The sequence below is a fragment of the Tamandua tetradactyla genome, chromosome X, assembly GCF_023851605.1.
Source record: "Tamandua tetradactyla isolate mTamTet1 chromosome X, mTamTet1.pri, whole genome shotgun sequence".
NCBI classification, from domain to species: Eukaryota; Metazoa; Chordata; class Mammalia; order Pilosa; family Myrmecophagidae; genus Tamandua; species Tamandua tetradactyla.
The window spans coordinates 99,975,723-100,028,756 of NC_135353.1; the positions used below are offsets into that span (position 1 = coordinate 99,975,723).

The 53,034-nt window shown below is 39.4% G+C and overlaps 1 protein-coding gene and 4 pseudogenes across 1 annotated transcript in view; 2 read left to right on the plus strand and 3 right to left on the minus strand.

Annotated features, from left to right (window-relative positions):
* Positions 1-208: 208 nt before the first annotated feature.
* On the plus strand, positions 209-2,529 carry LOC143671450 (putative RNA-binding protein Luc7-like 2 pseudogene; annotated as a pseudogene).
* Positions 2,530-6,912: 4,383 nt separating this feature from the next.
* On the plus strand, positions 6,913-7,896 carry LOC143671966 (group XIIA secretory phospholipase A2 pseudogene; annotated as a pseudogene).
* Positions 7,897-27,001: 19,105 nt separating this feature from the next.
* Positions 27,002-28,631, minus strand: LOC143670275 (dnaJ homolog subfamily C member 11 pseudogene; annotated as a pseudogene).
* Positions 28,632-31,639: 3,008 nt separating this feature from the next.
* On the minus strand, positions 31,640-36,888 carry LOC143671967 (survival motor neuron protein pseudogene; annotated as a pseudogene).
* A 13,571-nt stretch (positions 36,889-50,459) lies between these two features.
* The window catches only part of LOC143671285 (dual specificity protein kinase TTK-like), a 3,217-nt gene continuing 642 nt past the window's right edge, over positions 50,460-53,034 (minus strand). Inside the window, 4 exon segments of the mRNA XM_077146385.1 lie at positions 50,460-50,518; positions 50,521-51,401; positions 51,403-51,643; positions 51,646-52,543. Coding sequence (XP_077002500.1) covers positions 50,460-50,518; positions 50,521-51,401; positions 51,403-51,643; positions 51,646-52,543 — 2,079 coding nt within the window.

Here is a 53,034-nt window from a genome sequence, read left to right on the forward strand (position 1 = left end):
TAAAATTACAGAAGGGAACAAGAACAAAAATGTATAATTCTGACCCTGAGGAGGAGGAGGAGGAGAACTATCTAAATTCAGCTTTGCAAGACATTCATTTGAGTATTGCAGCTAGTGAGGCTCCTAGTAGTAGGAAAGTGACCTTTGAGTCTAAAACCCCTTCCTCTGTTTCACTTTACCCCCTACAAAAAAGCATTCTTGGGACCGTGGCGGCCAGCGGCGTCAGAGCTTGGAGGGGGGGGTTGACGGCTTGTGGCGGGTGGCGGTGTTGGAGGCGATATATTGCTTATCCCGTTATCGCTTCTGTCCCAGGAACCGAAAGGAGAGTGAGGGAAGAAGGGTAGCTTTTGGGGGCTGCTGCCTTCCACGTATACGTCGTCGCGAGGAGCGCAGCCCGGACTCTTCTGCAACCCTCGGCTCTCTTTCCGCACGCCTCGAGGCGGCGGCAGCACCAAGACAACATCTCACCTTCCCCCACCCCTTCCCCTTTCCCCGGTGCCCGAAAGGGCCTGGTCTGTGCCCCACCCCCGCCTGTCTGCCAGCTACGCCGCCGCCATGTCGGCGCAGGCCCAGATGCGCGCAATGCTGGACCAGTTGATGGGCACCTCCCGGGATGAGAATGGATCTGGGAGAATGTCTGAAAGTCCATGACCTGGCTTTAAGAGCGGATTATGAAATTGCATCCAAAGAACAAGATTTTTTCTTTGAACTTGATGCCATGGATCATCTGCAGTCATTTATTGCAGATTGTGATCGCAGAACAGAAGTGGCTAAGAAAAGATTAGCAGAAACTCAAGAAGAGATTAGTGCTGAAGTGGCAGCAAAGGCAGAGCGTGTTCATGAGTTAAATGAAGAAATTGGTAAATTGTTAGCCAAGGTGGAACAACTAGGAGCCGAAGGGAATGTGGAAGAATCCCAGAAAGTAATGGATGAAGTAGAGAAAGCAAGGGCAAAGAAAAGAGAAGCAGAGGAAGTTTATCGGAATTCTATGCCAGCTTCCAGTTTCCAGCAGCAGAAACTTCGAGTCTGTGAAGTCTGCTCTGCCTATTTAGGTCTACATGATAATGACAGATGACTGGCTGATCATTTTGGGGGTAAACTGCACCTGGGATTTATTGAAATAAGAGAGAAGCTTGAAGAACTAAAGAGAGTTGTAGCTGAGAAGCAGGAGAAAAGAAACCAGGAACGTCTGAAACGAAGAGAAGAAAGGGAGAGAGAAGAAAGGGAGAAGCTGAGAAGGTCTCGATCACATAGCAAGAATCCCAAAAGATCCAGGTCCAGAGAGCACCGCAGACATAGGTCTCGCTCCATGTCACGGGGACGGAAGAGAAGAACTCGGTCCAAATCTCGTGAGAAACGTCATCGTCACAGATCCCGCTCTAGCAGTCGCAGCCGTAGTCGCAGCCACCAGAGAAGTCGACATAGTTCTAGAGATAGGAGCAGAGAACGATCCAAGAGGAGATCCTCAAAAGAAAGATTCAGAGACCAAGACTTAGCATCACGTGACAGAGACAGGAGTTCAAGAGACAGATCACCTCGTGACAGAGATCGAAAAGATAAGAAGCGGTCCTATGAGAGCGCTAATGGCAGATCAGAAGACAGGAGGAGCTCTGAAGAGCGGGAAGCAGGGGAAATCTAATTAGCTGTATGCATACCCTCAATCTTTAAGCTTCCTATGGAGATACATACTATTGTTTAGTTTACAGCTGTTCAGGGTGACACAGTGAGCAGTTCCAGACACTGATCCAGCTAGGCTAGATAATACAGTATCTAACTTGATCTGAACTGAACCTGTTTTCCTTGATAAAGCCTAAAACTACATCCATAGTTTCTGGTGAGTCTGTAATACAATTCTGAAAGGATTCTCTGTTCACAAGTACAGTTTTATATAATAAAATGCTGATCTCTGATTTATTCTTTGTAGTAGGAGTGATAGTGAATGAATTGTGTAACTTGCCTTGGGTTTTTTGAACATTTGTAAAATGCTGTCTTCCTTTGTAGTCCAAACAGCAGCAGCTTTGGTGGGAATTTTTCCTTTTAATTCTTTTTTTCCTTTGACTTTTATATCCCCTAATACCTCCACCCTCCAATATATAAGAGGAAGGGGGGCAGGGAAGCAATATAACTTCTGTTCTAAGGTCCTGTACCCATTATTAATTACTAGCTGATTACAATTCAGAGCATTTATACTGGAATGTGTGCTGGAGAAATTTAATGTGTTGGATTTTTTTCTTTTCTTTTTTGTTTAATGGTGCCTCTTTAGAGTTGAAAGTTGAACAGCTGTTGTATTACATATTTTGCTTTTTTACTGGCATTCTGAAATCAAACGTCTTGATTTTTCTGTTCTATAGAATTGCTATGTTCAGGATGTTTTGAGGGGGTGGGGGCAGGGACTCTTTCATAAGCACTTGTTTTAATTTGTGTGTGTGGAGTATAAAGGCTACACCCTTATTGTAAAAAATAATGAAGAAACAATCACCACCACCATCATTAAACTGTAACTTGTCTAGTAAATTGTGACTACAACTATTTGCTGTGGGCATTTCCTCTCTTCTGTTATATCATTAATAGTGCCTTAATGTGCAAGGCACCAAAGGAAATAAATATATACTTGCAAAGAAAAAAAAAAAAAAAGCATTCTTGGAGCTCAAGCTGCAGGTGAAGATACCACCAGGTTTTGGGTTTTTCCTGTCCTGGAGAGAATAGACCCTAACCACTTCTGCAGCTGCTCTTTCTCAAAGTGTACAAAACGCCCATTTTGTTAATAACCTACCTCAAAAACAGTTTTGTTGCCTTGAAAGAACAAGAAAAAATAGATATTATATTAGAATGTCAAGCTTAATGCTTTAGAGGCTGCAATCATAGGCATTGGTAATGAGGTAGAAAGTTTAAAATTCAGACAAAAGTTGCTGTGTTAATTAGATTCAGTTGTCAACTTGGCCAGGTGAGCATACCTACTCTTGTTGCTGCAGACATAAGCCAACAGTACGTGAACCTCATCCGTTGCCAATTACATCTGCAGTCAGCTAGGAGGCATGTCTGCTGCAATGAGTGGTGTTTCACTTAATTGGCTGGTGCTTGAATGAGAAATTGCAACATAGTACTGCTAAGCAGCTCGGCAGGCATTCCTCATCCCAGCACTTGCAGCTCAGCCCAGGCCTTTGGAGATGCAGAGGGAGGTCACCCCGGGGAAAGTTGTTGCAACCCAGGGCCCTGGAGAGAAGACCAGCAGAGACCATCCTGTGCCTTCCACGTAAGAAAGAACCTCAGTGGAAAGTTAGCTGCCTTTCCTCTGAATAACCAACAAAATAAATCCCCTTTTATTAAAAGCCAATACGTCTCTGGTGTTGCATTCTGGCAGCTAGCAAACTAGAACAGATTTTGGTACCGGAGAGTGGGGTGCTGCTGCTGCGGTTTGCAAATGCCAGATCTGTTGGAACTGTGTTTTGGATGGCTAAGGGGAAGACTTTGGAGGAACCGTGAAGAGAATGATGGAGAAGTCCTGGAGGGCTTGAAGAGACTGTTGGTGTAAATGGAACCACTGCCAATTTTGGCAAAGGAGGACACGAAAGGGAAAAATTGGAGTTTGCAGAGTAAGAACCATGGAAGCTCGGGTCTGAAGCCAAGAAACCTCGGCCAGGAGAGTGGACCCACCCATATACATGGATAGGGTGAGTTTACCCTGAAGGGCGAGGATGAGTCTCCCCTCTCATTGCAGTGGAAGAGTTGTGCAGCCTCGGGCCTTGGAAAAGGCATAGCACGCTCCTTGGGGGACTGGGAGAACCTGGCTGCCACCATGTGGAGGGGTTGAGCGTGTGCCCCAGAAATGGCAGAGAGCCCAGGGGTGGCCCTGATGCCTGGAGAGAGTGGAGCCCAGAGGTGGTCTCCTCGATGTTCCCCGAGGTTGATTTGGAAAGAGGCGGGCCACTGCATAGGCCCTTGGAAGGGGTGGGACTGCCACTTTCTAAAGCCGAAGGATAAATGACTTTCAGACTTTGAGATCCCATGGCCCTTGCCCTGCAGATTTTACATCTGTGTTCCAGTTTCTCCCTATGGAAATGACAACCTATATCCTGTGAATATCCTCCTTTGCATCTTGGCGCCAGACAACTTGTTTTGAGATTCACAGTTCCACAGCAAGAGAATTTTTTACATCTGTGTAAGGTGATGCTTGAAGTTGCCAAGTTGACAAGGGGTGGACATGTGTTAGTTAGATTCAGTTGTCAACTTGGCCAGGTGAGCATACCTAGTCTTGTTGCTGCAGACATAAGCCAACAGTACGTGAACCTCATCTGTTGCCAATTACATCTGCAGTCAGCTAGGAGGCGTGTCTGCTGCAATGAGTGACGTTTGACTTAATTGGCTGGTGCTTAAATGAGAGATTGCAACGTAGTACTGCTAAGCAGCTCGGCTACTGCTAAGCAGCTCGGCAGGCATTCCTCATCTCAGCACTTGCAGCTCAGCCCAGGCCTTTGGAGATGCAGAGGGAGGTCACCCCGGGGAAAGTTGTTGCAACCCAGGGCCCTGGAGAGAAGACCAGCAGAGACCATCCTGTGCCTTCCATGTAAGAAAGAACCTCAGTGGAAAGTTAGCTGCCCTTCCTCTGAAGAACCAACAAAATAAATCTCCTTTTATTAAAAGCCAATCCGTCTCTGGTGTTGCATTCTGGCAGCTAGCAAACTAGAACAGTTGCTATGCTAATTATCAGTACATATGTGTGACATCAGTTCTGTATAATAAGTCATTATGGAACTGGCCTAAAGTTCAAAAGCATTTCCCAGGAGTTTGGAGCCAACATAATATCAGTTTAAATTTAAAACAATTACATGAAGAAATTCTAAGCATACAAAGAAGTTGTTGATCCCGCTAAGGTGGCACAGGACATCTTGAGTGAATTACAAGGCTTTACTCCTCTAAATATTTTGAAATACTCAGCTTGGTATTTGATGGCTATATTCCTTTTGCTGCTAACCTTGTTTCTTATCATTTCAGCCAGAATCCGGATCCTCCGAAACCAAATCCGAACCCTCCAATTAAACACCTTCGAGTTGCATTTAAAAAATAAAAAAGGGGGAGATATTGGGCACATATGAGACAGAGATCACATGCTGCTGCAGAGATATAGCAAAGCTGTCTCTGTGGGAATAGGCACCTGATGACCTGAAAAGCCGAAAGTGTTGCAAAGCTGCTTGGGTCTGGGATGGAATGAGGCCTTGGGAAACGTGTAACTTTTGACTCATCCAGGCACAGGGAAGCAGATGGTTCAGCCCATACTTCCTCCTTCCCCATTCTTTAGTTACACTTTTCTTACTTCCTTTACCTGGCAGCCCTACAAAGTAAACAACGCTGAACCTCTTGGGGTCTTTGAGTTGCCATCAGAGCTCAGAGTCCCACCTGGTTCCAGCTTTAACTATTATCATGGTTAGGGACATGTGTCAACTCGGCCAAGTAGTGGTAGCTGTTTATCTGATTGGGCAAGTACTAGCCTGTCTGTTGCAATGAGGACATTTCATAGGATTAGGTCATGACCACGTCAGCTGCATCCACAGCTGATTCCATTTGTAATCAGCCAAAGGGGAGTGTCTTCTACAATTAATGATGCTAAATCTAATCACAGGAAGCCTTTTAAGGAGGACTCAGAAGAGACAGGCCCCATTCCTGCTTCGGCTGGTGAGCCTCTCCTGTGGAGTTCACCCAGACCCTCCATCGGAGTTGTCAGCTTCACAGCCTGCCCTGTGGACTTTGGACTCTGCGTTCCTGCAGTCACGTGAGACACTTTTATAAATTTTATATTTACAAGTGTTCCCTGTTGATTCTGTCTCTCTAGAGAACCCTAACTAATACAACTATATCTTTGTCTCTTGTCTTTCTTAATTCCCCGTCACCTCCCTTCAGTCCTGACACTGAATGGTGCTGGTCCCGGCACTCCCTACTACGTGGGACATGACATCCAGGAGTAAAATCTTCCTGGCAGAATGGGAGATGATTCCCAGGGATGATTCTAGCCTTTGCACCGTGGGATCAACAATTCCATCCTGACCAAAAGGGGGAAAAAAGTATAACTAATAAATTATTAGTGGCTGGGAGAGTTCAAATAGAGTTGAGAGGCTACTCTGGAGGTCACTCTTATGCAAGCTTCAGTTAGACATTGCTACCTACCATAACTTGCCAAACCCCAGTCAAAACCATTCCAGCCAATCCTAAAGAACACCTAGGGCAATATATAAGAGTCTACAAAGGTTCCATGCACTAGGGTAACTTTCCAGAAACTTACAACCTCTAGCTGGGACCCTGGACCAGGTAAGTCCCGAAATGCAGAACATCAGATAATTCCATCTCCCTACCCCAAGTTAGTGACAGCCCCTTATGAAATGAAAATGTTAGAATGGGCATAGCTGAAATACCCCTAAATTGTGGGAGAAAGATCAAAGGTGATGGTGGAGTTATACAGAGAAGTTAGGGTTTAACAAACGAGTGTGATTGCTGAATCATTATATTGATATTTCTTTTAGTCTCCAGTGTATCTTAGAGCAGCTAGGAGCAAAAACCTCAAATTGTGGAATTATAACCCATACCAAACTTTGAATTCTGTTCTACAAGTAATTATGATGCTGTGCTTTGAAATTTATGCTTTTTTGTATATATTTTTCACAAAAAAAGAAAAAATAATAAAGTGATGATAAAAATAATAATATTTTCAGTAGTTAGAACGCCTGCCTTTCATGTGGGAGACCCGGGTTCAATTACCAGACCATGCACCCCCCAAAATATATATATATATAATAATAATAATAATAATAAAGAGGCAAACTGCTCCGAATCAGACCAGTAGATTGTACCTGTGTTGATATTCTGGTTGTGATATTTTACTACAGATTTGTAAAATCTTACCATCGGGGGAAACTGGACAAAATGAGTCCGTGGTCTGTCTCTCCCTCTCCCTCTCCCTCCCTCCCCCCCTCAATGTATTATTTCTTACAATGATCTCAATGCAGTTTCAGTTAAAGAAATAAAGTTGGCCAGCAGGCGAGCACTGCCGCGCTTCATCGCCACTGCGCAGCTCTGAAAAGGTGGCAGCGGCGGAGTCACGCGCAACCTGGGCGGCTCTAAAGGAGGTTCGGGCCTGGAGCGAGCGGTGGTCACCTAGTTCCGGCCCGTGCCGCCGCCTGGGGTGTCCCGGGGGCATTGTGAGGGCGTGTCCGCTGCCGCGGTTCCAGGGAACCGCGGGGTCCAGTGAGGCCCGACGCTCCGCTGTAGGCGGCTGCGGGCGGTCACCCTCCTGATCCTCCTCCTGGCCGCAGCTCTCAGGTGCCAGGAGGAGGCCCAGACCACCCACCGGAGGGCCACCCTTAAGACCATCCGGAAGGGCGTTTACGAATATAGACACGTAACTGAACGCCGCCTTGGACCGCCTAGGAGGCGAGGACCGGCTATGCCAGAAGAAGCGCAGTGACGGCTCTAAGCCTTTTCCATGTTATGGTTATAAACCCTCTCCGCGGAATAGATGTAGCTCTCCGTCCTTTGCTGTTCACCTTAACACTGGCATCTCTTCCCTGACAACCCGCCACAACCAACATGGCAGGTGCTGTGAGATCTGCGGCAAGAGCAAGACTGACTGCGAAGAGGAGTTGCAGTATTGCCTCTCCAAGATCTGCCGAGATGTGCGGAAAACACTAGGACTAGCTCAGCATGTTCAGGCGTGCAACAACAGAGGAGCTCTTGTTTGACAGTGTTACCCATTTAGGCTGTAAACCATACCGGAACAGCCAAAAAATATCGTGCAGAAGTCGCTATGAAGAAAAAAATGGATTTCTAAAGAGGATGCTGACAGCTGGTAGCAGGCGAGGACAGAAGAACCTAATCTTGGACAAAGAACTCATGTTTGTTTCAACATAAAGCTGCGTTCCTTAGGGAAAGGATTACTTTAAGACCTTATGAGACTTTCTATTTTGACACTAAAACCTCAATTTTTTTTTTTAATTGGGGAGGTATTGGGTAGGGCATGCCTTCCCTTTCAGGTATATTCTTGGGTGATGCTGCCTTGGTGTGCGAAACTGTCTGGACCCATTCCAGACAGAGGTTAAGGGGAGAATTTTTTAAAAGAGAGAGTCTGCAACTCAGTTTTTGCAAACTGATCAAATGTAAAATTCAGTATATGTTTAACATTATCTTATTTGGAAATGTGGCAAAATCCTCACTTAGATACTTGTTCACTATGACATTTTAAATACACATTTATGCCTGGAAGGATCTGACTTTATTTTTTTTTTCCTATTTTTTAAAACATTAAAAAATGATTTAATGTTTTAATAAAAATTATGATTTCAAACTCCATTGTAACAAGTAGTTACAGAATGGATTTCAGAGTTTCATATGGGTTACAGTTCCACAATCTCAGGTTTTTCCTTCTAGCTGCTCCAAAACACTGGAAACTAAAAAGAAGTATCAGTGTAATGACTCAGCAGTCATACTCATTTGTTAAATTCTATCTTCTCTGTTATAACTCCACCTTCTCCTTTGATCCTTCTCCCACTCTTTAGGAGTATTTGGGCTATACCCATTCTAACTTCGTGTTGAAAGGGATGTCAACATTATGGGTAGGGGAATTGAACTAGTTGATATTCTTGAAGAGGCTGGCCCCTCTGTGTTTCAGGACTTATCTGGCCTAGGAACTATCTGGAGAGGTTGTAGGTTTTGAGAAAGTAATCTTGGTGTGTAAAACTTATGTAGAATCTCAGATCCCTAGGTATTCTTTAGGATTAACAGGAATGGTTCTAGTTGGGGTCTGGCAAACCGTAGTAATTAGCATTATCTAGCTGAAACTTGCACAAGAGTAGCCTTCAGAATAGCCTCTCCACTGTATTTGAAATCTCTTAGCCACTGATACCTTATTTTGTTACACTTCTTTTCTCCCTTTTGGTCGGGAAGGCATTGTCAATCCCACAGTGCCAGGGCTAGGCTCATCCCTGGGAGCATTGTCCCATGTTGCCAGAGAGACATTTACCCCTAGATGTCCTGTCCCACATAGAGGGGAGGATAATGATTTTATTTGCAGAGTTGGGCTTAGAGCGAGAGACCACATCTGAGCGACAAAAGAGGTTTCCTGGAAGTAACTCCTAGGCATAACTATAGATAGGCTCACCTTCTCTGCTACAGTTTTTCTCTACTTTAATTACACATAATATGCTATTACTTTATAACTCCTTTAGCATATAAATATTTCATACTTCTATTAATGACAGGACTAGTTACACAGATGAGGTTTCTACTTGTCTTGTAAGATTGGAAGCAACACTGATAACCTTTTACGGAGCAAAGCCAGGATATCTATGTTTCTTTTATGTAATATGCTTAGAAGTAATGTGAATAAGATTCAGAGGCACAGCCACTCCCAATTTTAGGAACCACTCACATGACAAATGCCATATTTTGCTATAATCTTTGCCTAAGTTGGATAAAAGGTAGATTTAATGAAACAAATGAAAAGTTTTTTTTAACATAATACACATCAGAGCCCTAGATGCTGTTATGTTTGGTGTTTATCCCTAGCCCTTGTTCCTCATAGTATATTCTGGGATATTTTTTAAAGACTGCAACCTTTTATTACTAGTGGTTTTCATAAAAATTAGTCTTGAAAAAAAAAGAATGAGGTGTATATGTATGCACACACACACACACATATATATACATTTATACACACCTATACAGAGATAGATAGATGGATAGAGCGAGAAACAAAATATTTTGAGTGTAAAGAGCCAGCTGCAGAACAATACATATAGTATGACAAATATGTATTATCTATTATAAAAAATTTGTAATAAAAAGTATTAAAATGAGGGCGGGCCACGGTGGCTCAGCAGGCAAGAATGCTTGCCTGCCATGCCAAGAGGACCCAGGTTCAATTCCCAGTGCCTGCTCATGTAAAAAAAAAAAAAGTATTAAAATGAAATGGCACAACTTTCATTTCAAAGCAGAAGGGAAAAAATTAATATATCTCTCTATCACACATACCAAAAATGTTTTACTTTTGGAATGCCCTATACTGGTTAATGGTGGAATCATCCCTCAGTCTCCCAATATAGAAATATTGGAGTCCTTCTCTACCTTCTCGCTCATTCTTATTATTCATTTGGTTACCAATATTCCTAAAAAGCTCATGGACCTGTGCCCTTTCTTCTTTATTCTCACTCATTATTTCTCTTCTGAACTGTTACAATAATTTTCTACCTGGTTTTTAGGACTGTGGCCCTTCTTCTCACATCACTGCCAAAGTGACCATGGTAGATATTGCTAATTGTCCACTCAAAAAATCATTCCCCCAACTTCTTTTTTTTTTTTTTACCATTTTTTAAATTGTGAAATATAACATATACACAAAAAAGTAATAAATTTCCACGTACATTTTTAAAATTGATGTACTGGTTCTTTTATTTTTTATTTTTTAATATTTTTATGAGAAATGTTCACACACATTCAGTCCACACATGGTGTATAATAAATGGCTCACAATATCATCAGGTAGTTGTGTATTCATCACCATGATCATTTTAGGCCATTTGCCTCACTCCAGAAAAAGAAAGAAAAAAGAAAATAGTCATACTTCCCATACCTCTTACTCCTCCTTCTCATTGACCACCAGTATTTCAATCTACCCATTTTTTTTGCTCTTTATCCCTCCCTATTATTTATTTATTTATTATCTGTCTTTATTTTATTACTCGTCTGTCCATACCGTGGATAAAAGGACCATCAGACACAAGGTTTCACAATTACAAGATCACACTGTAAAAGCTATATCGTTAGATAATCATCTTTAAGAATCAAGGCTACTGGAACACAGTTCCATGTATTTCCCTCCAGATACTCCAATACACCATAACTAAAAAGGGATATCTGTATAATGCATAAGAATAACCTCCAGGATAACCTCTTGATTCTGTCTGAAATTTCTCAGCCATTGAAACTTCACTTTGTCTCATTTCTTTCTTCCCCCTTTTGATCGAGAAGGTTTTCTCAATCCCATGATGTGGGTCCTGGCTCATCCCAGGAGTTCTGGCCCATGTTGCCAGGGAGATTTACACCCTGGGAATCATGTCTCACATAGAGGGGGGAGGGCAGTGAGTTCACCTGGCGAGATGGCTTAGAGAGAGAGAGGCCACATCTGAACAGCAAAAGAGGTTCTCGGGAGGTGATTATTAGGCATAATTACAGGTAGGTTTAGCTTCTCCTTTGCAGGAATAAGTTTCATAGGAGCAAATCTCAAAATCAAAGGCTGAGCCTATTGATTTGGTTGTCCCCACTGATTGCGAGAATATCAGGAATTCGCCATATGAGTAAGTTGAATATTTCCTCCTTTTTCCCCAGTTCCCCAAGGGGACTTTGAAAATATTTTTTTATTTACAGTAACAGCTTCTCTTAATTTCCTCTTGAATCCAGCTTCCCTCCTAAAGATACTGTTTCTTTAAGGAGATTCTCATATTACTAAAATCATTTGAAATTAACTCGACATCAAGGAGTTTGTGTTTAACCCTTTATTACAAATATTAGAAGTAATTTTTTTATTAGAGAAGTTGTAAATTTAAAAAACAGACTTCCGGAGAAGATGGCGGCTTAGTAAGACACACAGGTCTTAGTTCCTCCTCCAGAACAGCTACTAAAGAAATAGAAACGGTACAGAATAGCTCCCGGAGCCACGACAGAGACCAAAAAGACAGCATGCCCATTCTGGAACGCCTGAACCGGCAGGGAGAATCCGCTGCGATGAGATACCTGAGGGGCACGCACTTCCCTGGGCTGGGGCGGCTGGCAGCCGGAGTCCCTCCTTCCCTCCTTCCCGGGCTGGCTGGGAGAATTGGACAGGTGGTCCCCTCAAGCCACGGCGACCGGCGCCCCCCCTTACGCGCGGCCTCTCTGGCCGGCTGGGAGAATTGGATAGGAGGTCCCCCAAGCCGCGGAGGCCGGCGCCCCCCCATGCGCAGATTCACAGGCCAGCTGGGAGATTTGAACCAGAACGCCCCCAAGCTGCTTTGGCTGGCGACCCTCCCTTACAGCGAGAGTTTTCCAAAGTTAAAGGAGCCACAGCATCTTTTACTGGTGGGACCCGCAGACAGACGAGCGCCACGAGCGCCACATTCTGGGCAGGATAAGAAAAGCAGAGCCCAGAGATTTCACAGGAAAATCTTTCAACCTGCTGGGTCCCACACCCAGGGAAATCTGATTAAATGCCCAGACGCCAGCAGAAAATAATGGATCATGCTAGGAAAAGTTAAGATATGGCCCAGTCAAAGGAACAAACCAATAGTTCAAATAAGATACAGGAGCTGAGACAACTAATTCTGAATATACGAACAGAAATGGAAAACCTCTTCAAGAACCAAATCGATAAATTGAGGGAGGACATGAAGAAGACATGGGCTGAACAAAAAGAAGAAATAGAAAGTCTGAAAAAACAAATCACAGAACTTATGGGATTGAAGGACAAACTAGAAAAGATGGAAAAAACAATGGATACCTACAATGGTAGATTTAAAGAGACAGAAGATAGAATTAGTGAACTGGAGGATGGAACATCTGAATTCCAAAAAGAAACAGAAACTATAGGGAAAAAAATGGAAATATTTGAGCAGGGGATCAGGGAACTAATGATAATATGAAGCACACAAATATACGTGTTGTGGGTGTCCCAGAAGGAGAAGAGAAGGGAAAAGGAGGAGAAAAACTAATGGAAGAAATTATCACTGAAAATTTCCCAACTCTTATGAAAGACCTAAAATTACAGATCCAAGAAGTGCAGCACACCCCAAAGAGAATAGACCCAAATAGGCGTTCTCCAAGACACTTACTAGTTAGAATGTCAGAGGTCAAAGAGAAAGAGAGGATCTTGAAAGCAGCAAGAGAAAAACAATGCATCACATACAAGAGAAACCCAATAAGACTATGTGTAGATTTCTCAGCAGAAACCATGGAAACTAGAAGACAGTGGGATGATATATTTAAATTACTAAAAGAGAAAAACTGCCAACCAAGAATTCTATATCCAGCAAAATTGTCCTTCAAAAATGAGGGAGAAATTAAAACATTTTCAGACAAAAAGTCACTGAGAGAATTTGTGACCAAGAGACCAGCTCTGCAAGAAATACTAAAGGGAGCACTAGAGTCAGATACAAAAAGACAGAAGAGAGAGGTATGGAGAAGAGTGTAGGAAGAAGGAAAATCAGATATGATATATGTAATACAAAAGGCAAAATGGTAGAGGAAAATATTATCCAAACAGTAATAACACTAAATGTTAATGGACTGAATTCCCCAATCAAAAGACATAGACTGGCAGAATGGATTAAGAAACAGGATCCTTCTATATGCTGTCTACAGGAAACACATCTTAAACCCAAAGATAAACATAGGTTGAAAGTGAAAGGTTGGGAAAAGATATTTCATGCAAATAACAACCAGAAAAGAGCAAGAGTGGCTATACTAATATCCAACAAATTAGACTTCAAATGTAAAACAGTTAAAAGAGACAAAGAAGGACACTATCTACCAATAAAAGGAACAATTAAACAAGAAGACATAGCAATCATAAATATTTATGCACTGAACCAGAATGCCCCAAAATACGTGAGGAATACACTGCAAACACTGAAAAGGGAAATAGACTCATATACCATAATAGTTGGAGACTTCAATTCACCACTCTCATCAATGGACAGAACATCTAGACAGAGGATCAATAAAGAAATAGAGAATTTGAATATTACAATAAATGAGCTAGACTTAACAGACATTTATAGGACATTACATCCCACAACAGCAGGATACAACTTTTTCTCAAGTGCTCATGGATCATTCTCAAAGATAGACCATATGCTGGGTCACAAAGCAAGTCTTAACAAATTTAAAAAGATTGAAATCATACACAACACTTTCTCGGATCATAAAGGAATGAAGTTGGAAATCAATAATAGGCAGAGTGCCAGAAAATTCACAAATACGTGGAGGCTCAACAACACAATCTTAAACAACGAGTGGGTCAAGGAAGAAATTGCAAGAGAAATTAGTAAATATCTCGAGGTGAATGAAAATGAAAACACAACATATGAAAACCTATGGGACGCAGCAAAGGCAGTGCTAAGAGGGAAATTTATTGCCCTAAATACCTATATCAGAAAAGAAGAAAAGGCAAAAATTCAGGAATTAACTGTCCAATTGGAAGAACTGGAGAAAGAACAGCAAACTAACCCCAAAGCAAGCAAAAGGAAAGAAATAACAAAGATTAGAGCAGAAATAAATGAAATTGAAAACATGAAAACAATAGAGAAAATCAATAAGACCAGAAATTGGTTCTATGAGAAAATCAATAAGATTGATGGGCCCTTAGCAAGATTGACAAAAAGAAGAAGAGAGAGGACGCAAATAAATAAGATCAGAAATGGAAGAGGAGACATAACCACTGACCTCACAGAAATAAAGAAGGCAATAACAGAATACTATGAACAACTTTATGCCAATAAATACAACAATTTAGATGAAATGGACGGGTTCCTGGAAAGACATGAACAACCAACTTTGACTCAAGAAGAAATAGATGACTTCAACAAACCAATCACAAGTAAAGAAATTGAATCAGTCATTCAAAAGCCTCCTAAAAAGAAAAGTCCAGGACCAGACGGCTTCACATGTGAATTCTACCAACCATTCCAGAAAGAATTAGTACCAACTCTCCTCAAACTCTTCAAAAAAATCGGAGTGGAGGGAAAGCTACTTAATTCATTCTATGAAGCCAACATCACCCTCATACCAAAACCAGGCAAAGATATTAGAAAAAAAGAAAACTACAGACCAATCTCTCTAATGAATATAGATGCAAAAATCCTCAACAAAATTCTAGCAAATCGAATCCAACAACACATTAAAAGAATTTATACATCATGACCAAGTAGGATTCATCCCAGGTATGCAAGGATGGTTCAACATAAGAAAATCAATTAATGTAATACACCATATCAACAAATCAAAGCAGAAAAATCACATGATCATCTCAATTGATGCAGAGAAGGCATTTGACAAGATTCAACATCCTTTCCTGTTGAAAACACTTCAAAAGATAGGAATACAAGGGAACTTCCTTAAAATGATAGAGGGGATATATGAAAAACCCACAGCTAATATCATTCTCAATGGGGAAAAATTGAAAACTTTCCCCCTAAGATCAGGAACAAGACAAGGATGTCCATTATCACCACTATTATTCAACATCATGTTGGAGGTTCTAGCCAGAGCAATTAGACAAGAAAAAGAAATACAAGGCATCAAAATTGGAAAGGAAGAAGTAAAACTATCACTGTTTGCAGACGATATGATACTGTACATCGAAAACCCCGAAAAATCCACAACAAAACTACTAGAGCAAATAAATGAGTACAGCAAAGTAGCAGGTTACAAAATCAACATTCAAAAATCTGTAGTATTTCTATACACCAGCAATGAACAAGCTGAGGGGGAAATCAAGAAACGAATTCCATTTACAATTGCAACTAAAAGAATAAAATACCTAGGAATAAATTTAACTAAAGAGACAAAAAACCTATACAAAGAAAACTACAAAAAACTGTTAAAAGTAATCACAGAAGACCTAAATAGATGGAAGGGCATACCGTGTTCATGATTGGAAGACTAAATATAGTTAAGATGTCAATCCTACCTAAATTGATTTACAGATTCAATGCAATACCAATCAAAATCCCAACAACTTATTTTTCAGAAATAGAAAAACCAATAACCAAATTTATCTGGTAGGGCAGGGTGCCCCAAATTGCTAAAAGTATCTTGAGGGAAAAAAATGAAGCTGGAGGTCTCACGCTGCCGGACTTTAAGGCATATTATGAAGCCATAGTGGTCAAAACAGCATGGTATTGGCATAAAGATAGATATATCAACCAATGGAATCGAATAGAGTGCTCAGATCTAGACCCTCCCATCTATGGACATTTGATCTTTGATAAGGCAGTCAAGCCAACTCACCTGGGACAGAACAGTCTCTTCAATAAATGGTGCCTAGAGAACTGGATATCCATATGCAAAAGAATGAAAGAGGACCCATATCTCACACCCTATACAAAAGTTAACTCAAAATGGATCAAAGATCTAAACATTAGGTCTAAGACCATAAAACAGTTAGAGGAAAATGTAGGGAGATATCTTATGAAACTTACAATTGGAGGCAGTTTTATGGACCTTAAACCTAAAGCAAGAGCACTGAAGAAAGAAATAAATAAATGGGAGCTTCTCAAAATTAAACACTTTTGTGCATCAAAGAACTTCATGAAGAAAGTAGAAAGACAGCCTACACAATGGGAGACAATATTTGGAAACGACATATCAGATAAAGGTCTAGTATCCAGAATTTATAAAGAGATTGTTCAACTCAACAACAAAAAGACAGCCAACCCAATTACAAAATGGGAAAAAGACTTGAACAGACACCTCTCAGAAGAGGAAATACAAATGGCCAAAAGGCACATGAAGAGATGCTCAATGTCCCTGGCCATTAGACAAATGCAAATCAAAACCACAATGAGATATCATCTCACACCCACCAGAATGGCCATTATCAACAAAACAGAAAATGACAAGTGCTGGAGAGGATGCAGAGAAAGAGGCACACTTATCCACTGTTGGTGGGAATGTCAAATGGTGCAACCACTGTGGAAGGCAGTTTGGCGGTTCCTCAAAAAACTGAATATAGAATTGCCACATGACCCAGCAATACCATTGCTAGGTGCTACTCAAAGGACTTAAGGGCAAAGACACAAACGTACATTTACACACCAATGTTTATGGCAGCATTATTTACAATTGCAAAGAGATGGAAACAGCCAAAATGTCTATCAACAGACGAGTGGCTAAACAAACTGTAGTATATACATATGATGGAATATTATGCAGCTTTAAGGCAGGATAAACTTATGAAGCATGTAATAACATGGATGGACCTAGAGAACATTATGCTGAGTGAGTCTAGCCAAAAACTAAAGGACAAATACTGTATGGTCCCACTGATGTGAACCGACATTCGAGAATAAACTTGGAATATGTCATTGGTAACAGAGGCCAGCAGGAGTTAGAAACAGGGTAAGATAATGGGTAATTGGAGCTGAAGGGATATAGACTGTGCAACAGGACTAGATACAAAAACTCAAAAATGGTCAGCACAATACTACCTAATTGTAATGTAATTTTGTTAAAACACTGAATGAAGCTGCATCTGAGCTATAGTTTTTTGTTTGTTTGTTTGTGTTTTTTGTTTTTTTATATATTTTTATTATTATTATTATTTTTATTTTTTCTCTATATTATCATTCTATATCTTTTTCTGTTGTTTTGCTAGTTCTTTTCCTAAATCGATACAAAGGTACTAAGAAATGACGATCATACATCTATGTGATGATATTAAGAATTACTGATTGCATATGTAGAATGGAATGATTTCTAAATGTTGTGTTAATTTTTTCTTAATTAATAAAATAAATAAATAAATAAATAATGGGGGAACAAATGTTAAAAATAAATTTAGTTTGAAGTGTTAGTGGTAAATGAAAGCGAGGGGTAAGGGGTATGGCATGTATAATCTTTTTTTTCTGTTATCGTTTTATTTCTTTCTCTGTTGTCTTTTTTATTTTTTTCTAAATCGATGCAAATGTTTTATAAATGATGAATATGCAACTATGTGATGATATTAAGAATTACTGATCGTATATGTAGAATGGAATGATATCTTAATGTTTTGCTTGTTAATTTTTTTTAATTAATAAAAAAATTTAAAAAAAACAATTATACATAAAATGCAGGATTCCCTCCCCCACCTTGCATTTTTGTGGAACATTTGTTACAATTGAAGATAGTGCTTTTTTAAAATAATTGTACTATTTCTTTTTTATATACCATTACATTTGCTTTTAAAAAAAGACTTTTTATTGTATAATATAACATATATACTAAGCAAAGAAAGAAAAAAGCAATAGTTTTCAAAGCACTGCTCAACAAGTAGTTATAGGACAGATCCCAGAGCTTGTCATGGGCTACTATACCATTATCTCAGATTTTTCTTTCTAGCTGCTCTAGAACATTGGAAGCTAGAAGAAGGACTATATATACTTTTTATTATCACTTTTTTCTTTTTTGTGGAAAATAGCATATATACAAAAAAAGCAATAAATTTCAAAGCACAGCCCAACAATTTGTTGTAGAACAGATTTCAGAGTTTGGTATGGGTTACAATTCCACAATTTTAGGTTTTTACTCCTAGCTGCTCTAAGATACTGAAGACTAAAAGAAATATCAATATAATGATTCAGCAATCATATTTGTTTGCTAAACCCTATCTTGTCTGTGTAACTCCACCATCACCTTTGATCTTTCTCTCACTCTTTAGGCGTATTTTGGTTATGCCTATTCTAACTTTTGTACTATTTCTTTTTAACAGTAGTTAAATTTGTTACAATTGATGAAAGAACATTAAAATAATTCTATCATCCATTACTTACATTAGGTGCATTTTTTTCATATAGCACTCCATTATTACCACTTTGTATTAGTATTATATATTTGTTATAATTCATTAAAGAACCTTCCTTTACTTGGACTATTAAGTAAAGAGGATCATCTACAATAGGGTTCGCTGTGTTTTCAGTTTTATCTTTTAATTTTTATTGTAGTGATATATATATATTATAACCTAGTTTTCCCTTTTAACCACTTTCACCTATATATTTTGGTGCTGTTGATTACACTCACAATAATGTGCTACCATCACCACCATCTATTTCCAAATCTTTAAACGTCAGCCTAAATAGAGATTCTGTATAATTTAAGCATCGGCTGCCCATTCTCTAACCCAGTCTTTCTCTGGATAATCTGTATTCTAGATTGTAACTCTATGTTTGCTTATTATAATTAGTTAAGATCATGCTGTATTAGTCTCTTTGTGTCTGGCTTATTTCACCCAATACGATGTCCTCAAGGTTCATCCAAGTTCTCTCATGCATCATAATTACATTCCTTTTTACAGCTGAATTATATCCCACTGTATGTATAAACCATATTTTGCTTATCCATGGACATTTGGGTTGCCGCCATCTTTTGACAATTGTGAATAATGCCGCTGTGAACATTTATATGTAAATGTCTGAGTCCCTGCTTTCAGTTCTTCTGAGTATATACTTAGTAACAGAGTTGCCAGATCATATGGCAATTCCATACTTAGTTTCCATGGTGTCCGCACCATTTTTCATTCCTACCAGCAGTGAGTGAGTGTTCCTATTTCTCCACATCCTCTCCAGCACTTGCAGTTTTCTGGTTTTTTTAAAATTAAAGGCCATGCTAGTGAGTGGGAAATGATCTCATTGTGGGGTTTTTGTATGTGGGGGGGAGTTGTAGTATGTCAATTTTTATTTTATCTTTTTTTTTAATTCTGACTTTTTCATGTTGAGAAGGAGTGTTGATACTAAAGGATAGGGGGATATAATTAATTGATAATCCTGGAGAGGCTGGTCCCTCTAGGTTTCAGGATTTATCTGATCTATGACCCCTCCAGGAAATATAGGTTCCAGGAAAGCAAGCTTAGTGCATGAAACCTTATAGAGTCTCAGTTCGATCTCTAGGTGTTCTCAAGAGTCAACAGGCCATGGAATACTGAGGATGGACAGCAAACAACAGAAACTGGGAGAGGCAAGGGAGGAGTCTTCCCTAGAACCTTTGGAAGGAGCATGGCCCTGCTGACACGTTTATTTTGGCTCTCTGGGCTCCAGAACTGTGAGAGAATAAATTTCTGTTGTCTTATGCCAAAAAAAAAAAAAAAGGAAAGAAAGAAAAGAAGGAAAGTTAACAGGTGTGATGCTGGTTGGGGGTTAGAAGAGCGTGGCAATCAGCACTACCTAACTGAAGCTTGCATAAGAGCTGCCTCCAGAGTAGCCTCTCAATTACACTTGATCTCTCTTGACTACAGATACCTTATTTTATTAGGCATCTTTTAATGCCTCTTTTCCTCCCCTTGATCCAGAAGGTGTTGTCGATCCCATGCTGCCAGGACCAGAATCATCCCCAGGGAGACCTTCACCCCTGAATGTCATATCCCATGCAGGGGTAGAGGGGCAGGCAATGAATTTCCCGACCTAAAGAAACACAACAAGCAAATTCACTGTCCTCCCCCTGTCTATGCGGGACATGACTCCCAGAGGTATAAACCTTCCTAGCAACGTGGGACAGAAATCCTAGAATGAGCTGGGACTCAGCATCAACTGATTGAGAAAAACTTCTTCAGCATCAAGGGACTAGTGCAACAGCATTAAAGAAAGAAATAGATGGGAATTCCTCAAAATTAAACACTTTTGCGCATCAAAGAACTTCATCAAGAAAGTAAAAAGACAACCTACACAATGGGAGACAATATTTGGAAATGATATATCAGATAAGGGTCTAGTATCCAGAATATATAAACAGAATGCTCAACTCAACAACAAAAAGACAGACAACCCAATTATAAAATGGGCAAAAGACTTGATTGAGCAGACACTTCTCAGAAGAGGAAATACAAAAGGCCAAAAGGCATATGAAGAGATGCACAACTTCCCTGGTCATTAGAGAAATGCAAATCGAAACCACAATGAGATATCATCTCACACCCACCAGAATGGCCAATATCAGTAAAACAGAAAATGACAAGTGCTGGAGAGGATGTGGAGAAAGAGGCACACTTATCCACTGTTGGTGGGAATGCCAAATGGTATGACCACTGTGGAAAGCAGTTTGGTGGTTCCTCAGGAAGCTAAGTATAGAATTGCCATATGACCCGGTAATACCATCACTAGGTATCTACTCAGAGGACATGAGGGCAAAGACACAAATGGACATTTGCACACCAATGTTTATAGCTGCATTATTTACAATTGCAAAGAGATGGAAACAGCCAAAATGTCCATCAACAGATGGGTGGCTAAAAAAACTGTGGTATATACATATGATGGAATATTATGCAGCTTTAAGACAGAATAAAGCTATGAAGCATGTAACCACATGAATGGACCTTAAGGACATTATGCTGAGTGAGATTAGCCAGACACAGAAGGATAAATACTGCATGGTTTCACTGATATGGACTGACATTAGTGAATAAACTTGGAGAATTTCATTGGTAACAGAGACCATCAGGAGGTAGAAATAGGGTAAGATATTGGGTAATTGGAACTGAAGGGATGAAGATTGTGCAACAGGACTGAATATAAAAACTCAGAAATGGACAGCACAATACTACCTAACTGTAATACAATTATGTTAAAACACTGAATGAAGCTGAATGTGAGAATGATAGAGGGAGGAGGGCTGGGGGCACAAATGAAATCAGAAAAAAAGACGATAAAGACTGAGATGGTATAATCTAGGAATGCCTAGAGTGTATAATGATAGTGACTAAATGTACAAATTTAAAAAGTGTTTTTGCATGAGGAAGAAGAAATGAATGTCATTAGTGCAGGGTGCTGAAAATAGATGGTAATTAATATTTTAAAATTTTAGCTTATGTGTGAGACTAAAGCAAAAAATGTTTATTTGGTACAAAATTTATATTTTGACTAGTGCATTTCCCATATAACTTATGTAGACAGCTTAATTGAACACCATAAGTCCATGGAACCTTGAGTAGGACATGAGATTTTGTTAGTTTGTCCAGAGTGATGCCCCGTTAAATCCCAGAGTGATTTGAACAGTGAATAAAAAAGTATTTGCAAAGTCCCCTTCAGGAAATGGTGAGAAAGGGGGAAAATTCAACTTCCCCGAGTTCAATTCTTGATATTCTCACAGTGTGGACAACCAAAGCTATAGGCTGAGCCCCCAGTCTTGGGGTTTGTTCACATGAAACTTAACCCCAGAAAGGATAGGTCAAGCCTACTTAAAATTAGGCCTAAGAGTCACCCCCAAGAGAACCTCTTTTGTTCCTCAGATGTGGCCTCTCTCTCCAGCCAACGCAACAAGCAAATGCACTGCCCTCCCTCTGTGTACGTGGGACATGACTCCCGGGGTTGTGGACCTTCCTGGCAACGTGGGACAGAAATCCTAGAATGAGCTGAAACTCAGCATCAAGGGATTGAGAAAACCTTCTCGACCAAAAGGGGGTGAAATGAGACAAAATAAAGTGTCAATGGCTGAGAGATTTCAAATAGAGTTGAGAGGTTATCCTGGAGCTTATTCCTATGCATTAAATAGATACTACCTTTTTAGTTAAGGCATAACAGAGAGGCTGAAGGGAACTGCCTGAAAATGTAGAGCTGTGCTCCAGTAGCCATGTTTCTTGAAGATGATTGTATAATGATATAGCTTTCACAATGTGACTGTGTGATTGTGAAAACCTTGTGTCTGATGCTCCTTTTATCTACAGTATGGACAGATAAGCATGGATTAAAAATAAATAAATAATAGAGGGAACAAATGTTAAAATAAATTTAGTAGATTGAAATGCTAGTGATCAATGAAAGGGAGTGATGAGGGGTATAGAAAAAAATAGGGGAAACAAAGGCTAAAATATATTGGGTAGATGGAAATACTAGCAGTCAATGGGGAGGTAAGGGGTATGGTATGTATGTGTTTTTTTCTTTTTTCTTTTTATTTCTTTTTCTGAATTGATGCAAATGTTCTAAGAAATGATCATAGTGATGATATTGTGAGTTTTTAAATTATATAACAAGAATGGAATGATCATATGGCAAGAATGTCCGTGTTTGAATGTTGTTATGTTTAAAAAAAAAAAAAAAGTTGGGCCTAAAGAGAGAGAGGCCACATCTGGGCAATAAAGGCGCTACCTGGAAAGAACTCCCAGGTCTTGCCATGGGCAGTCTTAACTTCCCATACATAAACAAATTTCATAAGGGCAAGTCTCAAAATCAAGGGCCTGGCCCATTTTTCTGGGAGTCCCCTATTGTTGAGATGGTACCCAGGCCTTCCCAGATGGTAAAGTTCAAAGTTCCATATATATATATGGATATATATATATACATATGTATATATATATGGATATATATATATACATATTTTTTTCCTTTGACCCTCAAGGGACTCCACCAACACCTCCCACTTATCAGGCCACCACAGTCTGAGATGTGTTCCAGCATTACACCAAGCTACACAGAATTACAAGGCCTCATTGCCACTCTGAACCCCAAGAGTCTGAGTCATTCAAATGAGCTTCCAGATAAGTTGATTTAGATTATGTGTTACAGAAAATTTAGGTTCTAGACATAATAAACTTTTCTATCTTTGGTCCCATAGAGTAGGTGAAGGTTTAGAGTACGTACACTATCATCTTTTACCTGGTATTCTGATTTACCTTAGTCCCAGCCAGACTAGGTTGGTTTTTAACTCTAGTTGAGGATTGATCTCCCCTTCAGTTACTTTAACTGTTAGTATACATAGCTATGGTAACCTTCAGGGCTGCAACATTCCATCTCTGCATCCTAGGTGTCGCAGAGCTAAGTCCTAAGGAAAATACCAGCTGATACACATATAGCTCAGCATCTCAGCATCCAGAAATAAATGTACAACTTCAGACTAAATGTGGCTGCTTACAATCTAGGCTCCAATTTTCTTATAAATGTTTTCTAAAAGTGACCTTAGCATATTTGTTCTGTTCTCCGTGGGTTATTTTGCACAACACATTGTCCCCAGGGTTTATTTAGTTCATTGCATGGCTCTTGACATCCTTCTTTTTTCGTAGCTGCACCATATTACATCATATAACTGTATCACAGTTGGCTATTCTGCTTTTCAGTCATAGTACACTTCAGCTCCCTCCATCTATTGGGCATCATGGATAATGTTCAAAAGAAATAAACAGTGTCTTACAGTATCCTCACTTGGTCGTACAATCAGAAGCACTCTGAATTTTAGACCATTTTCATTGGTCTTTACCAGAGTCATAATAACAGAATCAAGCAGTCTCTTTCCTTTTGGGTCTGGCTTATTTCACTCAGTGTTATGTCCTCAAGGTTCATCCATGTTGTCATATGCTTTGGGACCTCATTTTGTCTTACTGCTGCATAATATTCCATTGTTTGTATATACCACATCTTGTTTATCCACTCATCTGTTGAGGGGCATTTGGATTGTTTCCATCTTTTGGCAGTTGTGAATAGTGAGTGCCACTATGAACATCGGTGTGCAAATGTCTGTTTGTGTCACTACTTTCAGCTCTTCTGGTATATAGCAAGTATTGGTATTGCCAGGTCCTAGAGCAACTCAATCTTTAGTTTTCTGAGGTATCGCCAAACTGTCTTCCATACTGGCTGTACCATTATACATTCCCACCAGCAGTACATAAGTGTCCCAGTTTCTCCACATCCTCTCCAAATTTATCGTTTCCTGTTTTTTTAATAGCAGCCATTCTTATAGGTGTGAGGTGGTATCTCATTGTCATCTTGATCTACATTTCCCTTATAGCCAATGAAAATGAGCATCTCTTTGTGTGCTTTTGATCCATTTGTATTTGCTCTTCAGAAAAGTGTCTATTCATATCATCTGCCCATTTTATAATTGGGTTGTTTGTTCTTTTGTTGTTGAGCTATATAATTTCTTTATATACACAAGATATCAAGCCTTTAACCCATATATAGTTTCCAAACACTTTCTCCCATTGAGTTGGCTGCCTCTTCACCTTTTTAACAAAGTCCTTTGAGTCACAGAAACATTTGTTTTTGAGGAGTTCCCATTTATCAACTTTTTCTTGCTTGCTTGGGCATTGGGTGTAAAGTTAAAGAAGCTACCTCCTATTACTAGATCTTGAAGATGTTTCCCCTCATTTTAATTTTTTTAAGAGAAATTTTCTTTCTTTTAATGGAGATAAATATCACAGAATTGTACAACCTGAACTGTTTGTAAAAACTGAAGGACAGGGTCACTTGGATGATTACTTGGATACCAGAGCCAGGGCTGAGGAGCTTGATTTTAGCAAGAGCTGCAGAGGTGATGAGACCCCAAATGGTCACCTCCCTGGGCTGGCAGAACCATTGCCAATCCAGTTACAGGGCATATGACAGGCCTCTGTGTACCAGGTGGCCATTAACCTACAGGTGACAGACCAGGCAACTCAGGTATAAATACTATGCACCCTCAGAAGAGGGTCTTAGGGGCAGAGCCCACCCCAGCCTCGCTCCCCAAGAAGTCCACATGAGGTGGGCTGTACCTGAAAAAGTCTTCGGCTGGGCCCTTCTGAGTGGGGACAGAAATGCTACCTGCTAGGTGCCCACGAGGGATGTGGGCACAGCAGGTGCCGAGACCCAGTCCCCATACCTGCAACCCCAGGGCAGGCCTTTCTGAGACTTCTATTTCTCAGAACTTGGCACCTATCTGCACCCCTCCCCTCATTACTCCCCACCATCTAATGCTTCCCCTCTTCCTGGTGAACCTCTCTCCACCCCAACACCATATGCAGATTCAGGTGGACACATTCAGGTCCTGGTGAGGCATGGGAGGTTGTGGTCTTGCATCTGCTGCTGGTGGGGCCCCTACCCACAAGGATGTGGGTAACTCCTGGGAGGAAGAAACATGACAGGGATGAGCCCTAGCACCAAGGGATACTGATGTCCCCAACCAAGGGCAATAGGAATGCTTTGCTCTGAGAAATCCTGGGAGGGGAGAAAAAGAGATCAATTTTCAAACCTGTTTGCTTTCAGATAAAAAGCAAATTATAGTTTCCCAGACCATGCACCCAAAAAAGGGGATAAAAAGCATATTATACACTTAGAATCCTCTCCAGATTCACTTAGTAATATTTCAATAGAAAGAGGTGTTTTTTGGGAAGCTGACTGAACAGAGCCTCACTTGATCCTGTAGACCAGAGCAAAAGAAACTCCTTCCTTTCCAGTTTGTTTTCCATGCTCAGTTTGGATTTTAGGAAAAGTAGTTAACATCCTAAGTGTGAGGGTGGGATGTTCCATCAATTCCCCAAGACAGACAAAAACTACCGGGTGGCTAGCTGCAGCCAGCACATAGCCAGGTACAGGGGCCTAGGTATCCAGGGCCCAGGCCCCTTCTCTGCAGGAACATGATCCTCAGGGACAGACACTGTCTGTGCTGCAGTCTGATCCAGGTGGGGCTGCCTTAGTTGTTGCTCCAGCACGAAAGCTGGGGTGTCTGTGTGTCCCTTCACATAATTGATATGGTACCACCTTCTATAGGAATAATATAAAATAAAAACATCTGATGTTTGGGGTTTTCCCTGTGTTTTAGTTTCCTAGCTGCTGGAATGCAATATACCAGAAACAGAATGGCTTTTAAAATCGGGAATTTAATGAGTTGCTAGTTTACAGTTCTAAGGCCGAGGAAATGTCCCAATCACAAGTCTGTAGAAATGTCCAATCAAAGGCATCCAGGGAAAGATACCTTGGTTCAAGAAGACCAATGAAGTTCAGGGTTTCTCTCTCAAGTGAGACGGCACATGGCAAACACAGTCAGGGCTTCTCTCTTGGCTGGAAGGGCACATGGCAAATACAGCATCATCTGCTAGCTTTCTCTCCTGGCTTCCTGTTTAATGAAGCTCCCCGGGAGGCATTTTCCCTCATCATCTCCAAGGGTCGCTGGCTGGTGGACTCTCTGCTTTGTGGTGCTGCAGCATTCTCTGCTCTCTCTGAGTCTCTCATTCTCCAAAATATTTCCTCTATTATAGGACTTCAGAAACTAATCAAGACCCACTCAAATGGCAGGAGACATGTCATCCCCTAATCCAGTTTAACAAGCATTCTTGACTAAATCACATCATCCAGGGAGATGATCTCATTACAATTTCAAACATACAGTATTGAATAGAGATTATTCTACCTTTATGAAATGGGATTTATATTAAAACATGGCTTTTCTTAGGGGGCACACTTCCTTTCAAACCAGCACACCCTGCTTCCAAATTTGTAGACTCTCAAAGAAAGTTTCTGCAGCCACTTTTTTGTCTGGTTTCTCAGGCAGGTTATCCATCTGTATCAATCCTGTGAAGCTGCTTTGGTATCCTAAAGGCCTTGCTGTTCGAGGCCATCACCTGGTGCAGAACCATGCAGAACTGGTAAAGCTCTTTCAGCCTCTTCTCTTCAGCTGTGCAGGGGTCATAAAATCTGGGCAGCCCAGCCTTGGAAGCCTCTGTGAGGAGGAACTTCAAGTTCTTGACCAGGCACTACAGCGGCATGGTCACGCCAATCATCTTCCGCTTTGTCACCTTCTGGCTCTTGTTGTTGAACAATTTCGTGAACAAGGCGCTTACGATGATGAGCCCCATTCTGTACTCTTAGGCCTTAATGATTCTTCAGACAGATTCTTGCATCAGCTGAATAGCAGCTTCTGCCTCTTGTTTCTTCTGCAGAATGTCAGTGGCTGTGCTTTCCCTTTGTTTCTCCAATTCCTTCTCTTTTTTGAGCCCTGAGTTATGGTTTGATGATCAGATGCTGCACAACAAAGCAGACCACCAGAGGTCCCATGGATGGCATAGAACAGGGCACTGGGAAGAAGCTGATCCATCAAATGAATAGGAAAGAAGAAAATCTGACTGGCCCTGTTTAATTTGACTTTGAGAGAGACACCCTGTGCATGGGATGTCGACACTGACTGCTGCCCCCAAACACTGCATGGAGATCTTCCTCTCTGTTCCGTAACTCCATTACATTCCCACAGAAGCATGCCTTCAGGGACCCCTTCATGTAAGTCTGATAATCATCTTGAAACTCGTGTTGATAGCTGATCAGTGCAAAGGAGCATGGATTCCAAGTTGCAGGGTCACAGTGAAGTGGCTAGTCTTGGTGTCCTAAATGATGCTCATGCTCATGCTGACTGGATGCCCAACTGCCACTGCAGGTAGCCCACCATGTCTTGTCCAAGTTCCAGGCATGGACAGTAGTAAGGCCTGGTGTAAGATTGGTGCAAAATTATGGAACAACTTTAGACCAAATAAGGGCTCCTGTAGATTTCCAGATCCAAATTCTAACTCTCCCCTTCCCTTGGCAGAGGTGACCCATCTCAGTGCAAAGTTAATGGAACCCCCTCCATTCCCATTCTGGGTTGAGAGTCTTCTAGACAGGATGGACGTGTCTGTAGCTGTCAAGGGTGCCTCAATGGACTGGGAGATGTGCATTTTGTTCATTTCAGTCTGCAGAAAGCCACTTCCAGACATATCTTCAGTACTCGTCATCATAGCAATCAAAGACGTCAGTGGTGTCTACTCCAATGCTTATGGTTCCCTTGGGATTGGTTTGCTGCTGCAGTCTCCTTTCTTCCCTCTCACTCTGCAACCACTCAAACTCTTCCCTAGTATTAGCTGGTGTTCTCCTTTCCACAACCTCCCATCCTTCCATTCCAGCCCTTTCTTCCCATATATATCATAGATGGCCCTGGTTTTGGGGTCACTAAGCACTTCATAAACCTGGTGAATATGGTTAAACAGTTGTTCTGCTTGTGATTTGAGCACTGGGTCTCTGTTTGTAGGGATGGTAAAGCATACATAGACTCCAGTAGGCTGCTTTTAGCTCTTCAGAAGGGGCCTTCCCGCACAGGTTCAGCTGCAATTAATAGTCTTCATTGTCCAGCTCCTCCTTGCCCAAGGCCATTGCCATCTTCCTGCATTTTCTTCTAGAAGTTTTATGGTACAGGTTCTTACATTTAGGTCTTTAATCCATTTTGAATTATTTTTGTATAGGGTGTAAGATAGGGGTCCTATTTCATTGTTTTGGCTACTGATACCATTTTTCTCATGCCAATTTATTAAAAAACCTCTTCTGTCCCAGTTCAGTGGATTTGAGGGCATTATCAAAGATCAGTTGTCCATAGATTTGATGGTCTATCTCTGAATCTAGATTTGATTCCATCAGTTGATACTTCTATCTTTGTACTAGTACTATGCTCTTTTGTCCACTGTGGCTTTATAGTAAGCTTTAAAGTCAGGAAGTGATAATCTTCCCACTTTTCTCTTCTTTTTAGGTTATCTATAGCTATTTGGGGTCTCTTCCCCCCAGGTAAATTTGATAACTAGTTTTTCCAGTCTTCAAAGTAGGTTGTTAGGATTTTGATCGGTACTGCATTGAATCTGTAGATCAATTTGGTAGATTTAACAACTTAACAACATTCAACCTTTCTATCCATGAGCATGGAATGTTTTCCCATTCATTTAGGTCATTTTAAATTTTCTTTTAGCAGTGTTTTGTAATTTTCTGTGTAGAAGTCCTTGATATCCCTGTTTAGGCTTATTCCTAGATACCTGATTCTTTTGGTGGCTATTTTGAATGAATTTTTTTCCTTAATTGTCTCCTCAGATAGGTCATTGGCTGTGTAAAAACATATTACTGATTTTTGTACATTAATCTTGTATCATACCACTTTGCTGAATGTTTTATTAGCTCAAGTAGCTTTGTCGAAGTTCCTCAGAGTTTTCTAAGTGTAGGATCATGTCATCTGCAAATAATGAAAGTTTTACTTCTTCCTTTCTGATTTGGATGCTTTGCTGGTTTGAAAGGATTTATGTACCCTAGAAAAGCCTTGCCATAATCCTAATCCAATCTTGTGGGAACATTTTCTCTTAAACCCCATTCAGTGCTGTGTATTGGAAACTTGATTAATTATCTCCACAGAGCTGTGACTCGCCCAATTATGGGTATTAAATTTTCAATAGAGGGAGAAGTGACTCCACTCTTTCCATATGGGTCTTGATTAGTTTACTGGAATCCTTTAAAAGAGGAAACATTTTGGAGAAAGCTTCAGAATGACAAGAGAACCACAGAGTCCACCAGTCAGCGACCTTTGGAGATGAAGAAAGAGAACACCCCCAGGGAGCTTCATCAAGAAAGAGTTCTGGAGAGGGTGCTGACAGATGTCTCTATGTTCACCATGTGCCTCTCCAGTTGAGAGAAAAACATTTTCTCGGTCTTAGAACTGTAAACTATCAATTTGTTAAATTCCCCTTTTTAAAAAGCCATTCTATTTCTGTTGTTTGCATTCCAGCAGCTAGCAAATTAGAACGGATGCCTTTTATTTCTTTCTCCTGTGTAATCGTTCCAGCTAGGAATTCTAGTACAATGTTGAATAATAGTAGTGACAAAGGACATCCTTGTCTCATTCCAGGTCTTAGGGGAATGCTTTCAGTTTCTTACCATTGAGTATGATGCTGGCTATGGGTTTTTCATATATGTCCTTCATAATACTGAGGAAGTTTCCTTTGATTCCTACCTTTTGAAGTGTCTTTATCAGGAAAGGATGCTGAATTTTGTTGAATGCTTTGCCAGCATCAATCAACATGGTCATGCATTTTTTCCCTTTTGACTTATTAATGTGCTATATTACATTGATTGATTTTCTTGTGTTGAATCACCCTTGCATTCCTGGTATAAACCCCAGTTGATCATGATGCATAATTCTTGTAATGTGTCATTGGATTCAATTTGCTATTATTTTGTTGAGAATTTTCCATCCATGTTCGTTAGGGAGATTGGTTTGTAATTTTTCTTTCTTGTAGTTGTCTTTATCTGGTCTTAGTATTAGAGTGATGTTAGCTTCATAAAATGAGTTAGGTAGCATTCCTTCTTCCTCAATTCTTTGGAAGAGTTTGAGCAGGATTAGTTCTTTTTGGAAAGTTTGAGAAAAATTCCTGTGAAGCTGTCTGGCCCTGGGCTTTTCTTTGTGGGAAAATTTTTGATGACCCATTGAGTTTCTTTTCTTGTAATTGGCTTGTTGAGATCTTCTATTTCTTCTCAAGTCAGTATAGGTAGTTTGTGTGTTTCTAGAAATTTGTCCATTTCATCTAAGTTGTCTAGTTTGTTGGCATATAGTTGCTTATAGTATTCTCTTATGATTTTTAAATTTTCTTCAGGATCCATGGTTTTGACCCCACTCTCATTTCTGATTTTGTTTATTTGCATCCTCTCTTTTTTTGTTAGTCTAGCTAAGGGACATTGATTTTGTTGATTTTCTTAAAGAAACAGTTTTTGGTTTTGTTGATTCTTTCTATTATTTTATTTCTCTTCAGTTTCTTTATTTCTGCTTTAATCTTTGTTATTTCTCTTCTTTTATTTGCTTTGGGTTAGTTTGCTGTTCTTTCTCTAAATTCTCCAGGTGAGCAGTTAAGTCCTCAAATTTTTTTCTCAGTCTTGTTTTTAAATATAGGCTAATGAAGTTACTTTAAGAAATAAAAATATTTGATGAATTACAGCTTAGTTTTGTCCTATTTTATACACTTACTAGGGTTAGGTTAATTAACAGATAGAATATAGTTTGTATACTTGCCTTGTTTATCCTTTTAAGTTTTCTTTGTTGAAGATGAAGTTTTGACTTAAATTTAGAGAAGCCTTAGAGTAAAGTAGTATTAACTTACAAGTACATTTGATTGTTTCCATGATTTGTAACTCTTAACATTATACAGACTAGTATTAGGATAGAACATTGACAAGGTTTTAGGAATTTTAAATAATTTTTAAATATGTGAATAACATTTGACCCATGCAAACTTAGAAGTGGAAGTATATAAAATTTCTTTTAATTATTGTAATACTTCTAAACATTTTTTATGTAATATGTTGAACTATTTTTGCACTTTTACAAGGTAAGAGAACTAATCCTTTGTAACAGCTTTCCTTTAAGAATGAGGAAACTTGTCCTATGAAATAAAGGATGATAAGGCTAAGATTAACAAGAATATCATTTTGATATGATAAAATTTTTATCCTTTAAATAGAGTACTGAGATGGTTAATAAAAACGTTTTATGAGAAGTAGACTGGTGAACAATGATGAAAACGTGATCAGACATGGTGCTGCTACAAAAAGGAACAAAGTTGTGAGGCATGCAATGATGTGAATGAACCTGTGAGTTACTTGGTGACGTAAAAAAATGGGCCATAAAGAAAAGAGTAAAAAGTGTATGATTTCATTTAGAAAATACTTATAAGGAAACAGGGGCCTAGATTGTAATCTCTTATACCTAAATATTTTATTCTTTTGTTTGCAATTGTAAATAGAATTTTTTTCTTGATTTCCCCCCAGATTGCTCATTACTAGTGTATAGAAACACTACAGATTTTCGAGTGTTGATCTTCTAACCTCCCACTTTGCTGTATTCATTTATTAGTCTAGTGGTTTTGCTGTGGGTGTTTTGGGGTTTTCAACATATAGTATCATATCACCTGCAAACAGTGAGAGTTTTACTTCTTTCTTTCCAACTTTGATGCCTTGTATTTCTTTTTCTTGTCTAATTGCTGTGGCTAGAACTTTCAACACAATGTTGAATAATAGTGGTGATAGTGGACATCCTTGTCTTGTTCCTGATCTTAGGGGGAAAGTTTTCAGTTTTTCTCCATTGAGGATTATGTTAGCTGTGGGTTTTTCATATATCCCCTTTATTATATTGAGGAAGTTCCCTTGTATTCCTATCCTTTGAAGTGTTTTCAACAAGAAAGGATGTTGAGTTTTGTCAAACACCTTTTCTGCATCAATTGAGATGATCATGTGGTTTTTCTTTGATTTGTTGATATGGTGTATTCTATTAATTGATTTTCTTATGTTGAATCATCCTTGCATACCTGGGATGAATCCTACTTGGTCATGGTGTATAATTCTTTTAATGTGCTGCTGGATTCAATTTGCAAAATTTTGTTGAGGATTTTTGCATCTATAGTCATTAGAGAGATTGGTCTGTAATTTTCTTTTTTTGTAGTATCTTTGTCTGGCTTTGGTATGAGGGTGATGTTGGCTTCATAGAATTAGTTAGGTAGCCTTCCCTCCTCTTTGCTTTTTTTTGAAGAGTTCGAACAGGATTGGTACAAATTCCTTCTAGAATGTTTCATAGAATTCACATGTGAAGCCATCTGGTCCTGGACTTTTCTTTTTGGGGAGCTTCTTAATGACTAGTTCAATTGGCTTGTTGAGGTCATCTATTTCTTCTCGAGTGAATGTTGGTTGTTCATGCCTTTCTAGGAAGTTGTCCATTTCATCTACATTGTCTAGTTTATTAGCATAAATTTGTTCATAATATCCTCTCATTACCACCGTTATTTCTGTGGAATCAATGTTATGTCTCTTCTTCTATTTTTAATTTTATTTATGTGCTGATTTGAAAGGAAGTATGCCCCTTAGAAAAGCCATGTTTTAATCAAAATCCCATTTCATAAAGGTAAAATAATCCCTATTCAATACTGTATGTTTGAAACTGTAATCAGAGCATCTCCCTGGATGATGTGATTTAGTCAAGAGTGGTTGTTAAGCTGGATTAGGTGATGACATGTCTCCACCCATTTGGGAGGGTCTTGATTGGTTTATTGGAGTCCTATAAAAGAGGAAACATTTTGGAGAAAGAAAGAGATTCAGAGAGATCAGCACCACAAAGCAGAGAGTCCATGAGCCAGTGACCTTTGAAAATGAAGAAGGAAAACACCTCCAGGGGAGCTTCATGAAACCAGAAGCCAGGAGAGAAAGCTAGCAGATGATGCTGGGTTTGCCATGTGCCCTTCCAGCTGAGAGAGAAACTCTGACTGTGTTCACCATGTGCCCTTCCACTTGAGAAAAAAAAACGTGAACTTCATTGGCCTTCTTGAACCAAGGTATCTTTCCCTGGATGCCTTTGATTGGACATTTCTATAGACTTGTTTTCATTGGGACATTTTCTTGGCCCAGAAACTAGCCGACTGTAAACTAGCAATTTATTAAATTCCCCCTTTTTAAAAGCCATCCCATTCTGGCAGCTAGCAAACTAGAACAATTTATTTGCATCCTCTCTCTTCTTCATTTTGTCAACCTTACTAAGGGTCTATCAATCTTATTGATTTTCTCATAGAACCAACTTCTAGTCTTGTTGATTTTCTCAATTGTTTTCATGTTCTCAATTTCATTTATTTCTGCTCTAATCTTCATAATTTCTTTCCTTTTGCTTGCTTTGGGGTTAGTTTCTGTTCTTTCTCTACTTATTCCAAGTGAGCAATTAATTCCTTGATTTTTGGTCTTTCTTCTTTTTTGATATAGGTATTTAGGGCAATAAATTTCCCTCCTAGCACTGCCTTTGCTGAATCCCATAAATTTTGATATGTTTTATTTTCATTTTCATTTGCCTTGAGATATTTACTAACTTCTCTTGTAGTTTCCTCCTTGACCCACTGGTTGTTCGAGAGTGTGTTCTTGAGCCTCCATATATCAGTGAATTTTCTGGCACTCTGCCTATTATTGATTTCCAACTTCATTCCTTTATGATCTGAGAAAGTGTTTTATATGATTTCGATCTTTTTAAATTTATTGAGACTTGCTTTGTGACCCAGCCTATGGTCTATCCTTGGGAATGATCCATGAGCACCTGAGAAAAAGGTTCATGCCTTTCTAGAAAGTTATCCATTTCATCTACATTGTTGTATTCATCAGTATAAAGTTGTTCATAGTATCCTGTCATTACTTCCTTTATTTCTGTGGGGTCAGTGGTTATGTCTCATCTTCCATTTCTGATCTTATTTATTTGCATCCTCTCTCTTCTTCTTTTTGTCAATCCTGCTAAGGGTCCATCAATCTTACTGATTTTCTCATAGAACCAGCTTCTGGTTTTGTTGATTTTCTCAATTGTTTTCATGTTCTCAATTTCATTTATTTCTGCTCTAATCTTCGTAATTTCTTTCCTTTTGCTTGCTTTGGGGTTAGTTTGCTGTTCTTTCTCTACTTCTTCCAAGTGGACAGTTAATTCCTTGATTTTTGCCCTTTCTTCTATTTTGATATAGGCATTTAGGGCAATAAATTTCCCTCTTAGCACTGCCTTTGCTGCATCCCATAAATTTTGATATGTTGTGTTTTCATTTTCATTTGCCTCGAGATATTTACTGATTTCTCTTGTAATTTCTTCCTTGACCCCCTGGTTGTTTAAGCGTGTGTTGTTGAGCCTCCACATATTTGTGAATTTTCTGGCACTCTGCCTATTATTGATTTCCAACTTCATTCCTTTATGATCTGAAAAAGTGTTTTGTATGATTTGAATCTTTTTAAATTTATTGAAACTTGCTTTGTGACCCAGCATATGGTCTATCCTTGAGAATGATCCATGAGCACTTGAGAAAAAGGTGTATCCTGCTGCTGTGGGGTGTAATGTCCTATAAATGTCTGTTAAGTCCAGCTCATTTATTGTAATATTCAAATTCTCTGTTTCTTTATTGATCCTCTGTCTAGACGTTCTGTCCATTGATGAGAGTGGGGAATTGAAGTCTCCATTATGGTATATGTGTCTATTTCTCTTTTCAGTGTTTTCCTCATGTATTCTGGAGCACTCTGGCTCGGTACATATTTATGATTGTTATATCTTCTTGTTATATTGTTCCTTTTATTAATATATAGTGTCCTTCTTTGTCTCTTTTAATTGTGTTACATTTGAAGTCCAATTTGTTGGATATTAGAATAGCTACTCCTGCCCTTTTCTGACTGTTATTTACATGAAATATCTTTTCCCAACCGTTCACTTTCAACCTATGTTTATCCTTGGGTCTAAAATGCATCTCCTGTAGACCACATATAGATGGGTCCTGGTTTTTAATCCATTCTGCCAGTCTATGTCTTTTGATTGGGGAGTTTGGTCTACTGACATTTAGTGTTATTACTGTAAGGGCAGTACTTTCTTCTACCATTTTGCCTTTTGGATTTCATATGTCATATCTAATATTTTTTCTTTTTACCTTTACTGATAGTCCTCATTTCTACACTCTTCTCCACTCCTCTCTCTTCTGTCTTTTCTTATCTGTCTCTAGTGCTCCCTTTAGTATTTCTTGCAGAGCCAGCCTCTTGGTCACAAATTCTCTCAGTGATTTTTTGTCTGAAAATGTTTTTTTTTTTGTGGGTGTGGCCTTTTGATTAGTTTATTGGAGTCCTTTAAAAGTGGAAACATTCTGAAGAAAACACAGTTGCTTGAGAGCTGTCAGAGATGCAGACACTTGGAGATGCTTGGAGAGCCAGCAGAGAGAGCAGACACCTAGACTTTGAACGTTTAGAAATGCAGTATCCAGCAGACGTCACCATGTGCCTTCCCATGAGATGCTAAGCAAGCCAGAACGCAGAGCAAGCCAGAACCCAGAGCTCTGTCCTGGAGGAGCTAAGTGAAGGCCCACAGATGCTTAGAGAGGAAACCACCGGCATCAGAAATGGTGGTCCAGAAGGAAGTGGAGGCAGCCAGCATGATAGGAACGGGGGTGGTGGGCCATTGAATTTTAGGCCAGACTTTCCTGGCCCCAGTCCTGATCCTGGCATGGGCGGAGGTGGAGGCAGAAAAGAGTTCCATGGAGTAGCTTTTGACTTTACGTTGTTTGATTTATTTCCAGGAGACCTAGAGGAGTTTTCACTTTCATCTGTTGAAAGCTGACTCTCATTTTCATTCTCCTGAGCATTCTGTTCTACATTATTAACTCCTTCAAAGGTCGGGAAAAGTAAATCAGACAGATTTTGCTCCTCTCTATTTCCATACCCAGTGTAAACCACAACGCAGGTTTCTCTCTTGAAATCAACTGACGCAATGGTAGCTGGATAAATGCAGCCATCTTCTGACCAAATGGCAGAACATTTGTCACCAACTTTCCACTGTTTCACTGAAGTTGTGGTGTTCTTTTTTTGGCTTTTATTCTTCTTAACAGGTTTTCTTTTAGGTGTGCCTTTTGGTTTGTCTGAAGCTTCAGAAATGTCACCGTTCTTCAGAGCATGCTTAAACGAAGCCACAGCTTTATCATAGGCTTTTATCAATGCTGTATCATCCCAAATGTCAGAATCATCACTCTGCCCCGTGCCCCGCCGGAACAGCACCGAGTCCTGCTGCTCCGGGACGGCGCCGCCGCCAGCGCCTCCACAGTCCATCGCCATGGCCAGCCTCGGGCGGGACGGCGGCGACCTGAAAATGTTTTAATTTCCCCCTCATTTGTTTTTGTTTGTTTGTGTGTGTGTGTGTGTGTGTGTTTTTTTTTTTTTTTTTTTTTTGCATGGGCAGGCACAGGGACTTGAACCCGGGTCTCTGGCATGGGAGGGGAGAACTCTGCTTGCTGAGCCACCATGCCCCGCCCTCCCCCTCATTTTTGAAGGACAATTTTGTTAGATATAAAATTCTCAGTTGGCAGTTTTTCTCTTTTAGTATCTTAAATATAGCACTTTCTTCTTGCCTCCATGGTTTCTGCTGAGAAATCTATGTATAGTCTTATTGGGCTTCCCTTGTATGTGATAGTTTCCTTTTTTCTTGTTGCTTTCAAAATTCTCTTTCTCTTTGACATCTTATTAGTAAGTATCAGGAATACGTCTATTTGGATCTGTTCTCTTTCAGGTATGCTGTACTTCTTGGATCTGTAATTTTAAATCTTTCATAAGAGTTGGGAAAATTTCAGTGATAATTTAGTTTTTATCCTCCTTTTCCCTTCTCTTCTCCTTCTGGGACACCCACATCATGTATATTCATGTACTCCATGTTGTCATTCAATTCCCTGACAAAAATTGCTCATATTTTTCCATTCTTTTCCCTATATTTTCTTTTGCTTGTTGGATTTCAGATGTCCTGTCCTCCAGTTCACTAATCCTATCTTCTGCCTCTTGGTATCTAACATTGTAAGTTTTCATTGTTTTTTTCATCTTTTCTATTGTGCCTTTCATTCTCATAAGTTCTACAATTTGTTTTTTTAGACTTTCAATTTCTTCTTTTTGTTCACCCCTGGCCTTCTTTATATCTCCCTCAATTCATTGATTTGATTTTTGATGAGATTTTCCATGTCTGTTCAAACATCCTGAATTAATTATTTCAAGTCCTGTATCTCATTTGAATTGTTGGTTTGTTTCTTTGATTAGGCCATATCTTCAATTTTCCTAGTATGATTCGTTATTTTTTGCTGGCATCTAGACATTTAATTTCCTTAATTTGTTTATTCTGGAGATTGTTTCCACTTTTTAACCTAGGATTTTCTTGCTGGATGCCTTTGTTGTCTATCTGTTCTTTGACACTCAGTTTAGCTTATTCTAGACCTCTAACTTAGGTTTTGTTTAACAGAGCAGAATTTTTCAGTTCTTGTTTTCTTGTTTCTTGCCCTGCCTGTATGGTGCTTTCTCCCCCCACCCTTAGGAGAGTCTACTTAAGTATTATAGACTCCAGTCAGATTTTCCCAGACCAGACTGGCCTCTCAGGAGGAAAGAATCACCTGCATCAGTTTTCTCTGAGGGTGAGACCTAGAAGATTGAAAGACTTTCGTGTGAAGCCTCTAGACACTGTGTTTTTCCTATCCTGCCCAGTGTGTGGTGCTTGTCTGCCTGCAGGTCCCACCAGCATAAAGCGATGCGGTACCTTTAGCTTCAGCAGACTCTCCCTGCTTGGGGCGTGATTGAGACAGAGAAGAGCTTGTATGCTGGCTTTAATCTCTTCAGTTTTCTAGGCTCTGGGGTCTGAATTTCTTGAGGGAGGGATTCCACCTGAGCTGGATCCCATCCCTCTCCTGGGGAAGGCACAGCCTACAGGGAATTACTTCCTTTCACCTGACCAGCCTCTTTGTCTCTCAGGCAAGCTTAATTCCGCCCTTCCCTGGGGTAGTTGGAGCCTGAGAAGACTTGCAGCCAAAACGAAAAGAAAAAAAAAAGAATAGAAAAAAAATCCTTTTCAGAGCAGGAACCCCGTTCCTCAGGTTTGCCAATCAAGAGCTTAAATTGGTACATTGCTCTCTATGTATCTCCCCAGGTCCTATGTGCCCCCTCCTTTCCTTCAGGACCCAGACCCTTTGAAGTATTTTGTGCTATCTGAAAAAAAAAACTATTTTTTGTTCTTTTTCCCTCAGCTCTGCCCCTTCTGTGCCAGGGCAAAAACCAACACGTCAGCTTTTACTGGAGGTTCAGCTGAGCTGGGAGTCTATTTTTAGTAGTCAGAATTTGTTAATCAATTCCACAATTGGAGCTTGGTTGAGCTCAGCCCCTTGCCGTTAGTAAAATCTCTTTCCTTTCTCCTCTGGGAACCAGCCTGTGGGGGAGGGGCACTGGCCTTTGCAGCTTGGGAGACTCATGGTTCTGGGTGGGCTCACAGCTGGTCCAGCTTCTCCAGACTGGTGTATGCTGTGTGTCCAGCCACTGATGTGGCCCCAGCAGTTGTTCTGTGCTGTTTCTGACTATTTACTGGCTGCTCTGGAGAACTAAATTCCAAACCTCACTAAGCCACCATCTTGGACCTCCCTCTCATCAGTTCTCCTGTAATCTCTTATAGCAGACACTTTTATTCTCGAGTGGTAATTGTTACTTCTGGATTTTTAGGGGCTGTTTTATATATGTATAATGTGGTATTTAGAGATAAGAATAAAGCCAACTGTGTCGGGATTAAGGTAATTCAGAATACAGAAGTAAGGAAGACATTGTCTATATTTTAGAACCTCAAATACTCTTTTAGGTGAGAGGAAGGAAGTTTTAATATGTCCAGAATCTAAGTTTTCTGTAGCAGATAATCTAATTCAGCCTGTCTGGAGAGATCATTTAAATAATCCAACACAGGGAGCCCAGAATAAGAATGAGAGCCTTTTCTCATTCTCTCTAAGCCCAAGTCTGCAAGTGAAATCATTACCCTCACCCCTACATGGGACATGACATTGGGGGGTGAAAGGCTCCCTGGTGGCCAGGGATGAGTCCAGCCCTGGCACTGTGGAATCAACAATTCCATCCTGACCAAAAGGGGAAAAGAAGTGTAACCAATATATTATCAGTGGCTGGAAGAGTTCAAATAAAGTGAAGAGGCGATTCTGGAGGTCACTTATGCAAGCTTCAGTTAGACATTGCTACCTAACATAACTTGCCACATCCAAACCAAAACCATTCCAGCCCATCCTAAAGAACACCTAGGGCAATATATAAGATTCTACAAATGTTACATGTACTAGTGTAACTTTCTAAAACCTACAAGCTGCAGAAGGTTCCCTGGACCAGATAAGTCCTGAAAGCTAGAGGGCCCACCCTCTCCAGAACATCAACTAGTTCCATCCCACATCCCATATTATTGACAGCCCCTTCCAACATGAAAAATTTTGAATGACCATAGCCCAAACACCCCTAAAGAGTGGGGAAAGATCAAAGGTGGTGGTGGAGTTAAACAGAGAAGGTCAGGTTGAACAAATGAGTATGAGTGCTGAATCATTATACTGATATTTCTTTTAGCCTCCTGTACCTTTGTGCAGCTAGAAGTAAAAAACTAAAATTGTGGAGTTGTAACCCACACCAAACTCTGAAATCTGTTCTACAGCTAATTGTTGTGTTGTACTTTGAAATTTATTGTCTATATATATATATATATATGTTATTTAAAGAGAAGGAGAAATATAACAGAGAAGTATGATTTAACAAATAATTGTGATTGCTGAATCACTATATTGATATTTCTGTTGGTCTCCAGTGTCTTGGAGCAGCTAGAAGAAAAAAAAAAAAAGAAAAATTGTAGAACTGTAACCCATCCCAAACTTTATTCTATAACTACTTGTTAAAATGTACATGGAAATTCATTCCTTTTTTGTTTATATGTTATATTTCACAATAAAAAAGTTATATATATATATAAATGATCAGAGTTATGTGATCAAAACCAGCAAATCAATATATGACCATGTAGGCTCTGCTTTGGAGACATTGTTCACCTCAATGGAAATTAAGAATGAGGATGCTATTAATGAAAATGGCTTTCAACCAAGAACTCCTTTTAAAATATGTCTACTGATGTTTGAAAATATATTTTAATTTTTGAGTTTTGTGTAGGGCCAAGTTCAGTATATTAATGGTTGTCTCCATCAGGGGATCTTACAGTTATTGAAGCATTTTTACTTTTATTTTTTGTTATTTGTTTTCTTGTTTTATGTTTGTTTGTGTTTTGTATTAAATTCTTTTTTTATCTAGAATGACCTAGCAGGTAAAAATTGAGACAGTAAAATGTTTTATTTTTTAAAAAAGCTTTTTTGTTCCCCCTATTATTTATTTGTTTATAATCCATATGTTTTACTCGTCTGCTGATAAGATAGATAAAAGAAGCATCAGACACAAGGTTTTCACAATCACATAGTCACTTTGTGAAAGCTATATCAGTATACAATCATCTTCAAGAAACATGGCTACTGGAACACAGCTCTACATTATCAGACAGTTCCCTCCAGCTTCTCCATACACCTTAACTAAAAAGGTAATATCTATTTAATGTGTAAGAATAACCTCCAGGATAACCTCTCGACTCTGTTTGGAATGTCTCAGCCATTGACACTTTATTTTGTCTCATTTCACTCTTCCCCCTTTTGGTTGAGAAGGTTTTCTCAATCCCTCGATGCTGAGTCTCAGCTCATTCTAGGATTTTTGTCCCATGTTGCCAGGAAGGTCCACACCCCTGGGAGTCATGGCTCATGTAGAGAGGGGGAGGGCAGTGAGTTTGCTTGTCCTGTTCACTGAGAGAGAGGCCACATCTGAGCAACAAAAGAGGTTCTCTTGGGGGTGACTCTTAGGCCTAATTTAAGTAGGCTTGACCTATCCTTTGTGGTATTAAGTTTCATATGAACAAACCCCAAGATTGGGAGGTTGGCCTATTGCTTTGGTTGTCCCCACTGGTTGTGAGAATATCGAGAATTCTCCACTTGGGGAATTTGAATTTTCCCCCTTTCTCACCATTCCCCCAAGGGGACTTTGCAAATACTTTTTTAATTCACTGTTCAAATCACTCTGGGATTTATCAGGGCATAACTCTGGACAAATCTACAAAATTTCATGCCCTACTCAAGGTTCCATGTACTATGGTGTTCAATTAAGTGGCCCACATAAGTTATACTAGGAAATGCACTAATCAAAATATAAATTTTGTACCAAATAAACATTTTGCTTTAGTCTCACACATAAGTTAAAATTTTAAAATATTAATTACTATCAATTTTCAACACCCTGCAGTAAAGACATTCCTATATTCTTCCTCATGCAAAAATAATTTTTTAAATTTGTACATTTAGTCACTATCATTATACACTCTAGGCATTCCTAGATTATACCATCTCAGTCTTTATCATCTATCTTTCTTTCTGATTTCATTTGTGCCCCCAGCCCTTCTCCCTCTATCATTCTCACATTCACCTTCATTCAGTGTTTTAACATAATTGTATTACAGTTAGTAGTATTGTGCTGTCCATTTCTGAGATTTTGTATCCAGTCCTGTTGCACAATCTGTATCCTTTAGCTCCAATTACCCAATATCTTACCCTATTTCTATCTCCTGATGGTCTCTGTTACCAATGAAATTCTCCAAGTTTATTCACTAATGTCAGTTCATATCAGTGAGACCATATGGTATTTGTCCTTTTGTTTCTGACTAATCTCACTCAGCATAATGTCCTTAAGGTCCATCCATGTGGTTACATACTTCATAAATTTATTCTGTCTTGCAGTTGCATAATATTATATCATATGTAAATACCACAGTTTGTTTAGCAACTTTTGTTGATTTTGGCTGTTTCCATCTCTTTGCAACTGTAGATAATGCTGCTATAAACATTGGTGTGAAAATGTCCATTTGTGTCCTTGCCCTCATGTCCTCTGAGTAGATACCTAACAATGGTATTGCTGGATCATATGGCAATTCTATACTTACCTTCCTGAGGAACCACCAAACTGCCAACTGCCTTCCACAGCAGTTGTACCATTTGACATTCCCACCAACAATGGATAAGTGTGCCTCTTTCTCCACATCCTCTCCAGCACTTGTTGTTTTCTGTTTGATTGATCATGGCCATTCTGGTAGGTGTGAGATGATATCTCATTGTGGTTTTGATTTGCATTTCCCTAATAGCCAGGGAAGTTGAGCATCTTTTCATGTGCCTTTTGGCCATTTGTATTTCCTCTTCTGAGAAGTGTCTGTTCAAGTCTTTTCCCCATTTTGTAATTGGATTGGCTGTCTTTTTGTTGTTGAGTTGAACAATCTCTTTATAAATTCTGGATACTAGACCTTTATCTGATATATCATTTCCAAATACTGTCTCCCATTGTGTAGGCTGTCTTTTTACTTTCTTGACGAAGTTCTTTGATGCACAAAAGCGATTAATTTTGAGAAGTTCTCATTTCTTTCTTTCTTTCTTCAGTGCTCATGTTTTGCATGTAAGGTCTAGGAACCTTAGACACAAAGGTTATTATTATTATTATTTTATTATTATTATAAGATTTATAAGATATTTCTCTACATTTTCTTCTCACAGTTTTATGGTCTTTCAGGTCTAATGTTTAGGTTTTTGTTCTATTTTTAGTTAATTTTTGTATAGGGTGTGAGATATGGATCCTCTTTCATTCTTTTGCATATGGATATCCAGTTCTCTAGGCACCATTTATTGAAGAGACTGTTCTGTCCTAGGTGAGTTGTCTTGACTGCCTTATCAAAGATCAATTGTCCACAGATGAGAGGATCTATATCTGAACATTCTATTCTAGTCCATTGATCAGTATATCTGTCTTTATGCCAGTACCATGCTGTTTTGACCACTGTAGCTTCATAATATGCCTCAAAGTCCGATAGTGTGAGGCCTCCAACTTCATTTTTCTTTCTCCGGATATTTTTAGCTATTCAGGGCACAGTGTCTCTCCAGATAAATTTGGTTATTTTTTTCTATTTCTGAAAAGTAAGTTTTTGGGATTTTAATTGGTATTGCATTGAATCTGTAAATCAATTTAGGTAGAATTGACATCTTAATTATATTTAGTCTTCCAATCTATGAACACAGTATGCCCTTCCATCTATTTAGGTCTTCTGTGATTTCTTTTGACAATTTCTTGTAGTTTTCTTTGTATAGGTCTTTTGTATCTTTAGTTAAGTTTATTCCTAAATATTTTATTCTTTTGGTTGCAATTGTAAATGGAATTTTTTTCTTGATTTCCCCCTCGGATTGTTCATTACTAGTGTATAGAAACATTACAGATTTTTGAGTGTTGATCTTGTAACCTGTCACTTTGCTGTACTCATTTATTAGCTCTAGTAGTTTTGCTGTGGAGTTTTCAGGGTTTTTCACATATAGTATTATATCATCTGCAAACAGTGAGAGTTTTACTTCTTCCTTTTCAATTTTGATGCCTTGTATTTCTTTTTCTTGTCTAATTGCTCTGGCTAGAACTTCCAACACAATGTTGAATAACAATGATGATAGTGGACATCCTTGTCTTGTTCCTGATCTTAGGGGGAAAGTTTTCAGTCAGCCTCTGTCTTAACCATGCCCCTGACAAGCTGATCATTAGAGGCTCCAAAAGAATTTACACTAGTAGGGAGCTGTGGGACAAGCTCCACCTGCCAGGAAGGATAGAAAAAGAACCGAGTCTAGAAGCTCTGCTGAAAGTCAGACAACTTGCTGGTTGTCATACTCAGGGAAAGTTGATACTGATTATGCTCTCCTCCTGAGACTGGGACCTGTCTTGTCTGGGATGATCTGATTGATGTCAATCATTCCTGGTGAGCCCCTCCTCAAGAAAAGGTTCCATATAGCAGAGAAAGAACCAGAGAAACAAGAGCTGAAAAATTCTGACCACTTAAACAAAAGCTATGTTAGAGATATATAAACATTGAATTGAATGTCAAAAAACAGATAGAGAACACAACCAACTGTTTTAGTTTGCTAGGTGCCAGAATGCAATATACCAGAAATGGAATGGCTTTTTAAAAGGGGGAATTTAATAAGTTGCTAGTTTACAGTTCTAAGGCTGAGAAAACGTCCCAATTAAAGCAAATCTATAAAAATGTCCAATCTAAGGCATCCAGGGAAAGATATCTTGATTCAAGAAGGCTGATGAAGTTCAGGGTTTCTCTCTCAATTGGAAAGGCACACAGCAAACAGTCAGGGTTTTTCTCCCACCTGGAAAGGCACATGGCGAACACAGTGTCATCTGCTAGCTTTCTCTTCTGGCTTCCTGTTTCATGAAGCTCTCTGGGAGGCATTTTCCTTTTCCCCTCCAAAGGTTGCTGGCTGGTGGACTCTCTGCTTCTCATGATTATATCATTCTCTGCTCTCTCTGAATCTCTTGCATTCTCCAAAATGTTTCCTCTTTTATAGGATTCCAGTAAACTAATCAAGACCCACCCAAATGGGTGGAGACACATCTCCACCTAATCCAGTTTAACAACCATTCTTGATTGAGTTACATCTCCAGGGAAATGATCTAATTACAGATTCAAACACACCATATTGAATAGGATTATTCTGCCTTTACAAAATGGGATTTTGATTAAAACATGGCTTTTCAAGTGTCCATACATCCTTTCAAACCAGCACACCAACCAATAAGAAAACCTAGGTAAAGGGTGGAAATGACTTCCAAAATAAACTTTTCAAGGAAATCAGATGCCTTGACACCAGAAAAAAAATTATGAGTCATATTAGGAAAAATGAAGATATGGCCCAGTCAAAGGAACAAACTAACACTTGAAAAGAGATACGGGAGTTGCAACTAATTCATGTTCAAACAAACAGGCTAAATGAAATCAAATGTCGAACAATGAGCTTGAGGGAAGATATGAAGGATGTAAGAAGACACTGGGTGAACATAAAGAACAACTCAAAAAGTTAAAAAAACAAATGTCAGAGCCTATGGGTATGAAACCTATGGGAATGAACAATAGAAGAGATGAAAAACACAATGGAGAGCTACAAAGCGGATTTGAAGAGGTAGAGGAAAGAATTAGTGAACTAGAGGATTGAGGCCAAGATGGTGGCTTAGGGAGGTGTGGGATTTAGTTTGTCCTCCAGAGCAGCTACTAAATAGCCAGGAATAGTACAAACAACTGCTGTGGCCACGTCAGTGACCGGACACAGAGCATACCCCAGTCTGCATCAGCTGGACTGGTTGTGAGCCCCCCAAGAACCGTGAGTTCCTCAAGCTGTGGTGGTGACACCCCTCCCCCACAGACTGCTTCCCAGAGGGGAAAGGAAAGAGAGTTTACCAGCAGCAGGGGCTGAGTGCAACCTAACTCCAATTGTGGAATTGATTCACAAATTCTGACTACTAAAAATCGGCCCCCAGCTCAGCTGAACCTCAAGTAAAAGCAGAGGTTGCTGATTTTTGCCCTGGCACAGAGGAGGCAGGGCTGATGGAAATAGAAAAAAGAAAAAAAAGAAACAGTTTTTTTTGGATCAGATAGTACATAATACTTGAAACGGCCTGGGCCCTGAAGGAAAGGAGGGGTCACATAGGATCTGAAGGTACACAAACCAACATACTAACTTATGCTCTTGATTGGCAAACTCGAGGAATGAGGTCCTGCTCTGAAAAGGATTTTACTCTTTCTTTTTTGTGGCTGTGTTTCTATAGGTTGACTGCCTTTGGATACAACTGCAAGGCTTCTCGGACTCTACTGCCCCAGTCATAGGCAGAATTAAGCTTGTTTCAGTGTTTGTCTGGAGCCTGTGCCTTCCCTAGGAGAGGGGTGGGGCCCAGCTCAGGTGAATTCCCTTCCTGAAGGAATTCAGACCCCAGTGTCTGGAAAAGTGAAACAATTAAAGCTAGCCTACAACCTCTCCTCTGTCTCCACCACGCCCCCAGCAGGGAGAGTCTGCTGAAGTTAAAGGTACTGCATCACCTTATGCTGGTGGGACTCGCAGGCAGAAAAGGATAGGAAAAATGCCGAGTTCAGAGGCTTCGTAGGAAAGTCTTTCAATCTGCTGAGTCTCACCCTCAGGGAAAACTGTTGCAGGTGACTCTTTCCTCCTGAGAGGAGGCCAGTTTGGTCTGGGAAAATCTGGCTGGGGTCTATAATACCTAAGTAGACCCTCCTAAGGGGGGAAAAAAGCACCATACAGGCAGAAAAAGAAAACAAGAACTGAAAATTTCTGTTCTGTTAAACAAAACCTAAGCTAGAGGTCCAGAATAAGCTGAACTGAATGTCAAAGAACAGATAGACAACAAAGCCATCCAGCAAGAAAATCCTAGGTAAAAGAAGTGAAAACAATCTCCAGAACAAGCTAATTAAGGTAATTAAATGCCTAGACATCAGCAAAAAATAAGAATCATACTAGGAAAATTGAAGATATGACCCAAAGGAACAAACCAACAATTCAAATGAGATACAGGAGTTTAAACAATTAATTCAGAATGTTCAAACAGACATGGAAAACCTGATCAAAAATCAAATCAATGAATTCAGGGAGGATATAAAGAAGGCAAGGAATGAACAAAAAGAAGAAATCTAAAGTCTGAAAAAACCAATCACAGAACTTGTGGGAATGAAAGGCACAGTAAAAGAGATGAAACAATAGAAACCTACAACATCAGATTTCAAGAGGCAGATGATAGGATTAGTGCACTGGAGGACAGAACATCTGAACTCCAACAAGCAAAAGAAAATATAGGGGGAAAAAATGGAAAGATATGAGCAGTGACTCAGGTAATTGAATGACAGCATGAAGCGCACAAATATATGTGTTGTGGGTGTCCCAGAAGGAGAAGAGAAGGGGAAAGGAGGAGAAAAACTAATGGAGGAAATTAGCACTGAAAATTTCCCAACCCTTAGGAAAGACTTAAAATTACAGATCCAAGAACTGCAGGGTACCCCAAAGAGAATAGATCCAAATAGACGTACTCCAAGACACTTACTAATCAGAACATCAGATGTCAAACAGAAAGAGAGAATCTTGAAAGCAGCAAGAGAAAAGCAATCTATCACATATGAGGGAAGCCCAATAAGACTATGCATAGATTTCTCAGAAGAATTAGTGAACTAGAGGACAGAACATCTGAAATCCTACACACAAAGTAACACAAAGATTCTGAAACAGAAAAACTGCCAACCAAAAATTTTATATCCAGGAAAACTGTCCTTCAAAAATGAGGAATATTTTAAATATTTTCAGACAAACAGACACTAAGAGAACCTGTGAACTGGAGAGCTGCTCTAAAGGAAACACTAGAAGGAGCACTACAGGGAGATAGGAAAATACAGGAGAGATCTGGAGAAGAGTGTAAAAAGAGAGAAAAATAAGATATGATATATCAGAATAAAGTCATGGTGCTTGCAACAACATATATGAACCTTGAAGATATTATGTTGAGTGAAATTACCCAGAAAAAAAAAGACATATACTGTATGATTTCACTAATTATGAACTAATATTAACGAATGGACTTTGAGAGTTAAAGCTGAGAGCACAGGTTATCAATAGATAGTAACAGGGTAGAGATTGGGCATTGGATACTAAAGGAGTACAGAATGTTCAACAGGACTGATTGTAAAGATACAGAAATGCATAGCACAATACTATCTGGTGGCAGCACAATATTGTAAGTACATTGAACAAAGTTTGTTGAAAACGGAAGGCTAGGGGCATGTATGACACCAGAAGGAAAGACAGAAGATAAAGCCTGGAACTGTATAACTTAGCAAAACCTAGAGTGGACAATGATGTGATTAAATTTACAAATATAAGAATGGGTTTACATGAGGGAGAACAAATGAATGTCAATAGTGCAAAGTATTGAAAATGGGATGGTATATGGAAAAAATACAATTGATGCAAACTAGTGTCTATAGTTACAGGAACATTGTAATATACTTCCATTAAATGGAACAAAGGCAATATACCAATGCTAAATGTCAAAGAGGGGATACAATGGGAGTGTATGTGATTCTTGCTGTTGCTGCTGTTTCTCCTTTTAATTTTATTTATTTTCATTTTTTTATTCTTCATTTTTCCCTTTTCTTTTCTTTACAGAAGAAATGGAAATGTCATCATATAGATTATAGTGGTGAATACATAACTATGTGATTATATCGAGAACCATTGATTGTTTATTTATGATGGATTGTATGGTGTTTGAATAAAACTGTTTAAAAATAAACAGAAAGATACAAGTGCTGAAGAAAATGTGGAGAGAGATGTACTAGTCCTTGTTGGTAGGGAAATAGGATTGTGTAGCACCTCTGGAGGGCAGTGTGGTGTTTCCACAGGAGGCTATGTATAGGGTTGCCATATGACCCTGCAACCCCGTTATTAGGTATATATTTGGAAGAAGTGAAAGCAGGGACACGAGTGGATATTTGCACACTGGCTTTTATGGTGGCAATATTCATGATTTACAATGAATGGAGGTGGCCTAAGGATATTTCGACTGATGAACAGAAGGAAGAACTGGAGTGTATACATACAATGGAATATTGAGCGACTGGAAGAAGGAATGAAGTCGTGAGGCATATAGCTAGGTCTATTAGTTAGGGTTCTCTAGAGAAACAGAATCAACAGGAAATATTTGTAAATATAAAATTTATAAGTGTCTTACATAACCTTGGGAATGTAGAGTCCAAAATCTGTAGGGTTGGCTGTGAAGCTGACGATTCTGATGGAGGGTCTGGATGAACTTCACAGGAGAGGCTCTCTGGCTGAAGCAGGAAGAGAGCCTGTCTCTTCTGAATCCTCCTTAAAAGGCTTCCAGTGATTAGATTAAGCATCACTCATTGCAGAAGACACGCCCCTTGGATGATTACAAATGGAATCAGCTGTGGCTGCAGCTGACGTGATCATGATCTAATTCTGTGAAATGTCCTCATAGCAACAGACAGGCCAGCATTTGCCCAACCAGACAAACAGGTGGCACCACTTGGCCAAGTTGACACATGAACCTGACCATGACATTAGGTGAATGAATCTTGAGGACAGTATGTTGAGTGAAATAAGCCAGAAACAAAAAGACAGATATAATGCCTCACTAATATGGACCAACTATAATGTGCAAACTCTGAGAATTCAATTCAAAAGCATAGGCTGTTAGAGGACAATTTATTATAAAGGTTTCTAGGTTGTAAGCTCTAACAGAAGTCACATCTATTCCTGAGTTATAATGGTTATTTCTAAATTCTGAGCTGCTGAGCTCTTTGTGTATAACCTGATCATTGTATCTGTGACATTTGAGACTCAGAGCTAGAGTTCTGCAGCTATGAAAGTCAGCATTTTGACTAGAGATATAAATGAAGCCGATCTGAATAGGACTAAGGTAAATCAGAATACAGGATAAAGGATGGTATGGGCCATATTTTAAAACTTCAACTTCTGTGTGAGACTAAAGGGAGAAATGTTTATTTGGTGCAAAAAAATTTTTTTTGCTTGAAAAGATAATTTTATAATTTTCAAATTTTAGTGTCATTATATGCTACAAAGATTCATTTACATAGTTCTTCAGAAAATATTTTAGTTATCCACTCACTATTCCAAGTATGAAATGCATCAAATAGATTAGATTTACAGGAAAGCATAAAATAGAGAAAAATAATTCTACAATTTGACATATACAGTACCATTAGTGGTTGTTATTTGTTATTTTTAGTTTTCCTTTGATGATGATCTACTGAGTTTTCCTGCTGATAACATTTCTGAGTGAAGTGGTCCTCAAGAGAATATGTCCAAAGAGAATCAAGAGTACAACAGTCTAGTATATTTTATAGGTATTATTTGATAGTCTGTGAATAGGTGCAAATCATTTTTTCACCGTTTTCTCAAAAGGCTTGGATGATGAAGAGGAATCATGGTTTTCACACTACTATACTGCTCATATAAAGTTCTAGCAGCTCTCAAAATGGAGTTAGGAGAATTCAGACCAACAAGTTGGCCTAGAACATATTTCATTTCTTCAGTAGTTCCCTTACCCATCTGGTTCCCTGGATGAATTTGAACATATGGATGTGCCAGTAGCTCAGGAATGGATATCCTCTGTTTAGGATCCCTTATTAAACAATACTTTAGCACATCTTGAAGATCTTTCTCTAGAATATGAGGAAATTTTATTTCATGATTAGGGTCAATTATAGCATGCAATTTAGAAATCTGATTAATTATATGCTGAAATGGTGTTTTCCCATAAGTCATATAGTACAGAATGCATCCTAAGGACCAAACATCACTTTTGGGGCTAATCTTTGATTTTGATTTCCCATTCTCTCTTGAGGAAGACATGTCTTTGATTGCTTCTGGTGGCACATAATTAACTGTGCCTACCTGAGAATCTTTAACAATACTTGTTGTAACTGGTTGGATTTTGTTTGCAATCCCAAAATCAATCAGCTTTAGCATTCCATCAACTACCAGAAAGTTAGCAGGTTTCAGATCACTGTGAACAATGCCATGTTGATGAATTGTGTGAACTGCTTCCAACATATTTTTCCAGTAACGCTTGTGTTACCAAGGATTGACAGATTTTTTCTTTCTAAGCCAACTATTAAGATCAATATTTCCACACTCCATTATCATGTAGATATACTGGTCTGTAATTTCATAATCATAAAGTTGGATGATCTTATCACTGTGTTGTTGTTGTTTATTCAAATAAGCTATTTCATTCTGGTAACTATCAATAGTTTGATTATCTTCTTCTTCTAAGTTCACATACTTTATAGCATGTATCTGTTTCTTTTCATTCAACACCTCCACTTCCTATCTGATTCAATATGGAGTAAATTCTTCCTTTAACTGATAAGCATTCATTTGTTGAAGAAGATGCTGAAATCTGTACATTTTGAAATGGAGTAGCTGGTATTTGCTGCTGTTGCTGCTGGAAATAGGCAGGTTGGCTATAAGATGTTGATAATTGACAAGCAGCTGGAAAGTCATTTTTTACAACTGGAGTTCTAAAACAGTTCATGTAATCATCTAAGGTATTGCTATTGGGGTCTTACAAAGAGACTTTGGATCAATCCATTTAGATGCTGATATTGGTGGTGACTGCTTTGAAATTGAAAAGGCAGGTTGCTCAAAAGGGGCATGTTTCTGCTCTGTATTGCCCTTTTGAATTACCTCTGAAATCTGCCACTGATTTGAAGATGCAATCGGATTTTGGTGTACACATTCTGACTTTCTTTTAGATTGACATTGTTTCTGGTCACTTTCTGAAACCTTTGGTTCTTCATGCTCTTTAGTTTCTTCTAATTTAGTTGGAAGACTTGATTCAGTTTTATTCTTCAGGGTTACTGAATCAGTAAAAAACTCATAATTTTTCTCATCTGACAACAGAGTTTCCTTAGAATGGATATTTTGCACAGCCTTTAGGTTTCTCATTTTGCAGGAATCATTTCCACTTGATTTAGATCCAGGCACACTCAAATCTTGGCTTTCTGATCCAGAGGTCTGTCTTTTTGTAAAACTGGGTACACCAGAACCATCCGTCTTCAGATGATAATCTGAGCTATTTAGAAGGTTAACTAGAACTCTCCAAAATGGGAATGACAGTTTAGATTTGTTTGTTTGTTTTAAGGGATTCCAAATACCTATCTCTGCACCTTGCGGGGGGATGTTCTCTCCATAAAAAAATCTGGCCTTAGTAGCCGGTCCTGTTGAATCACAACTGAGGTTTCTATTCTGTAAATGTCCAAGCAAATTGGAGAGAATTGATTCTTGGACAGCAAATACTGTAGATGCTGATAAGCTCTTCTTTTCTTCCTCAGAAAGCAGCTGGTTTTCCTGGAGGTTTAAATTCTGTATGGCAATTTCCAACATTTCTAGTGGTACTGCTTCACATTCTATGGCTTTATGAAGGAGCTGTTTACTTTTTGGCAATTACCTTGTGTGCTGGTTTGAAAGGAAGTATGCCCCCTAAGAAAAGCCATATTTTGATATAAATCCCATTTCTTAAAAGTAGAATAATCCCTATTCAATATTGTATATTTGAAACTGTAATGAGATCATCTCCCTGGTTATGTGATTTAGTCAAGAATGGTTGTTAAACTGGATTAGGGGATGACATGTCTCCACCCGTTTGAGTGGGTCCTGATTGGTTTACTGGAGTCCTATAAAAGAGGAAACATTTTGGAGAAAGAGATTCAGAGAGAGCAGAGAATGCTGCAGCACCATGAAGCAGAGAGTCCACCAGCCAGTGACCTTTGGAGATGAAGAAGGAAAACACCTCCCGGGGAGCTTCATGAAACAGGAAGCCAGGAGACAAAGCTAGCAGATGATGCCGTGTTTGCCATGTGCCCTTCCAGCCAAGAGAGAAGCCCTGACTGTGTTCACCATGTGCCTTCTCACTTGAGAGAGAAACCCTGAACTTCATCGGCCTTCTT